Source organism: Tiliqua scincoides, chromosome 7 (genome assembly GCF_035046505.1).
Source record: "Tiliqua scincoides isolate rTilSci1 chromosome 7, rTilSci1.hap2, whole genome shotgun sequence".
NCBI classification, from domain to species: domain Eukaryota; kingdom Metazoa; phylum Chordata; class Lepidosauria; order Squamata; family Scincidae; genus Tiliqua; species Tiliqua scincoides.
This window is the reverse complement of record NC_089827.1, coordinates 68,005,820-68,077,908: the sequence shown is the minus strand read 5'-3', so window position 1 is coordinate 68,077,908 and position 72,089 is coordinate 68,005,820. Positions and strand designations below refer to the sequence as shown.

Below are 72,089 nucleotides of genomic sequence, written 5' to 3'. Positions count from 1 at the left end.
GGAACACCTGGAAGAGTGGGGAGACAGGAAGGGGGAAGGCAATCTGAAGGGGAAAATTGAAAAAGTGCCTTGGGGGAAGGAGCCAAGGGCGCCCTGCTTGCGAGGTGACTGCCCACAACCTCCCCTGGGTGGAAAGTGAGACTGGGTGCCTCAACCCCTTCCCACCACTGTTCAAAGGCCTATACCCTCCCCCAAAGGGGAAACACCAAAGGGAAGTGTTTGCAACCCTCCTGGGCCATCACAAGGGACTTGTGCCGGCCCAAGGGCGCCTCAAGATTGCGCCCTAGAAATCTAACCACAAAGAGAGCAAAGGAGCCACGACATGTGTGCTGCATAAGCATGAGTGGCGCATGGGGCCAAATCATGCTGTAAAGTATCATCTGAACCAGACCTCTGTTACATTTTATGCAATAGTTTAGCTATATCTTCTAACCTTCACAAGTCATGCCTTTTTTCTATACTGAAGTTCTGAATCAGTTCTTACAGAACAGAATGACTTAAGAGCGTCTATTATGCTAAAACCAAAATGAACATATTCATGATTCGTTTTTAAATGACGGCTACCTTCACTTGTTCCAGCTGAGGTATGCGCAGAAAGTGGGAATGCAATAGCCGTTGACGTCAACAGGTGAGTTGTGTCAAAACATTGGCAAGACTTAGCGCATACTGTAGGCCCAAAAATCACGTGTGGAAACATTTTTCTTTTCACGGAACATTTACAATGCACCCAGATGTTCTGCAAACCCCTGATTTACTGACTCTGCATTAGGATAGGTCACATGTCATAAGTCCCAGGTGCAGCTTTTTCCAGTGATCTGCTCCCACTGTGAAAGTCAAGAGTTTCCAAAATACATTTGCATATGGTAAAATAGATGCAAAGCCACATTCCTGTTCCTCATAAACAATAATAGATTGATATTTTACGTTTCTTCCCAGCTTCTGTAGGAACACAGCTCCAATTTACACATGTAGGTTGTTGGCAACCTTCAGTCTCGAAAGACTTGGGGTGGTGGTGGACAGGTCGATGAAAGTGTCAACCCAATGTGCGGCAGCAGTGAAGAAGGCCAATTCTATGCTTGGGATCATTAGAAAAGGTATTGAGAACAAAACGGCTAATATTATCATGCCGTTGTACAAATCGATGGTAAGGCCACACCTGGAGTATTGTGTCCAGTTCTGGTTGCCATATCTCAAAAAGGACATAGTGGAAATGGAAAAGGTTCAAAAGAGGACAACTAAGATGATTGCTGGGCTGGGGCACCTTCCTTATGAGGAAAGGCTATGGCATTTGGGCCTCTTCAGCATAGAAAAGAGGGGCCTGAGGGGGGACATGATTGAGACATACAAAATTATGCATGGGAAGGGTAAAGTGGATAGAGAGATGCTCTTTACACTCTCACATAACACCAGAACCAGGGGACATCCATTAAAATTGAATGTTGGGAGAGTTAGGACAGACAAAAGAAAATATTGTGTATGTGCAACCTCCTGATTTTAGAAATGGGCTATGTCAAATAGCCCATTTCTAAAATCAGGAGGTTGCACATACACATCATGGCTTGCACCCCTTAATGGATTTTTCCTCCAGAAACTTGTCCAATCCCCATTAAAAAGCAAGGGAGGGCACCAGATGCAGGTCTCTTGTTATCAGGTGTGCTCCCTGGGGCATTTGGTGGGCCGCTGTGAGATACAGGAAGCTGGACTAGATGGACCTATGGCCTGATCCAGTGGGGCTGTTCTTATGTTCTTAGTAGGATTTATACTTAGGAGACTCTGGCTACAATCTTATCCACACTTTCTTGGGAGTAAGCCCCATTGACTAGAATGGGATTTCTAAGTAAACATGCATAGGACTGGGCTCTCTGAAGGTAATTTGCTTTCCAGTTTTGAAATCAGTGGACACTGGCATAAACCTGATCTCATAAAGAGCATGTTTAGATAAATGCTTCTCTTGCTAAGGATAATGTACCATATCAAGTTTGGTTGTCTAAGAGGCTATATGTATGTGCTTTTTATTTATTTATTATTACTTTATTTTATTTATTTATTATTACTATTATTATAAGTCAGTAAAGACTTATTGATCTTTAATTTACCAATTAGGTCTGAAACATCTTCTCTTTTAACCTCTATCTGACTTAATTCCTTGGTCAGGAGGGCAGCGGTATCTGCCCGAGGTCTTCTGCCATGAAGACAGATGCAAAGAACTCATTCAATTTCTTTGCCATCTCTAAGTCTCCTTTTATTTCCCCTTTCCCTCCCTCACCATCCAGAGGGCCAACCGCTTCTCTGATGGGTTTCCTGCTTCTAACATAATTGAAGAAGATTTTATTATTCCCCTTAATGTTGCTGGTCATGCGTTCCTCATAGTCTCGCTTGGCCTCCCGTATCACCTTCTTACATTTCTTTTGCCACAGTTTATGTTCCTTTTTATTCTCCTCATTAGGGCAAGACTTCCATTTACGGAAGGAAGCTTCCTTGCCCTTTACGGCCTCTCTAACTTGGCTGGTTAGCCATGCAGGCACCCTCCTGGACTTAGTGGAGCCCTTCTTCCTTTGTGGTATACACTTCCGCCGGGCCTCTATTACTGTTGATTTGAGCAACCTCCAAGCTATCTGTAGAGACTGGACTCTTTTCATTTTCCCTTTCAACCTCCTTCTAACCAGCCTCCTCATTTGAGGGAAGTCCGCCTGTTGGAAGTCAAAGGTTTTTGTGAGAGATTTGCCCGATATTCTTCCCCCGACGTGCATGTCGAAACGGATGGCAGCATTATCACTGTTCCCCAATGGCTCAGTAACATTGATATCTCTAACCAGGTCCTGAGTACCACACAATATTAAATCCAGAGTCACCTGTCCTCTGGTGGGTCCATGACTAGCTGCTCTAAGGCACAGTCATTTAGCGTGTCAAGGAATCTGGTCTCCTTTTCGTGACCAGAACACAAATTGACCCAGTCTATATGAGGATAATTGAAGTCCTCCATGATTAAATAAATATTGGCAACCTTCAGTCTCGAAAGACTATGGTATCGCGCTCTGAAAGGTGGTTCTGGCACAGCGTCTAGTGTGGCTGAAAAGGCCAATCCGGGAGTGACAATCCCTTCCACACCGGGAGCAAGTGCAGTCTGTCCCTGGTCTGTCTCCCTGGCTATGGGCCTTCCTTCTTTGCCTCTTAGCCTCAGACTGTTGGCAAAGTGTCTCTTCAAACTGGGAAAGGCCATGCTGCACAGCCTGCCTCCAAGTGGGCCGCTCAGAGGCCAGGGTTTCCCACTTGTTGAGGTCCATCCCTAAGGCCTTCAGATCCCTCTTGCAGATGTCCTTGTATCGCAGCTGTGGTCTACCTGTAGGGCGCTTTCCTTGCACGAGTTCTCCATAGAGGAGATCCTTTGGGATCCGGCCATCATCCATTCTCACGACATGACCAAGCCAACGCAGGCGTCTCTGTTTCAGCAGTGAATACATGCTAGGGATTCCAGCACGTTCCAGGACTGTGTTGTTTGGAACTTTGTCCTGCCAGGTGATGCCGAGGATGCGTCGGAGGCAGCGCATGTGGAAAGCGCTCAGTTTCCTCTCCTGTTGTGAGCAAAGAGTCCATGACTCGCTGCAGTACAGAAGTGTACTCAGGACGCAAGCTCTGTAGACCTGGATCTTGGTTACAACCCTGTCTTTTCTTGTCATCTCCCTGATCTGTTTCCTCATTTCAAGGTCCCCTTCTGGTTTCTGGTCTGGAGGACGATAGTACACCCCCAGTATTACATCGCTCCACAGGCCTGGTAATTTAACCCACAGAGATTCTACAGTGGAGTTGGACCCACCTTCAATCTCTACTTTGCTGGATCCTATCCCTTCCTTAATGTAAATGGCCACCCCACGCCAACACACCCCTCCCTGACTACTACATGACTACTACATCCCTACTACATGACTGCAGAGTTGGCACTTGATTTATTTATTTACAGATTTTTCATATTTAAGTTCTACCAACGGAACAGCCCAATAGGATGAGGCTGTAAAAAGTGTATCTTTTATACCCTTAAGAGTTAACTCCGCTGCTTTTGGAGAGAGAAGAGCTTCAGAATGCTATACTTTCAAGGACCCCCGTATTTTCTCCACAATATATTCTAAATATACAACTGACGGAACCTCACTCATTCATTCTTTGGTGAGGTTTCATATTCTTTGTGGTCTCCTCGATTCAGATATAGCACCTCTTCTCATCCATGCTCAGTGGTTTTTCATCTGATTAACTGGATCAGCCTTGCCTTGCAAGCTCAACTTCTCACCTCTGAGACTGTTGTTGTTTCTAGGAAGGGAGAAAGGCATGTCCCCCCCCCCCCAATTTTAACAACAGAACCAACACTTGTGATCTGTGAACAAAAGTCACAATGTGGATTTCTCAATTAGAAATCCCTTGTGGAAACAAATGTTAAGAACTGTGATTATGTAAATCAGACAAGGAGAATCATTAGCCTAGAAAGGAAGCAGCAGACAGATTTCAGGCTGATGTAAACACTCCCACTTGTTATTGCAATGTATTCCATCTGGATAGCACCTCCTGTTCCTAATCTTGTGCCTAGATAGCAATACAAACCATAGTCTTGAGAATATCCAAAGACAGCATCATGCATCTTCCATAAAGCAAACCCTTGGACTACTGCTGAACTCTGGAACCTAATTAGCACATTTCCAAGCTCAATAACCATAGAGTTCACTCAACTGCTAACTTGAAACTGGTGTACTTAGAAATATGTTCAGATGAAATGAATGGGTCTTGCATCCAAGTAAATTGAATCTGGACTGGAACTGCCAGCAAATAGTGAGTGCTGGAGGCTTTCTGCCAGCTTTCTTCAGCAGCAAAGGTAACAGTAGCAAGGACAAGGTGTGGGCGGAACAGGGCAGGGAGGTGGGGAACGGGAATTTCTGGATGGGAAGGGGGCAGAATGGGAAGAGGAACAGGAGTTGATCCCAGCAGCACCAGTGTGCACCGGATCCTAGATGAACTTCTTGGACTAGATAAACTTCTAGGTCCTTTCCATATTCTGTGATTCTGAGAGCCCAAGTCTATGCATGTCTACACAGAAGTAAGTCCCATTATAGTCCATGAATCTTACTCCCATATAGGTGTGGGTAGAACTGCAGCCTGAGTTCCATTGAGTTCAATGGGCTCCACTGAGTTCAATGGGCTCCCCTCTAAGTAGACATGCACAGGCTTGTGTCAAAGGTGACTAAACAATTATACAGGTGGAGCCTATTTATCTGCGTTAGTTCCATTCCGTGACTCGGTGCAATTAACAAAAAATGCATTGTGCTAAATTCCATAGTGTTACACAAATACACTGCAGCCTGACACTTCTGGATGGAAGGAAACTAAGGCAGCTGTTATCAATCCCATCCCTTCCGTACTCAGCCTTCCCCGTTGCCAGCTGCCCAGCTTCTTTCACATGGGATGCTGATCTTTTAAGAGTCCTGCCCTATGCATTTCTACTTAGAAGTAAGCCCCATTGTAGTCAATGGGGCTTACTCCCAGGAAAGTGTGGAGAGGATTGTAGGCTAAATCTCACACTTTGCTTGGTGGGAAGGCTTGCTTGTGTCAGTGATTGCCTGCACCATGGGGGGGGGGGGGGTTTGCTTGTGTCGGTGAATGCCTGCACCATCTCAAGGGGGGGGAAATTTGGCAAACACTCCCTGGGTTTTTTAAAGCAATCCCCTCTGTTGCTACCACACCTGCCCCTGTGTGTGTGTGTGTGTGTGTGTGAGAGAGAGAGAGAGAGAGAGAGAGAGCAAGCAAGCAAGCAAACAAACAAACAAACTCCACCTTGCTGCACGTGTTCTGGCTACAGAGATTTTCAGCCCCCCCCCCCTTCAGCCTCTTTGCTGGCTCAGGGGCTCCAGGAGTGTTACTGTTCCTTTGCAAGGACAACCTCTTCCAGGGCTCCAGGGCTATTTCCCTGCCTGGGCGAGGCAGAGCCTTTTTGCAGTTTTTTGGGCTGCCTGGAAATGGATCGAGACACCAGACTGTGCAGGGTAAAGGTGTGTGTGACTTTCGGTTTCCCCACCCCATTTGAGACAAATCAGCAGATAAAAAAATCAGTGGATAAATAGGCTACACCTGTACTTTTATATCATTAAAGAAGAATGCTGGATAAATAGTGTTTCCTGTGTTGGAGAAAGTAGCTTCATGGATTGTTCTGTGTAGTTTAGGAGGTTAGTTAACAGCTTCAGGCCAAGAGGTTCCTGGTTCAAATCCGGATGGCTCAGATACTAGCTCTGCATTCACAGTTATGCAGTGGATTTTATTCTTTCTGAGCTGGTATAGTAGTAAGCTTTCCAAGCACATTTTTTTTTCCATTTCTGATGGAGAACTGCCTAAAGGCCCTTCTCTGTACCTTTCAGTTCAGCCTGCAGCAACTGTGTCTCTCCTGGCTTTTATTTATAACTTGTTTACATGTTCGAGAGGTTGGTTGGTTGGTTACTCTTGCGGGTGGAATTTCTAATGGGCGATGGTGAAGGACTGGCTGTATGAGACTGATAAGGTCAGCCATCAGAGGGAGGCCACAGGTCGGTGATAGCTGAACGTATGCTTTTCCTAGAGAAGAATGTTCCAGGCTCTTGGCTTTCAGGTGTCAAAATGGGAAAAGAATTTGGCCTCAGCTGTGTAGTGTTTCTCAAACTGTAGGTTCGGACCCACTAAGTGGGTCGCAAGCCAATTTCAGGTGGGTCCCATTCATTTTAATGTGTATCATTTAATATGTTAGACTTGATGCTGCCCTGGTATGTGACTGCATTTGGGGAACTGTTACAGATCTGTACTTTTAACAGGCTACTAGCTATGTGCTTATAACAATAATGGTCAATGGGGCTTACTCCTGTGTAAGTGTGAATAGGATTGCAGCTTTTGGGATGTTTGGGGAATATTTTTTTAAAACAGATCAGCAACTTCTTGGGAGGGTCAGAAGGGCTTTTCTTTATTTTAAATAATTTTTTAAACTTATTGTAAACTTTTAATTCACTAAGGATGCAATCTTAACCCCTTATGTCAGTGCTTTCCAGCGCTGACATAAGGGTGATGCAGCTCTGAAATAAGAGAACAAATGTCCCCTTACTTTGAGGAGGCCTTCATGAGTGACACCCAACTGCAGGATGTGGCACATGTCCCATTGGCACCCCTATGCCAGTGCTGGAAAGTACTGACATAAGAGGTTAGGATTGCACCCTTACTTACTTATTTGATCTGACTTTGTCCTATGGGAGTTGGTCGCTTCCAGGAATGGAACTGAGCCAGGTCTAGCACCTGCGCGCCAGATCGGGCTCAGTTGTCCCACCCCCTAAGGCCAGCCAGCCAATCAGGGGGTCAAGCCTGGCAATCATTGCTAGTGTGCCATACAGGCACACTAGCTGCCTTTCTGCTTAATGATGTCACTTCTGGTCATGACATCACTTCCGGTGGTCCTGACAGATTGTAATCCTAAAAAGTGGGTCCCTGTGCTAAAATGTTTAAGAACCACTTGTTGTATATCATTACAATCATCAATGATTCCCATTAGCATAAGGTGAGATTCTTCATACAGCAAGATCCAAAATAAGAACTCCTGAACTAAACTGATACCAAGGACATGAAATTCACAGTGGATGATGCTGTCAACGTCAAGTCTTTTAGTAAGTTCTTCTTAATATAAAGCCTTCATCTTAATTTAAAGCCTGTGTCTGCAAGTTTTAGGTGAATTTCTGGTAGAACCAGGGTGGTGTAGTGGTTTGGGAGGTGGACTTAGACCTGAAAGATCCAGGTTCAAAACCCGCCTCAGCCATGAAGCTTCTTGGATGACCTTGGGCCAGTCACTTTCTCTCAGCCTCGCCTACCTCACAGGGTTGTTGTGAGAACAAAAGGAGAGCAGCTGTGTATGCTGCCCTGAGCTCTTTGGAGGAAGGGCAGTATAAAAATGTGAAAAATAAATTTCTTTAAACAGTTTCACTTGCTTGAAAACAGATTATGCCACATAAGTAAAAGGGGCTCAATTTAAACTTGTTTTCTCACATTGTTTTAATGTACATACAGTTTGATTCACAAGTTCAATGGCTTATCACCATAGCAACCTGCTTGAAATGCGTTCCCCAAAGCCCCAAATGCGACAAAATCAGAATCATTCTGAAATTATACACCTTAGGTAACATGCCATTGCTTTGCATGCTTACATCGCAGGGAACATCTCCCAAGGTGGCGCTAATTCAGAGCATCAACAGGTTTTGCAATACTGGCTTGCAAAAGCAAAATGCTTTCACGCTGACATCAAGCGCATTTGTATAGATCAGTGGTTCTTACACATTTAGCATCGGGACCCACTTTTTAGAATAAGAATCTCTCAGGACCCACTGGAAGTGATGTCATGACTAGAAGTGACATCATCAAGCAGGAAAATTTTTAACAAACCTAGGCTGCAATCCTACCTATACTTACCTAGGAGTCAGTCCCATTGACTATCATTGTTAAAAGCATATACTTAGTAACCTGTTAACAGTACAGAGCTGTAACATTTCCCCAAATGCACTCGCATGCCATGGTAGCATTTCATACCATGGTACTGAAATGAATGGGGACCCACCTGAAATTGGCTTGCGACCCACCTAGTCGGTCCCGACACACTTTGAGAAACACTAGTATAAATGAATTGTTTTGCAGTTGCATAGCGGTAAAGGAAACAATGTATAGATACTTTAAGCCCACTCAGAATAGGGTCAGCAAAAGTTGCAAGGGACCCCCTCTTCTTGGCAGGGGTTTAAAGAAACCCTGTGAGGAGCACTCACACACCATGTGAAGGAGCGTGAACACCAGGGTAAAAGACAATGAGTGGCATTGTTTGTTGCTACAGGTTAACACATCAGTAGTGGCTGAACACATGGGAAAGACATGCACCAACATTTTCTACGACTACCCAATACCACACTTGAATTTACAAAGAAGCAACAGAGATGCAAAAACACAGCCACATTATGAACAGGAAGGAAGATACTCTGAGCATCAGCAATGCTTGGTGACCAAAAATGTTAGGATCAGTTGCATTATACGGCTATAGAACCATGGAAGGAGACCAGCTGGCATTCGAGTGCATTCCTTTCTTCGGTCAGTCATTTACTGAAATATTTATGCCTTGCTTTTCCCTATCAAATAATCTAAACATCCAAGGTAGCTTACGATAACGTCTCAAAGGGTGAAGTCAAAAAACCAACAAGCCATCACAAATACAAGCCCAGTAGATAAGAAGCAACCACTACAGCCATCTAAGTGTTCAGCTGGAACTTTCAGGAAACAAAAATGCTCTATGGATACGTTTATCACAATCACTTTGCACAGGGTTTTTCAGGCTATTTTCTTTTTTTTGGTGTCACTTTCTGTAAACACTGCTCATGCAAGGACCACTTCCCCCAGAGGCAGCTGCTATGCGCGGCTCACCACATCACCATTTCAGCTACCCTCCCCATGGCCACTGACCACACTGTCCAAGACAGCAGCAGGATGACTGCCCCTTGCTACAGAGTGTATGCCTGATCAAACATGCACACATTTTGAATGACGTTTTGAATCTTTTGCCTCTCGCACAACACCGGAATAAGGGGACAGCCACTAAAATTGAGTGTCGGGAGAGCTAACTTCAAAAGATTCAAAACGTCATTCAAAATAAAATACTTCTTTACCCAGCATGAGCTTAGTCTGTGGAACTCCTTGCCACAGGATGTGGTGATGGCACCTGACCTAGATGCCTTTAAAAGGGGGATTTGACAGATTTCTAAAAGAAAAGTCCATCACAGGTTAACTGTGATGGGTATTTGCAACATCCTGGTTTTAGAAATAGTCTACTTCAGATGCAAGGGAATGGCACCAGGATGCAGGTCTCCTGTTTTCTTGTGTGCTTCCTGAGGCATCTGGTGGGCCGCTGTGAGATACAGGAAACTGGACTAGATGGACCTTTGGCCTGATCCAGTGGGGCCGTTCTTATGTTCTTATGACACAGTGTATATGTATACACATATACATGTATACACATATACAGTGTATATATCCAAATGTGTGAAGTGCCACTCCTCATGCCAGCCCCCTCCAGCCTGATCCAAGCAAGAAAAAGATCTATTCTGGGCTAAAAAGAGAAGGTTACAGGTAGCAGGGAGGGCTGACTTCCTCACTGGAAAGGCTCTGCAGTGCCTAATACTACAAGCCCCATAATCCCCATCAGGAAAAAACAGATTAACAGTACAATCCTATGCACATCCTATGCACACCCGTCGGGAATGGCTCCAAAGGGAGGGGCCGCTTGCCCACCTCCCTGCCCGTCTGAGTGCTCCAGCCCCCTCCGGCTACGCCACCGCCGTTGTGTAAAATGGGGCTTACTCCCAGGAAAGGTTGTCTACGATTACAGCCTGTGCTCTCCCCATCTTGAAAATATGATCAAGATTTGCATGTTTTTTCTTCTATCATTTGTAGCGAATGGGTTCCTGCAGGAGAACAAAATGCTTGTTTTTGGCCATCGTCTCAATGATGTCACTTCCTGCTTCATGGTGTCACTACTGGCCCTCAGCAGGCACCATGAATCTATATGGCCCACTCTATGAAATGAGTTTGACACACCTGTTCTAACCCAGGCCCCCATGATGATGCAATTCTAAGCCTCCCACCTTCCCTTGTTGTTGTTGGCAACCTTCAGTCTCAAAAGACTATGGTATCGCGCTCTGAAAGGTGGTTCTGGAACAGCGTCTAGTGTGGCTGAAAAGGCCAATTCGGGAGTGACAATCCCTTCCACACTGGGAGCAAGTGCAGCCTGTCCCTGGTCTGTCTCCCTGGCTATGGGCCTTCCTTCTTTGCCTCTTAGCCTCAGACTGTTGGCCAAGTGTCTCTTCAAACTGGGAAAGGCCATGCTGCACAGCCTGCCTCCAAGCGGGCCGCTCAGAGGCCAGGGTTTCCCACTTGTTGAGGTCCACTCCTAAGGCCTTCAGATCCCTCTTGCAGATGTCCTTGTATCGCAGCTGTGGTCTACCTGTAGGGCGCTTTCCTTGCATGGATCTCCATAGAGGAGATCCATGCCTGCAACAAGGAAGTATTTGTTTGTGACAAGTGTTGGCCTGTGAGATCATTCACGGTTTCAGAGATGCTGGACACCCAGCATATGTTGCTGCAGACCAGCACTGCACTCATGAAGAGTGGGTATTGAGTGGCATGCTTTGGGGACATGCCATTGTGGATGCACTCGGGCTCAGTGTCCGTACATCGCCACAAGTCTGTACAGAGCTAAACTGAATGCAAACATCGGTGCAACCTGCATTCTTCCTGACAGGGAAAAAATTTCCAGCTGGCAGCAAAGAGCATGAGTTTGAAAGGTTGCCGTGAACTTTTTCGAGGTGTTTGAGTGAACTTCAGCAAACCGTGGCAATTGAGGCCATTTTTAGCAGTGGGAGGAGAGAAAAAAAAAAGCCACATATTCAAAGCAAACAACAGGTGAAAGCAAAAGCTCGGCTTCAAGAATAAATGCAGTGTTTGTGTGGTCTCCTGAGATCATCGATGCCCAATTGCTCTTTGTAATAAGACTTGAACATATAGCCTCAAGCTGTGAATAGACCACTGGGAACGTAATTGCTTTTTTTCTGCGTCGCTGCAGAAAATAGTCCGGTTAATTCTTTAAGAACACACATTTCAGTGAGTGAAGTTAAGTTCTACCATTTCGGTCAATCTCCATTAGCTTTCTTTCTTGTTCCTTTTTTGACTTCAATGCTACCCTCTACAAGAAAGAGTGACCCAGCTGCCCTTTTGAGAAAACCGTAGCGGGCCTAAGATCCATTATGCACTCACTGTTTCATGACACTCTAGACCAGTGATTTTCAATCCTTATCATCTCACAGCACACTGACAAGGTACTAAAATTGTCAAGGCACACCATCAATTTTTTGACAATTGACTAGGCACACCATACTGTTGGTGAGGGATCACATACCCCAATGGCCCTACTAATAAATGACCCTCCCCCAAACTCCCACGGCACACCATTCGTGGCACACCAGTGGGCATTTGGTGGGCCACTGTGAGATACAGGAAGCTGGACTAGATGGGCCTATGGCCTGATCCAGTGGGGCTGTTCTTATGTTCTTAGTGAGATGCAAGTGTATGTTGTGGTCTTGTGTGCTCCCTGAAGCATCTGGTGGGCTGCTGTGAGATACAGGAAGCTGGGCTAGATGGGCCTATGGCCTGATCCAGTGGGGCTGTTCTTATGTTCTTAGTGGTTGAAAATGGCTGCTCTAGACTGTGGGGCAGCTCAGGCCCACACAGAGTTCTTTGTGCGAACCCCAAGGGTGCCAAATTTACTCCGGTTAAGAAACAACCGATTAATGGAGGGCAAAGGGAGTATTTGGGTTTCATTTCCCCAGCCAGCTGAGCAGCGGTCGACATTTAATTTCAGTAGAATCCCGGGGCTGAGCCCCCAAAACTACTTCTAAAGCAAATGGTGGTTTTGGATTTAGAAGTGGACTCTCTGCTGTGTTTTAAGGTATTGCTGGAACAGTGGCGACACTGGCCCTGGTACCGCCTGGAGCCACAACCACAAATTGCTGCTCCCCACACTGGTCAGGCTGCCAGATGGCTCTCGGATGGGAGACAGCGAGCCCAAAGAGTGGGGGGTGGTGGCATGGCTGGGGTGTCACCCCAGATGTGCCGCCAGGGGTCATTTCACCCCCTGGACTCCCCATAGGTATGCCACTGTGCTGTACTCAAATCAGGACAGTTTGGCCCAAACCAAATGAGCAGCTCTTCTAGGGGAAAATACATCCTTGGGCTTTGACTCAGACCGCATGTGCAGCCACACATTCACCCTGGTCCAGGGCTTGGTTCATGGCACTATTTCCTCTTCAGTGTGAAAAAGGTACGTTTGAATGTCCTCTTCTTCATCTGCGTTAAATCACTGGAATGCCACTCCTCAATAGTGATTAGACGGGGGGTGTTCTTTGCACAAGGTACGTTTGTCTATTCAGGCACCTGACTGGTGCTCTCTAGTCAATGCTGGGTTGAATCATGGCCTTAATCCAACCACCTGATATGGCAGTCTGAGAGCAGATGGTCACCTTTGGGGCCTCATAGGATTTTTTTTCTTTTCTTTACCTGATTGGCTGTGAGTGGGGAATTCTTATTTTATTTTATTTTATTTTTCAGTTGCCCAAGACAGTCATGGATGGTGGAATTATCTAAGCAACCGTACTGGCAGGCAGTATGTTCAGATTTAAGATTAGGGCTCTGATGTGCACCGTATAAGCAAGAGTCACTGGAGGAACCAGACGGTATCTCAAGAGGCTGTCTGGCTCAGGGATGCAAGCTGGTGACCCCATTGGGCTTGAATCATGGAAGTCTATCTCAAAGGCTGTCAGGCTTGGGATAGGCAGAACAATTTGGTGGTCTCCACCCTTTTCCAGGAGATGTGGAGAAACTGGGGTTGTATGGTGGCAACCTCAGATTTGAGCCAGGGTGGTAATGCCCAAGGGGAGTTGGTTGGTGCTCCTGTCTCGTCCAGAGCAGACACCTGCACTAAAGGGAAGTCTCCTTAGACAGGTCCTGCTGCATACTGATTTTTGTTTTTAAAAAGCGGCCCATTTTACCCCAAATCTAACTGGTGTCATGTGGCTTATTCTTTCAGAGTCCTAAAAGGTCATGGCAGAGATTGAAACTCTTCATGCCGTAGCTTTCAAAATTGTGTTTTTCAAGCAGCTTTGAAAATGACTGCAGGGAATCTTCTGCTGAACAATCCCAGTTCTTGCCTATGTATGGAACTGAAATTGAGCAGAATAATCAGACCATGACTGGGCTCACCTGCAAATTTAAAACAGACAACATTTCTATTGAAGTCAAAGTGATTTCATTGGTAAAAAGACCCTTAAAATAGACCCTTAAAAAGTTCGTGATGAATGTCTAGAATCAGAACACAACCAGAAGCCCTTTTGAAAACGAACAGTAGCCCTCCCCAACTGTACATAATGACCCTTTGGAGTGACGATGGCTTTCTTTAAGACTTCCAACTGGGAGTTTCGTGGGTTCCTGAGCAACATACAGTGTCAAATCACCTGCCAATTTACGTTTGTATTGTGCTATCTCTAGCCTTGTCACTATGTACAAATGGATATTTCTGCTTCATTGACTCTATCTCAGCTTTCATTGGCACTATTTTTTTTATTTTGTTTGCCGATCGATTAATATTTCACTTCTAAGCAGGAATCAAGGGCAAACACGGGGCATTGAAAACCAAATGGCCATGAAACCATCACTCCTTTGGGATGGGTGCCAGAGGATTATATAAGCACAAAAAGAATGACTCGGTTTTCTGACATGCACTTTGGTATAACCTTTTTATGATGCAGTTTAGTTGCTGACAAAATGGAAACAAATGAACGGCATGATTTGGGCTCCTTTTCTGTTTGCTTTCTTTTTTTAAGAAAGCAGAGCTCTTTCTCCCCAACAGCAGTTCTACCAACTTTGGAGCTGAAGGCCACGTGGAATCCAGTTCGTCACTCAGTGGCATACCTAGTAAGCATTTGACACCTGGGGTGGATAATTTTAACACCCGTTCTCCCCTTTCTCACTCACTCACTCACTCACTCACTCACTCACTCACTCACTCACTCACTCACCTTTCTTCCACTGGAGCAAGCAACTCACTTGCTAAGATGTCTCTGCTTACTGAGCATGTGGTGGCTGGAAGAAGTTGGGGAAAGCAGGATCAGGCTACTAGGATCTATTGTGTCTTAATATTTTAAGGAGGGAAGGACCTCCAATGAAGGAAGGACCAACAGGCAAGTGATATGGGCAGCCCCTGTCCCTTCTTGCTGACACCTCAGAAAGCCCCAATCTGTTGCTTTGATTTTTGTGCCAGCCAGAGGGGCAGAAAGCAGGCACACAATGCTGGCAGCCCCTTAGCATCCCCTTACGACTGACACCCAGGGCAGACCCCCCTCTCCTTGGTACGCTTCTGTTGTCACTAATCTAAAGAAAATTGTTTCTTTAGATCTAGTTTCAAACTTCTCCTCAACTATGAATTCACTGAGCAGCTTTCATGGCCCAATCCTATCCCCTGGGCACACCAATACACTGGTCCAATGCGGGCCCTGCCATTGTGGCAAAAGGCCAGGGCAGATCACACATAACCAACACAGAAAAGAGGTTTGAAAGGCTAAACAGGCAAAAACAGAGTCAATCAAAGCACCACCAAATCGCTACCAAATGCCAAATCAAACATTTGTAAAAAAAATACATGTGAACATGTTTAGACAACTTAAGCTTCTGGCAAGAGTGAATTACATGGCTGACTGACAACCACAAAAAATTGCGTAGCTGTGACTTTTGAACGGGATTGACAGTTTGCATTGTCAGAAGAGCGCTGGCAGCTGAGCGCAATATCCATGATGGAACAAAGGGAACGGAGTCGTCTCTAAGATGTGGCAAACTCAATGAGTTTTGAACTTGATAGGTAGAAATTGTACCTTGGATTGTGTGAAAGAAAGTAGTTCAAACCTCGAAGCTTAGTTATAATGTGCTACTGGCTGAATAAAGCCATGCGCCACCAACAGCTTGGCACAGATGCTGTTGCCGGTGGAATTTTGCCAGGAAGTGGTGGGGAATGGGGCGGTATGGGGCAGACTGCAGTGGGACAGAGGGGGTCACAGTGGAGTCAGTAACCACCAGTTCCCAAACCTCCATTCTGAGTCAGACATGCTCCTCAGAGTTATGCCAGCAACAGAATTGGCATAGCTTTGAGGAGCCCCATTGAGGAAGATAGGTGTTTCCCTTCCCACCCCTGTCAACTGGCCTCTCCACCAGGGATGGCGCATATGATGCAGTGGATGCTACATGAGATCACCAGGTAGGATTGGAAACAATGAATTGCAGATTCAGACCTGTTGATATAAGATTGTTCTCTTGCTGTCAAAAACTGGTTCTGTTTGATGGTGGTCATAATATTTGCAAAGAGCTTCCCATGTGGATTAGCCTGATTGGGACAAGAGTCTCTTGGTCAACTAAGGGACCAATCCTAACCCCTTATGTCAGTGCTGGAAAGCACTGCCATAAGGACAATGAAGCTCCAAGGTAAGGGAACAAACATCCCCTTCCTTTGAGGAGGCCTCCATGAGTGACACCCAACTGCAGGATGCAGCACATGTCCCATTGGCACCGCTGTGCCAGTGCTGGAAAGCACTGACATAAGGGGTTAGGATTGCGCCCTAAGTTTCTTCCTTTGAGTCCCTATCTTAGTGTGTCATGAAATCAACTGTGGGATCATTTCACACAAAGGACCCTTTTGTTTATTTTGTTATGTGGGAATATTCCGTAAATGGAGATAAGGTGGTGAGTGCCCAACATTACAGTATCTGTTTCCCGGAATTCTTGGTGTTATCGATCATTAAAAAATCATTTTCATTCCTATCATTTCTTATTTCAAATATAAAAACCCATGGACAGCAACTATAGTATGCCTGAAACTGCAGCCATGTTCCTGGGATAAAATCACATCAAATACAGCGAGACAAACAGCACAATTCTATTGTCGGGGCCCCTTCCAGATGCCCTGACCCCCGACTTACCCTGGAGCAGGCACCCCATGCCCAGGGTGGGGAGGCTTCCCTGCCCTTGAAGGGGGCAAAGCAGGTTGGCTCACCCCAACCAGCCAGAGGGGGCTGGCAGGGCAAACACTGCAGGAAACAAGCCAGGAACAGGAAAGGCCTTTTCTGCCCCACCTGGAGGAAGGGGAGGGGCCAAAGGGGGCGGGCTTGCTCCATAAAGCAGGAAGGCCAGGGATGAGAGGCAGTCAGTGTGGAGCAGGGAGCTGTGAGGTCAACAGCTCCTGCTCCTAGGCCAGGTCTGGCAGCTCTGCTAGGGAGGAGGAGAAGGGTGCTGGAACCCCCTCCTCCTCCTCCAGCCAATCTGAGGCCTCCCTGGGGGTGGGACAAGCCTGCTCCAGGCCCCTCCAGGGGTGGGCCCCTACACCTATGCATTTTTACTCAGAAGTAAGTCCCATTGCATTCAATGAGTCATACTCCCATGACAATGTGTACAGGACTGCAGCCTTACTTCCTAGCTAAAATGCTTGGATTTGCAGCATAAGAATGACACTGGGTAATCTCTGATTGAAGCCCAGAAGGGAGAATGCGGAAAGAGTGAGAGATCATATCTTCTTCAGTTGAGTGGGTGAGACCACCCTGACTCCAAGCTTCAATAAGTCTAAGGGTGGTGAGAGCTTTTCATGGTCAACCCTACAGGGTCAAAGCAGTTGGACTCTGCAGACTTCCACAGGCCAGAACACACTTCAGGTTGACTTCATGAATTAAAGCAAGAGGAGTTAGGAGCAGTGGCGGCACAGAGGTCACACCGGGTGACGCACTTTGGGGAAGGTGACGCCACTACCGACCAAAATGGTAAAAACTTGGTTTTTTGGAATAATACCATCATGTTATATATCATTCAATGTGTAATTTAATGCAGAATGCAATAGAACAAATCAGGTTGAAAGACCTGTATTTTATCAAACATTACGGCCAAATAACTAGAAAAGGAAAACACAACTGCCTTAAACAACAAGAAGTGCATTTTCTTAACTCAAAACTGACCTATGAGCCTGATCCAAGGGCCAATAAGATGAAACTATAACACAGCAGGAAACCAATAAGGTGTTAGTAAGAATCAGCTCTCATTTCCATGTCTCAGAACTAATACTAGAACTCTTATTCAGTTGTGTGAATGCCATCAAGCTGGCCACTGATTTGTTGGGTGATCTGTACCGTTACGCATTAAAAATAAATAAAATTAATGGGAATAACACCAACCTTAGTGATGCCACTGCATCTAGGTTGCGCATATGATATTACAATTTATTCTGTATGGTCTGGTATGGGAGGAGGTCCATCACGGGGATGACTCAATGAGTTCTCGCACCTGATGTCACGAACCCTAGTGATTGCCTCTGCTAAGCGACCAGCTTTTGCCAAACTGGAAAACATCAAGCCCTACAGGTTTCCCACTGACCTTGCTTACCTCATTGTGCACATCCACACTTTAACTGCCATGCCTGCACAACACCTGCCCAAAGTGACCCAAGAGACATATACAAGGTGAAATACCTAACCAAAAGCTAACACATCAAAGGGCAGTCTGGGATAGGAATGAATGAATGAATGACAATCAGGCTCAGAGCAAAAAATTCCTACCTGGCTCCCTAAAGGACAATCAGCTAATCTCAGACTGCCCATAGGAGGGGTGGGCAGGGTTCAGAGCTCCTCTTACCTGTGATTCTTAGCATATATTCCAATTTTCAGAATCTCAGAACACAAACACAAGTTTATTTTGATTTCAGTAGGGTGTGGGTTCCACCCTTAGACTATAATCTCATACCATCAGGGATTTCCTCAAAGCTTCCTCCGCCTATAAATTTGGTCTACTCTGACTCTAATTTCAGGTAAATGACAGAGCAAGAGCCCGGAGAAGAAAAGGTATGAATTACACTTGTTTGACCTCCTTCCCAGAGGATGCAACACACAAAATAAACAACAAGATGGTGTAAGTGATTGTTTGAGGCGGGAGAGCATCCCTGCAGATGAAAGAAAACAGGTATATCCTCTTCCACAGTCATGCTAGAAATAATGCACTCTTCTCCTTGAGAAACAACTCAGTACTTTCAGGCTTCAGGCCTGAAAAATCTCCAGGCTCTTCTCATGTTCTTTGTCTTCAGTTCTGCTCTCTCCAGGTTTGCAATATCAATGATCCAAACTTTTTTTTTATCTTTGCCAACTACTGTTCTCTCTGGTGTATTGTGTTCTAGATGTTAAAAGAATGCATCCCTGGGAATTATTATTATTAGGATTATTAAGAATATTTACATTCCGCTTTTCAAACCCAAGTAGTTCACACAATGGCATCGCTAGAGGGGTGCAGGGGTGCGGACCACACCAGGTGATGCGCAAGGGGGGGTGACGCGCACTGGGAGGGTAACGTGCTAAAATCATGGTGGTTAGGAGTGATACCATCATGTTATATACCAACATGTTATACATGTTGGATGCAGAATTTCCAACTGAATGCAATGCAAAAAACGGGAGTGAAATATCTCCTTTCTATCAAAAGTTATTGGCAAAAAAACAGAAAACAAAAAATGCATTGAGCCCAATGGAAAGTGAAACTGAGCCGTATCGCACGTTTACTCGCAAGTAGGCGAACGTGCCATAGTCCATCTGAAAGGGCAGGCTGAGAGGAATCCAACAACACCAGAATGGTCCTGATCCAATGAATGTGGCCCCCCAAAAACACCTAAGAAGGAGGTCCCTCCCTCCAAGCTGGTGAATGTATTTAGCCCTATGGAAAGCAAAACTAAGCCACATGGTCACATTTACTCATGCGTAAGCAAACGTGCCTTGGCTCCTGGGCAGGTCAGGCAAAGGGAAATGTGAGGTCACCGGAAGGGTCCTGATTTGATGTAACTGGAGCTCAACAAATGCTCCAGAAGGCAGCCCCCCCCCAAAAAAAAAAGAATGAAACAGAGGCTTGACAGGGTAAGGTGAAATTTTTTTCTATTTTAGGCTGCAGTCCTATCCATACTTTCCTGAAAGTAAGCCCGACTGACTATAATGGGACTTACTTCTGAGTAGACAGGCATAGGATTGGACTTTCAGACTTGAAAAGCCAGGTGGGTCCTGGTAGTGATATGCTTGAAATATAAGAACTTAAATTGAACTGGGTACTGGGTAGGGGTGAAAATCTTACTGATTCTTTTTTTTTGAGGGGGTGGGTGTTATTGCAGGCAGGCTACAGAGAAAATTCACTTGGTGGAACAGGGCTGGTTTTCCCTTATTTATTTTATTTTAATTTAATTTATTTATAATTATTTATTTTAATTTGCTTTATGATGGGTCCTGGACAGATTGTCATTCTAAAAAGTGGGTCCCAGTGCTAAAAGTTTGAGAACTGCTCCAATAAGGTGTTAGTAAGTTGACACCCTTGGGGGGAGGTGACACCACTAGTGACCAAAAACACCAAATTCACAGTTTGCAAAAATAATACCATCATGTTATATATCAATCAATGTGTAATTTCATGCAGAATGCGATGAAACAAACTGCGTTGAAAGATCTTTATTCTATCAAAAGGTACAGCCAAAAAACCAGTGGGGGTGGGGTGATGGTAGATCAACACGCCCACCACCTGGAGTGTTGCCCTGCCCACTGTATGGGGGGGTGACACGCTGGCCTCCTGCACCAGGTGACGTGAACCCTAGTGACGCCACTGAGTTCACAAAGTGGTGTATATAGCTAAACAAATAACAGCCCAATCCTGAACTGCCCAGTGCCCAGAGGAGGAGGAGCGCCAAAATGGTGATCACTGTATGCTGAGTATGCCAAGCAGGCAGCAGTGGTTCTTTGGGAGAAGGAGACATTTGCCCCTTTCCCCTAGCTAAGGGAGCAGGCCCTGTAATGGGGCTACTCACATCTGCAGTGGCTATTTAGCTGGAGTACAGTTGAGAGGCCCCATGTCAGGCTGGGAGGCCTGATGTGGGGTTCTGGATCCAGTAGAGCAGAGCTCCACTGGTCCGGCAGCCCCTCTCCCTGCTCCAAACCCCACATTCCCCCAACCCCCCACCTTGGAACACTGTTCCCCCACCACCACTCTCTTCTTTGCCACCCAGAGCTCATCTTTTGCTCCCCGTGGCAGACCTCTGGCCACTGCTAACTCAGAGCAAATTGGCACTGAGTGTCATGGCTGTGCCGTATGGCAAGTTTGCAACATTCAGAACCAACAGAGGGCTGGCACTGGGCCTTCAGGATTGGGCCCTAAATGGTTCCCTGTCCCCACAGGGTTCACAATAAAAAAAAAAAAAGAATTTGCATCACTAGGGGGTGAGTGCGGTGTGGACTGCATCGGGTGACACCCTCGGGGTGGGAGGTGACACCCCACCAGCAAAAACTGTCAAAATTCTGGCAGTTGCAAATAATACCATCATGTTATATATCATTCAATGTGTTATTTAATGCGTAATGCAATGAAACAAGCTGCATTAAATTATCTGTATTCTAGCAAACATTATGCCCAAATAGCAAGAAAAGGGAAACACAACTGCCTTATGTAACAAAAATAGCAGTTCACCTCTGATGGCTTTATTCTCCCAAGAGCACTACACTTGTGTTTTGAGGTCTGCACTGCTCTTCTTCATACAATCCAAGGTACAGTTTCTACCCATCAACAACGAAATGTGTTGAGTTTGCCGAATCTTGGAGACTACTCCGTTCCCTATGCCTCGTCATAGATATTACTCTCAACTGACCATGCTCCTCTGACGATGCAATCTGTCAATCCTGTTCAAATGTCACAACCATGCTGTTTTCTGTGGCTGTCACTCAGCTGTGTAATTCACTTGTGCCATAGGCTTAAGTTGTCTAAACATGTTCACAAGCTTTTTTTTTTTTTTTGCGCAAATGTTTGTATGGCATTTGGTGGTGCTTTGATTTACTATGCTTTTACCTGCTGGACCTCTCAAAATTCTTTTCTATGTTGATGCGTGATGCACCCTGGGCCTTTTGAGTCATGCAGGATACAGGTGTAAACAAAAATAACTGCAGGCCAAGATTGAATGCTATATTGCATGCAGACAAAAAAGCAAGCCCAATTTGTGTGTTTCAAAATCTTGATATAGTGGAACTAAGATTGGAGGTGTTTGGGAAGAGCTGCAGAAAATGTACAAGAACATACTTGACAGTCATGCCTGAGATATTTTTAAGTTTTATCTTGATAAGGAAGTGTGAAAGTTGATTTGTAAATCTGGCAGACAGCCTGTCTCGAATTAGGTGTTTTTTGTTTTTTTTTTGTTTTGTTATTCATGTTTTGGGGGTATTATTCAACTCCTTAGGCTGTTTCTTAGGAAGTCAGTGCCCTGGGTGAGCTCAGAATAAATGAAGACTGATATTCCTATTGACTGAAGCATTGCACTTGTTAATGCTAATGATGGCCATCAGCAGAATGTAGCCTGGAGCAAACACACTTCTAGCTGAACCTCCAGAGAAAAAGGACTGAATAGGAAACTGCAGCAGGGTGGAGGAAGGTGAATTCCCTTTCATTTAGGTATGAAGAAAAAGTCTGGCAAGATTTGGTACCTAATCAATGGACAAGAGTTCTACAGAACACAGAGGATTTATACAAATAGAGTCAAGAATGCAACAATTTGGGAATTCCACTTTCTAGAAGTTTCCTTGGATACCACTGTAATTTGAAAGGGGAATCCAAGGACTGCTGAATTAAACCCAGGAGCATAGAAGCAAGTCATGTAGAATTCTGGTAGCTTGCCTTTGATTTATCTATTGCGGGGGGTGGGGGGGTGATTTGGCATTTATGACAGGATTGAAAAAATATAAGGAATTGTGGCTTCAGCTTAGATGACTCACAGCCCGATCCTAACCAACTTTCCAGTGCTGATGTAGCTACAATGCAGCCCCGAGGTAAGGGAACACATGTTCTCTTGCCTTGAGGAGGCCTCCATGACTGCACATCACCACAGGATGTAGTGTGTACCCTCTTGGCTGGACAGTTGTAGGATTGTCCGTGAAATGTATATATGAATAGTCCGCCTACTGGGGGAGGGGGTGTTACGCCAAATTCCTGTTCTAGCCTTGCCCTAGAGAACTTATGCCTAGAGAACTCAAGCACAGCTAACTCTAGCAGCATATACACCTAGTGCTGAACCCCAGCACCAGCAGAAAGGTGACTAGTAGGTGGCTTGCCTGTAAGGCCGCAGGGTCCCTCCTCCCATTTCTCCAAGCAACACTCCTTTCAGGTACATCAGCACCACCTCAGCTCTCCACCACCCAGCAGTCTCTGATTAGTCTGTTAGTTAGCTCATGAGTCAGGGTGCCAGTTTGTTTTTTTGTCCACCAGTCCATGAGTCAGTATGCCAGAAAGTCAGTCCAATGATCCAGCCAGTCTCCTCTCCCTCCTCCACTCTTACTCCAACTACAACCCACAAACTCTGCCTGCTTCAGGTGCTGCTTATATCCCCAAAGACCTTTGTCGCCTCTAGTGGCTGCAGTGGTGCAGCACACTCCCTGATGAAAGCCCAGTCTTTAACCCCTTGTCTCCCAGATTCACCAGAGCAAAGGGCTACTGTAGTCACCACATCCTATCCCCTCTCAACATCTTCTGCGATTCCAATACGAGGAGGGGGCATAAATGAGATAAGTGGTTTTCTGTACAAATATGTTTGGGGAGCAATGGTTTTGTGCTTGTGAGGATTTATGGGTGGAATGAGGACAGAACTGTAGCCAAAGGTTCAGAGCCGAACCAGATACGGTACTTGAGGTTGAAATCGCTCCAGCTGACCTGCGTCGCTGGGAACATCCTTTTATGAATCACTTCAGTGAAAGTTGCAGGGAAAAGAACGAGAGCTTGCAAAAGTTCTCCGAAATGTCAGTTCATGAAAGAGCCAGCAAGAACAGAGTCCTTGAAAAGAATTTTTTTTTTTAATGTTTTCTTTTACAAGTTGGGCCTTCTTTAAAATATCAAACTGTATTTGGAGAATAAAAGCAACAGATGGGTTTTTAGAAACTAGCAAAGAAGATGAACAATAGGACAATTTTGGCTAGTAGTGGTGTCACGCTCCCCCCATGCGCATCACCTTATGCGGCCCACACCTCCCACCCCTAGCGACGCCTCTGCTGGAGGTCTCCTTGAGGTAAGGAGACATATGTCCCCTTGCCTTGGGCTAAGCCCCAGTAGGCACAATGGGGCTCCAACTCCAACCTGCACCAGTTGATAGCTGGTGCAAGTTCTGCTTTAAACCAGGAAGGGGAATAGGACACGGCATGCACCAGCACCTCCAATCTCGCTCCCCTCTTGGGCTCAATCCACCCACCCCTGCCTGTGTTGATGCCCTCCTCCCACTCCATTCCACCTCCTACCCACCCTTCCTCTGTCCCTGCACTGCACAGCGCTGTCCCTGACTTTCCTACTCTAGTGGGTGCAGCCCTGTGCACAGACACCGGAGGGAAGGTTCAGGCCTTCCTGCCAGCTCTGCCAATAGGCATGCCATTGAAAGTGCTTTACTGTACCTTTTGGACAGCTTGCACCATCAGAACGTACTCTCTGCCAGTGCTATTAACAAATAGGATTGGGCCACCAGACTGTTTTAATTGCTCAGCAGTGCCGTCCTGTGTATTGATGAAAGCACAGTTTTGTTCAATAGAGCTTACTCTCAGGTAAGCATGCATCAGTGATTCTCAAACTTTCCAGGAGTTTGAGAACCACTGGTAAGTGTTGGCGAGGATGGGGGGTGTGAGGGGGCATGTGCCCTGGAGGCACCACAGTAATAAATAACTATAACTAAAACTAGGTATTTATATACCGCCTTTCTGGTCATCGGATTACTCCTCTGACTTTATTCAAGGCAGTTTACAGAGGCAGGCGTTTCTAAATCCCTCAAGGGGATTTTTACAATCATAGAGGTTCTTTCTTTCAAGAACCAACAGCATTTCAGAATGGATCTTCTCACTTCTGGCCTCCAGTTCTCCCATGCAGGCTGACAAGCAGCTCCATCTCTCACACGGAGGGCAGCCAAGACGCTTCTTGTTCACACCAAGAGCAGGTGGAATCACTCAGCTGGGCTTGTCAGCTGCTTCAAGGTCTCGCCATTCTCAGCCCTTCAGGGAGCTGCCGGTGTCCTCGAACTGGGGAGCTTCTGAGCTTCAGGCTAACAGAGGCTCTACCCTCTAGACCAGATCACCTGCCACAGCAATCACAGCACTGTGGGGACCCAGGGGCTTGTCTCTACTTGGGGGGTCTGTGGGCCTTGAAGAGGGTCTGGGATGGTGGCAGCCCCCTCTGCGGGTCTCCCCCAAGCTTCTTATCCTATTTGCAGGTTGAAGCGCACTTCCAGTTTTCACTCAAAGCCCACAGACCTCCCCAAGTAGGGAGACAAGCCCCTGCATCCCCAAGGTGCCACAACCATTTTTTTTAATTAATTTTTTTTAATTATTTTCCAAAATAAAAACAAACAACAAATATAAACAAACAAACACAAACTCAATACACAACACACACACAAAAAACACACAAAAGCATACCGTTGAAGGGTGCAGACAATCATATATCAATATATCTAATCAATCAATACAAATCTTCTAATCTTGTTCCTCTTCTAGTTTAAGCTCTTAATATCATTTATCTATCATATATCCTGTATAATATATCATGTATACAATATATTCATCTAAATGCCTTATCTTATACATCTACAACTTCATTTTCAACCAAGCATAAAATGGTCTCCATTGCTCTATCTGTGTTGGTTTACGCTGTTGATCCAAAATCTCTGTAAGCCTATCCATTTCTGCCACATTCATTATTTTCTCTATTAATTCATCTTTCGTTGGAATTTTAATATCTTTCCAGTATCTAGCATATAAAATCCTTGCAGCAGTTAATATCATAACAACTAAATACACATCATTTTCTTTATCTATAATATCTAAGGTGATATTAAGCAAGAATAACTCTGGTTCCAGTGGTATCGTAAATCCAACAATCTCTTGTATTAGATTCCTTACCATTTTCCAGTATGCTTGCATTTTTTTACACGTCCATCACATATGATTAAACATCCCTTCTTCACATTTACACTTCCAACAACTTTTTGATATGTTCTGATTCATTTTTACCAGTTTTACTGGTGTCATGTACCATCTATAAAACATTTTATATACATTTTCTTTAAAATTTGTTGCTCTAGTAAGTTTTATATTATATTTCCAAAATCTGTTCCCATTGTTCTAATGTAATATTATGGCCTATATTTTGCACTTGGGGAGAATCTCCCCAAGATTGGATGTCCACCCAGGCTCCTCAGCATCATCAGATCTTTCCACAAGGACATGAAGGGCACTGTTGTCTTCGATGGCTCCACATCAGACGCTTTTGACATCCGAAGCGGAGTGAAGCAGGGCTGTGTTCTTGCACCAACCTTGTTTGGGATTTTCTTCGCTGTCCTGCTGAAGCAGGCCTTTGGAACTGCAACAGAAGGCATCTATCTCTGGACCAGATCAGACGGAAAGCTCTTCAACCTCTCCAGACTGAGAGCAAAATCCAAAGTCCAGCTGAAATGTCTGCGTGACTTCCTCTTTGCCGACGATGCAGCTGTCACTACCCACTCTGCCAAAGATCTCCAGCAGCTCATGGATCGTTTTAGCAAGGCCTGCCAAGATTTTGGACTGACAATCAGCCTGAAGAAAACACAGGTCATGGTTCAGGATGTGGACTCACCTCCCTGCATTACAATCTCTGAGCATGAACTGGAGGTTGTCCATGACTTTGTGTACCTTGGCTCAACGATCTCCGACACTCATTCTCTCGATACTGAGCTAAACAAGCACATCGGTAAAGCAGCTACCACGTTTTCCAGACTCACAAAGAGAGTCTGGTCCAACAAGAAGCTGACGGAACATACCAAGATCCAGGTCTACAGAGCTTGCGTCCTGAGTACACTTCTGTACTGCAGCGAGTCATGGACTCTTCGCTCACAACAGGAGAGGAAACTGAGCGCTTTCCACATGCGCTGCCTCCGACGCATCCTCGGCATCACCTGGCAGGGCAAAGTTCCAAACAACACAGTCCTGGAACGTGCTGGAATCCCTAGCATGTATTCACTGCTGAAACAGAGACGCCTGCGTTGGCTTGGTCATGTCGTGAGAATGGATGATGGCCGGATCCCAAAGGATCTCCTCTATGGAGAACTCGTGCAAGGAAAGCGCCCTACAGGTAGACCACAGCTGCGATACAAGGACATCTGCAAGAGGGATCTGAAGGCCTTAGGGATGGACCTCAACAAGTGGGAAACCCTGGCCTCTGAGCGGCCCGCTTGGAGGCAGGCTGTGCAGCATGGCCTTTCCCAGTTTGAAGAGACACTTTGCCAACAGTCTGAGGCTAAGAGGCAAAGAAGGAAGGCCCATAGCCAGGGAGACAGACCAGGGACAGACTGCACTTGCTCCCGGTGTGGAAGGGATTGTCACTCCCGGATTGGCCTTTTCAGCCACACTAGACGCTGTGCCAGAACCACCTTTCAGAGCGCGATACCATAGTCTTTCGAGACTGAAGGTTGCCAATACAATATATTTTGCACCCATTTTATCATACATTCTTTTATTGTTTCTTCATGCATCTCAAAATCCAATAGGAACAAATACATTCTTTTGATATATTTTTCTTTTGTTTCTAAGAGTATTCTGTCAAATGGCGTCTGTTCTGAATAGAATCCTTCTTGTTTATTTTTCCCAAATTTTGAAGCAAGTTGCAAGCGAGTCCACCAGTCCAGCTCCACACCCTGTCTTAACAGTTCTTCTTTTGTCTTTAATTGCCCATCTTTCTTCAATAAACTTTCATATCTAAGCATTTTTATTGTCTCTAGCAAATTTGGCTGGGTACATGCTTACGGTGCTGCAATCATTGTGGCACTGCCAGGGCACCCATTCTTGAGCCATTCCCCCTTAAGGGGAGTAGCCCAAGAATAAGTCCCCTGCTAGCGCCTTAAGGGCATTCCCTTAAGGGGGAATGACCCTTTTTTACTTCCTATGGTGGGTCACGACCCACTACTTTGAGCACCAGTGGCATACATTAAATTGCACCGTAGGAGAAATTACCAAAGATGGAAACCTTAGCATAACTAATGCACCACTCTTTGATTCTATTCTGTGTGCATGCATAAATGAGACAAGAAAGGTCTCTCTGTGAAAAAGCCCCTATGTATAATTCAAATGAAGCAAGGAGACATCCTTGCACTGTTTTGTGTGTTAGGGACAATTCCCAAAGGATCATGATTCATTAAATGTAAATTAATATACATTGCCTAATGGTGACAGATGTCTGTCACATGACTTTGGAAGCATTTCTCAAACCGCAGAAAGAGAAAGTGGGCAATGTAGCAATTTTCTCCTACAAGACTGAAATTTCACAATCTCAGCACAAGAAGCTCCCAGCATGAAAGTAATAAAATGCATTCATGCTCCTTTCCTTCCTTTAAGCAACTGCTGAAAACATTTTTTTTAACCTCTTTAACAGCTACTTTGGTCTAGTTGTGGAAAAAGTGGCAAGAACTGGGAAGGAAGTTTGATCTAGTGTTAAATAAAGAGAGTCACTCTTCAATTAAGAGCAAGCTCTTCAGCAAAGTCCTGAGTGTAGTTTCCTATGAAGAAAAGAAAAACCAGACCTGGGCTTTCTCTTGCACATATACAAAGCACAAGATTTGATGGCTGATCTGGCAAAGACCACAAAAGAAGGTGAAGGGAAAATGACAAATGATAAAGAGTTTGATGCAACAAATCAAAAGGAGGACTGAGAATGGCCAACCACACTAATTCATCAGTGCAATTGATTAATGGAAATCAACGCATTGTACGCAACTTGTAGCCCTCTGTGCATGATGGTTTGCTTCCCAATTGTATTGGATCATAGTTTTTGCTTTCAGAGTTGCCCAGAATCAGAGTCAACAGATTGGAAATCTCTTGGGTCACTAAACCACCAGCGATGCATCTATGTATAATGCGTAATTAATTCTGGGGGTTCGTTGCTACAGGCTGTGAGGGTGAACACTCATTCTAGTGTCTTTAAAGAATGTTTAGATCAATTCTTGTAAGAGAGATCTAGCTGTTAGGCATGCTGGCTACATGGAACCTCCAAATTGAGCAACAGTGTATCTCTGAACTTGCTAATGGGAAGGAGGAATCACAGGAGGACTGTGGTTGCATTCATACCCTGTCTGTGGGCTACACAGAGGCACTTGGTTAGCCACTGTAGGAGACAGAATGACCGCTTTCCTATGGGAGACATGACTGACCTTTGGCTTGACTGTGATCCAGCAAGGCTCTTGTCGTCTTAGGAGGTTTGTTTCCAAACAACCAGCCATACATTTTTTGGTTTAATGATTTCTCTTGTGGCGCCTTTCACAAGGAAGGTACCAGATACCATTACAGGGCTCCATAGGTCACTGACACCTTTTACAGCAAGCTGCCTAGGAAATCATAATAGACTCCCCGGTGATGTGCTCAGAATGCATCGAGACCTACACAACTCTGTCTCCCGCATCTTTCCTTCTCCATGTTACACAAGGAACATGTAAACTATCCCTGGATCCCAGCAGATATGTAATGATAGAGATCTAGATCTTGAAACAGAACTCTCCAGGACAGAGATACAGGTGCCCCCCCCCCATATCCACGGATCCAGTAGCTGTGGTTTCAATAAACCGTGGTTCAAAAATCCCTCATCAAGCTCTCCTCCATCACACAAATCACTTACAAGCTTGTGGCTGCAGCCTTCCTGTGGCTGTTCCTGGGTCTCGCTGGCACTTTGCACTGTGAAATGGAAGCAGGAAGCAGGAAACACACACAGGGAATGAGACGGAGGGCTGGCAATAATGCAACGCGAAGCTCTTTGAACTCTGTGGTAAGCATCATTTTTTTTTCAGTCCTCTGCCTCGCTTTCCTGCTTCCATTTTGCAGTTAGCAAAGGGTCAGCGAGAGTCAGGAGCAGCCACAGTTAGGCTGCAACCCCAAGCAAATAAGGGCCAAATCCTATTCAATTTTCCAGTGCCGGTGTCGCTGTGCCAATGGGGTGCGCACTGCATCTTGTGGTGGGGCAGCAGTCACAGAGACCTCTTTAAGGTATGGAAACATTTGTTCCCTTACTTTGGGGCTGCATTGTGGCTGCGCCGGTGCTGGAAAGTTGGATAGGATTGGGCCCTAAGTGATTTGTGTGATGGAGGGGGGTGCGATGGAATTTTAAAACCACTTTGTATAATGTTTCCTTTTATCCGCAGTTTCCGTAGCCGCAGGGGGAGCACGTATCCCCCCGGGAATATGGAGGAATGCCTGTATAGATGCATAAATGGGTTCAACAAATGTGTTACAATGTGTGTTGTGTTTAAAGTCAGTCCCACAGCGTCTATGCTGGTCTTGGGTTTGCATGCTCTTCTTGTCTCCTCATTTCTCCAGAATGCCTACACACCCTTTTGTGTTAGGACTTGAGAGCAGTGCCCAAAATTGCTGAGAAAATACTTAGTGCAGAAATGGTGTCTTGCTCAGATTCATGTCTTTTATTACTAGATACCTGACTCATAGTTCTCAGGATATCTCCTACACCGGGAGGGGGGGAGCTAATTAATATTTGCGGTTCAATGACTGTTTTTCATCTCTTTTCCATCTCTTTCATATGTATACCAATTGAATTTCCCAGACATGATTCTCCAATTATCTCCGCATTACTCTCTAATCCTCTCATTATGGATATTGGCAAGACACAGACTGATAATTCCAGGGCAATGTTATGGTTGATTCTTTGTTTATTTTATTTTATTTGTTGCAGCTGATACGCTTCATGAAGGCTGTACGGGATGATAAAGGAAGAACTACGTTCACAGATTAAATTGCATTATATGCAGAAATAACTTGCTATTAAAACTGTATGGGGGAAAACATCAATCAGCGAAGCTCACTCACTGCAGCTCCATGCTGTGAAATCAACACCTGTTGAATGTCTGCTTGTTTTTACAGCTGTCCCGTGGAAACTTCTGGAACTTTAAAATGTTTAACTTTGACACAGCTGTTTTCTCAGGTTTGGGGGCAGGAGGTCTCTCTAGAGCAGTGATTTTCAACCTTTTTCATCTCATGGCACACTGACAAGGTACTAAAATCTTCAAGGCACACCATCAGTTTTTCGACAATTGACAAGGCACACCATGCTGTTGGTGGGGGGCTATATCCCCCTATGGACCTACTAATAAATGACCCTCCCCCCCAAACTCCTGTGGCACACCTGCAGACCATTCGCGGCATGCCAGTGTGCCACAGCACAGTGGTTGAAAATGGCTGCTCTAGAGGGTAGAGCCACCTTTAAGCCTGAAGATAATATCTGAGAGTTGCTAGTTTGGGATCACAGGAAGCTTCAGTGAGCAGCAAGATCTCCTCTCATGTGGTGGATGGGGCAATAGCCCGGGTGTTGGGCATGGTGATGTGCCATTGCCCCACACCTGATGGTTTTTTGGCTATAACTTTTGATAGAAGAGAGATATTTCAGTGCAGTTTATTTCATTGCATTCTGCACAAAAGTACATATCAAATGATATATAACATGATGGTATTATTTGAAAATACCAAGATTTAAAAATTTTGGTCAATAGTGGTCACCCCCCCCCATGCACGTCACCCGGTGTGGCCTGCACACCCCTAGTGGCACCACTGTGCAGAGACACTTATAAAATGAGCAAAGATGGCAGCCCACTGGGGACAGCAATTCCCTGGGAGAAAGACAAAGGGAAATAAGCCTCTGCAGCTTTCTCCACCAACATTCTCCTTGGCCCACCAATTCATACGGATTGGCCATGAACAGAAATTCAGTAGCAACTTTCCTCAAAACCATCATTTCACATAGTGTCGAGATTCCAACTTCATCAGCGCATGTGTATGTGCAGTTCCAGAAGCCCTCCGTGTGCTAGTTCTTCACTCAACAGTTGGGCCATACCACTAGCATTATTTCTGGATGGAGACCTAACACCCGCTTGTAACAGAAGTTGCCCCAAAATGTGCAAAATCAAATTATTCAACCCTTTGTCTCAGGGCCACTTGCAACACACTAAGCTTTAACTAACTACAGGATACTGTACATGACATTCTGACAGTATTTACCAGGCACTCCAATTGCTCAAAACAAAACAAAACAAAAAGATAAAAATGAAAAAAATAAAATAAATTAGGACCACCTCCTTAAATGTATTACTTAAATCACAAGATGTACATTTCCCAGACCATTTACCCTGGCACAGAAAATTTCAGCTTTGCCTAAAATAATGATACATTCATTGTTCTGATATGGAAATGTAAGATCTGTTTGAGTTCTGATCAAATATCTGATGTTTGAATCTTCAGTTAAGAGACGAACCGAGATGAGTTAGTTGAAGTCTTAATTATTGTTTATTTAAAAATGAAATGGAAATCTTCTATTACTCCAGCTTTTCAAGTGAGATGTCTCACATTTGGTCAGTTGTGAATACGTAAACAGAACTGGGAGCACCTCTAAGCAGAGGAAACACCTGCCTGCTTTGATAGATGCTTCCTACTCACATGTAACAGTAATTCATCATCTGATGTCATTTTTTCCAGCACTGACCTGACGTTTTATTGTGTCAGAGCATGCTTGATAGGAAACACAGATCGCAAAGATGGCAACGTGCCCAGAGAGAGAAAGATGGTTTCCATTTCCGCTATGCACTACATATATTTGAGGGAGTCCTGAAATCATTTATAATCAGCAATAGAGCATCTCTAGACAGTCATCCTTAGATACTTAGTAAAATAATGATGGTGAGTTATTCCCAGTGTCTCTCAGTCATTGGTTCATTGGTCCTTTCAAAACCAGAGCTCAGCTCCAGCTTTTAATACCTTTTATATATAATCTCTCCGGTGTCCAGTATACACTAAAACAGTGGTTCTCAACTTTTGAGCAATGGGACCCACTTTTTGAAATCAGGACCCACCTAACTTTATGAGACTTTTAAAAGGGCGATCCAGAAAGAAATAAGATTCATTAGGGCTGCCACATGATGAGAAATGAATTTAGATTTTTGCAAATAAATAAATACACAAAACATTACTTGCAAATAAATGCTTTACGTATTTATTTGCAAAAAAAAATTGCAATCCATTTCCCGTAATGAAGCAGCCCTTCAAGGCTTGAGGGTCTTAGTTATGTGAACCAACCTTCACCTGTCCCTACTACCTGTCATTGACAAACTTGGGGGGAAAAAACGCACACAGCAGAATAAAGACGCCCCAACATTTATCTCCTTATATTTACATCAGCTTGCAAACTGCAGGAGCTGAGCCCTTAGCAGGTTAATTAGCAGTTATCTGATTTTTGAATGGCCTCAGAGCTTGAAGCAATTAGTTACCTGATCTTTCCATCACCCTTGTTTTCATTGGAGGCTCTGTGGAAACAACCAGAAATTCGGTCACGACCCTACCAAGTGGAGCCTGACCCACAGGTTGAAAAACACTGCCCTAATTTTTTTTTTTTTTTTTTTGCTGTATTAGACATAATCTAAGATCCATGAATATTGCAAGTCTACTCTTGAGTGCCACAGCCCACAGGTTACTCAGGAAAGGGTCCAATTCAAAAATCCACTTATTTTGAAGCCTGATTGTATCATACTTGTTACCTAAATAAATATTTTCAAACAAAAATTGCTGACTTTGTTCTTTCAGTGAACTGGATTAGTATATCTAGAAGTGAGGGGTTCTGCAAGGCCAATAGCGCCGAACCTGGACACTGATAAGTGCCACAATTGTAAATACTGCCAGGATGTGGCATTTAAAAAAAAAAATTGGGTAGGCTTTCATGGCATTCATAGGTCAGGTCTACTAGAATTCCACTGAATTTTCCCAAGATGTTTTCATATGTAAGTTAATAGCAGTGCTATCATCTTCAAGTCATGATGGAGACAAGTGAAGTATACTAACAAATAATCTGATCTGCAGAATAATTTGACTGCTCAGTATTGGTAGATTATTCAAAGTGCCATCTCAATTCTATTTTGTATTTGTCATTTTCCTTGGTTCATACTGGTAAACATCGGCACCTTTTAAAAGCAGACAGACTAACATAGTCAAAATAGCTATGGCTTTGTCCCTTTTGTCTACAATCCTCTGGTCCTATTGCGTAAAATCTCCATCAAGGGATTTTAGAAAAGGCAAGTACCAATTAAAGACAATTAGAACCACAGCAACTGCCTTTTGTGTTAAAACTCTTATATCTATTGCATGTTTCACTCATTGGCCTTACCTGAACAGAGCAATCAAAATTGACATCAGGAGCATATTTGCTGCCAAAACGTAAACAGAATTCCGGCTGAATGTCATAAGTCCAATTGTTATGAATCCTGATCAAATGTGCCTATAGCTCGTTTGATATCTGCCACACGCTTGGATTAAGAACATAAGAACCTAAGAAAAGCACCACTGGATCAGGCCATAGGCCCATCTAGTCCAGCTTCCTGTATCTCACAGTGGCCCACCAAATGCCCCAGGGAGCACACCAGATAACAAGAGACCTGCATCCTGGTGCCTTCCCCTGCATTTGACACAGCCCATTTCTAAAATCAGGAGGTTGCAAATACACATCATGGCTTGTAACCCATAATAGATTTTTCCTCCAGAAACTTGTCCAATCCCCTTTTAAAGGCATCCAGCCAGATGACATCACCACATCCTGTGGCAAGGAGTTCCACAGACCAACCACATGCTGAGTAAAGAAATATTTTCTTTTGTCTGTCCTAACTCTCCCAACACTCAATTTTAGTAGATGTCCCCGGTTCTGGTGTTATGTGAGAGTGTAAAGAGCATCTCTCTATCCACCTTATCCTTCCCATGCATAATTTTGTATGTCTCAATCATGTCCCCCCTCAGGCACCTCTTTTCTAGGTTGAAGAGGCCCAAACGCCGTCACCTCTCCTCATAAGGAAGGTGCCCCAGCCCCGTAATCATCTTAGTCGCTCTCTTTTGCACCTTTTCCATTTCCACTATATCCTTTTTGAGATGTGGCAACTAGAACTGGACACAATACTCCAGGTGTGGCCTTACCATAGATTTGTACAATGGCATGATAAGATTAGCTGTTTTGTTCTCAATACCTTTTCTAATGATCCCAAGCATAGAATTGGCCTTCTTTACTGCCGCTGCACATTGGGTCGACACTTTCATTGACCTGTCCACCACCATCCCAAGATCTCTCTCCTGATCTGTCACAGACAGCTCAGAACCCATTAGCCTATATGTGAAGTTTTGATTTTTTTGCCCCAATGTGCATGACTTTACACTTACTGACATTGAAGTGCATCTGCCATTTTGCTGCCCATTCTGCCAGTTTGGAGAGATCCTTCTGGAGCTTCACCACTCAGAAAAGTTTGGTGTCATCTGCAAACGTAGCCACCTCACTGCTCAACCCTGTCTCCAGGTCATTTATGAAGAGGTTGAAGAGCACCGGTCCCAGGACCCTTGGGGCACACCGCTTTTCACCTTTCTCCATTATGAAATTGACATAATTTCATTACTCATTGACACCCACTCTCTGATTCCTGGTCTTCAACCAGGTCTCAATCCAGGAGAGGACCTGCCCTCTAATTCCCTGACTGTGGAGTTTTTTCAGTAGCCTTTGGTGAGGGACCGTGTCGAACGCCTTCTGAAAGTCCAGATATATAATGTCTACGGGTTCTCCCGCATCCACATGCCTGTTTTCAAAGAATTCCATAAGGTTTGTGAGGCAAGACTTACCCTTACAGAAGCCATGCTGATTCTCCCTCAGCAAGGCCTGTTCGTCTATGTGTTTTGAGATCCTATCTTTGATGAGGCATTCCACCATCTTACCCGGTATAGATGTTAGCCTGATCGGCCTACAGTTTCCCAGGTCCCCCCTCTTTCCCTTTTTAAAGATCGGTGTGCCATTTGCTATTCTTCAATCCTCTGGCACCGTGGCCATTTTGAGGGACAAGTTGCATATTTTAGTCAAGAGATCAGCAACTTCATTCTTCAATTCCTTAATAACTCTTGGGTGGATTCCATCAGGGCCCGGTGACTTATTGATCTTTAATTTATCAATGAGGTCTGAAACATCTTCTCTTTTAACCTCTATCTGACTTAACTCCTCGGTCAGTTTGGGCAGCGGTATCTGCCCGAGGTCTTCTGCCGTGAAGACAGATGCAAAGAACTCATTTAATTTCTCTGCCATCTCTAAGTCTCCTTTTATCTCCCCTTTCACTCCCTCACCATCCAGAGGGCCAACCGCTTCTCTGGCGGGTTTCCTGCTTCTAACATATTTGAAGAAGCTTTTATTATTCCCCTTAATGTTGCTGGCCATGTGTTCCTCATAGTCTTGCTTGGCCTCCCGTATCACCTTCTTACATTTCTTTTGCCACAGTTTATGTTCCTTGTTATTCTCCTCATTAGGGCAAGACTTCCATTTATGGAAGGAAGCTTCCTTGCCCTTTACGGCCTCTCTAACTTGGCTGGTTAGCCATGCAGGCACCCTCCTGGACTTAGTGGAGCCCTTCTTCCTTTGTGGTATACACTTCCGCCGGGCCTCTATTACTGTTGATTTGAGCAACCTCCAAGCTATCTGTAGAGACTGGACTCTTTTCACTTTCCCTTTCAACCTCCTTCTAACCAGCCTCCTCATTTGAGGGAAGTCCACTCGTTGGAAGTCAAGGGTTTTTGTGAGAGATTTGCCCGGTATTCTTCCCTCGACGTGCATGTCAAAACGGATTGCAGCATGATCACTGTTCCCCAATGGCTCAGTAACATTTACATCTCTAACCAGGTCCTGAGTACTGCACAACATTAAATCCAGAGTCACCTGTCCTCTGGTAGGCTCCATGACTAGCTGCTCTAAGGCACAGTCATTTAGCATGTCAAGGAATTTGGTCTCCTTTTCGTGACCAGAACACAAATTGACCCAGTCTATATGAGGATAATTGAAGTCCCCCATGATTACAACCCTGTCTTTTCTTGTCACCTCCCTGATCTCTTTTCAAGGTCACCTTTCGGTTTTGGCCACATGATGGAGTATGATGCATTTTCAGTGGCATCACTAGGGCTTGAATCACTAGGAGCAGAGGGCCAGCATGCCACTCCTATGATGGACCTCCTCCCATGCAGAGGGCAGGGCAACGCCCTGGGCAGTGGGCATGGTAAAACACTGTTTTTTTGGCTATAACTTTTGATAGAATAGAGATAGTTCAACAGGGTTTATTCTTTGCCTTTAGCATGAAATTATGCATCGACCCATATATAACATAATGGTATTATTCAAAAATACCAAGACGTTAAATATTTTGGCCAGTACTGGTGTCACTCCCCTGTGCGTGTCACCCGGTGTGGCCCCCACACACCCCCACATACCCTCGCAATGCCACTGTGTATTTTTATCATATATACAATTTTCACTCACAAGTTTGCATTTTCATGAGTCAAAACTGTCTTCGCTGTTGTAACTACACGTGTAAAGCAAGAACCATGTACTCTGTATTGTCGCTGAAATTGAGCCAAAGTATGTATACACGGAATGATCACCTACTACTCATAGTCACATACTACTCCCCTGCTTAGGCTGCCTTATTACTGTTGTCTCCCTTTTGTCTATTTTCTGACTATAGGGACAGGGACCAGACTTCTCCTCTCTTGTAAAGCATCACTTATGTGAATGGTACAAGAAATCGTTGTTGTGAGCAAAACATCCATACATAAGAACAGCAATTTGTCCTGCTTTAAGAATGCTAAATCCACGACACAGTACAATCAGGAGCAAAAGTTTCCCCTTGCCTCTTCCCTTCCCCTTGGCTTCCCTTGCCCTTGGCTGAGCTGCAACTGGCACCTATCCTGCGCTGGATACAGTGCAAGCCTTTTGGCTTGCCTGTTCCAGCACGGGATAGGATTGTGCCCCAGTCCTATCACACATTGCTGCAGCTTTCTGACCATCAGAAAAAGTGATCTGGAGGCACGTATAACTGTGCACTTCCGGACGTTTACCAGCGGATTTGAATTGGAACAGAGGGTTGGAAGGAGGCGGAGAGAGCATTGAATGGGGCAGATGGTGGGCAGAACGGGAGAGGGAGAGAGCAGAAAAGGGTGGTGACAGGAGGCGAGGAGGGCGAGATTGGCAGCTCATGCTGAATACTGAGCCCCTTCTGGATCTGATCTGCCTTCATGGAGCAATGTGAACTTGTGCCAGTGATTGATCTGACACGGGTCTGAAGTGGTCCCATAGCAGCTGTTGAGGCTTGCCCTAGGGCAAGATTACAAGATGTCCCCTTATCCCAAGGAGACTCTAGCAGCTGAAAATTCTTTGCAGGATGCAGAGGAAGCCAAGCCAGTACTGCTGTGTTGCCACGTGGGGATTTAATTAGGACTGGGCTGTTAAATAAGTAGGTGTCAAAAACATAAAAGTATAGTATTTTATTATGAGGCAGGCAGGCAGGCTGGTTGAGGACACAAAACATAATTAAGATTTCTGAAGCATCCAGACTTCTGCATAAACAGGGTTCTTTGGTAGCTTTTTACCTCCTATGCTTTGCAGAAACAAATGAATTATGGATTCTTCTTATTGTTGTTAATGAAAACACAATCTAGTCAAAATTTAAGCACTTCTAGTTGACAAACCATACATGACATTTAATGGTTCAGCATTAACTCTGTTTTGGGTTTTGTTTAGAAATGTGGAGTGGATTTAGATCAGGGCTTTTCTTATTTAAGTCTTTGCTGTTTCCATGGAATCAGTAGCAGGTCCTTTAGGAACTCCTGTTTGCACAACTGGAACCAATGTGACCTTGGCCTCCTGCACCAGGACAAAGAGTTAACCCAGAGGTTCCCAAACTGTGAGCCGTGGCTCCCCAGGGAGCTGCAGAAATCAGCCAGGGGAGTGACGTAATCCTCTCCCAAGCCTGCTGCCCTATACAATGTATAGGATTGTAACCTAATAGGGAGCCGTGGCCAATGGCTCAGTAGGCCAGTCGAAAAAGTGTGGGCTAGCCCCACTCCCCACATGCTATGGTCCCAATCACTCTGATGATTTAAAAAAAAAATAACCCTGAAAGCTGAATCCTATGCATGTCTACTCCACTGCATGGAGCTTACTTCCAAGTAAGTGTGGATAGGATTGTAGTCTGAAATACTGACTTGAACTGTGCTGTTTCATGTAATGTGACGTTTGGTCCTTCGTGATTCACTGAAGAACAGGTTAAACCAGTACATAAATGAAAGGGACTTCAAAGTATTCGACATTGGCTTGAATTGTCTACCATATATTAATGAGAGCTATGCCTTTTTTTAAAACAAGCACTGTCATCTATTGGTGTCAGTTCCTAAGTGTCTTCTAATTACTCATCTGTGAATGTTGAGAGTTAGGTTTTAAATTCCAGGATCTCATTTCTTCCAGATTTGACACTGCAGAACTGTCATGATGAATTTCAGTATAGGAAGCCTGGTCAGGGGACGCAGAACTGGTCTGACACATTTATGGTTGCTGACACTGCAGTAGTTATGAACTATCACAGCCTGGCTTAGCTAGAATTTCCTGAGCTCTAATGAGCTCTGATGCCCAGACTTAGTGCACTTCAGGAGGTAAAAGTGCAAATGATACAAACTAGGAAGCTGGCCATCATAATGAGACAGTTTCCTCTTACCAGGAGTTATTTTTCTGTCCTGATTCTACAGTAGATACTTGGAAATGAAGGCCACCAAAATGAAGATTTTGAGGGAACTTTCCCATCTATAACATGTTTGGGATCCGGTTGTTTCATATCAGTGAATAACCAAACTATGGGCTTCTGGTATTTGTTTCTTCCCCCTAGGCTAGACTGTATATCATATCTGAGACATCCATTATTATTAATTGGCTTGGATCCAGAGAACTGTGAGCAATACTTCGCTCACAGAATGGCGATGCCCCAACCTGTCTCTCATCTTCTATCAACTTCCAAAGACTTGGTCCAGAAGGGCAGGCGGCCCCTGAGGAATAGGTTGCATCACATGGCAAGGTGGACTGATGATGGAGGGTGGAGTCAATGGTCATTGTGCTCCTCCCTTTGCTGCACAAAAAGTGCTGTTCGGCTAACTCAAATTCTCCTTGGGATCTAATCCAATGTCTATCATTCTAGTATATAATTTTGAGTGTCAACCAAGAGGAATTGGGGCCATAAATCTGTATGAATATGAATGAAATGATGAAGTTATTCCTTGTAACAGAAACTGTGAGTCGATGTGCGGTTGGTTATGAACCCATGTGCCGGACCACAATGTGATGCTCTTTCTTGCACTGTAAAGCCTACTTGGGAGGTCCCAGAGGCCACTTCCAAGTTGTGCTGGGTCAGCAACCCACTCTATTGGCCTCCACGGGCCTCAGAATGGCCCGCAGAAGTGATCATAGGCGACTCGACCAGAAGTTGCTTCCGGTGGCTTCTGCAGGCCATTCTGAGGCCTGCGGAGGCCAAGAGAGTGGGTCACTGATCTGGAGTGACCTGAATGAGGCCTCTGGGGCTTCCCAAGAAGGCCTTGAGGCATAAGAAGGAGTATCGCATCATGACCCACTGTAGTGGACAAGGTGGGTCGCAGTGCTGAGAAGTTTGGGAACCACTGCACTCTAATATACCTAGTTACAAAGCTGATTGTTTCAGTCTACAGTAGCACTGAAAGTGTTTCATAACATTCAGTTTTCAGAAAGTTGAGAAAAGTTTCTAAAACATATTAAAAATGTCCTGCCAACCACTGCGGGAATAAGAGCTTCAATATTTCTTACACATGTGAGTTGATACATCTTTGTAGCCATGCCATGCCGTACTTCTGAACTGATGTCACTGTTTGATCTAAGGAACATCACATATTGTCCACTGTGCACATAAAGCAATCTTTGTCCTTACCTTCCTTTATTGTTGTCACAAGCCTTTGAGATGCATCCTCCTCCAAAGCAGTTCTCTCTATTGTATGAGTTCAAAGCAGGAATACACAGATGGAGATCAAGAATCTGAAAAGAGGACAGTGCGCAGCACTTTCAGAAAGTGCCACACGTCTTGGGTTGTGAGTTCCGTCTTAATATCTTGTAATGTGTTTGGTTTTACAGGTCACCTTCTTTATTTAATTAGTGGCTTGTCTGTTTTTTAATTGTGCCATATAATTTGGCACCTGTCTTTTGTAGAAAATATACAATTATATGCTGAGGAATGAAACAATACATTTGGGAATTCTTTTATGTGACTTATCAACCAGGTTGAGTGTTCTCAGTTGGCTCTTAATTCATGGATATAAACTTTTTCTTCCAAGTGCCCACAATAGTCTGCTTTAATCATCCCTTTTTCGTCTAGCACAGGAGTCTCTAAACGCCTGGCCAGGGGTCAAATCTGACCCTTCGGAGAATTTTATCTAGCCCAGTGTTTCTCAAACTGTGAGTCAGGACCCACTAGGTGGGTCACGAGCCAATTTAAGGTGGGTCCCCATTCATTTCAATATTTTATGTTTAATAGGTTAGACTTGATGCTACCATGGTATGAGACTACATTTGGGGAAATTTTATAGACCTGTACTTTTAACAAGCTACTATGTCTATTCTTTTAGCAATGATAGTCAATGGGACTTACTCCTGGGTAAGTGTGGGTAGGATTGCAGCCTAGGATTGTTAAAAAATTTTCCTGCTTGCTGATGTCACTTCCAGTGGGTCCTGACAGATTCTCCTTCTAAAAAGTGGGTCCTGGTACTAAATGTGTGAGAACCACTGATCTAGCCTCTGAGGTTCCCCATCCTCTTAGAGTAAAAGATAACTAAAAAGATGCACTTCTGGGTATCTACCACATTCAGCTTCTCTAGCGACTGTATGAAATACACAACAATGCTTAGAAATCTGGAATATAAATACAGTGTTTGTTAAACTTAAAACAGAGCAGAAACTGAGACAAAAAAGTTTGAGATTTGCATTGTAGGTTGCTTGATGCTTTTAAAAAATCCATTCCTCTCACTGTGCAAGTCAATTTTGTCCACTGTTCCCCCTCTTCCTTCTACTCCCGCCCACTTATTGTATTCAGTCATTGGTTCTCCGTGTATTTATTATTTATTTATTTTCCGGCCCTCAATACCATGTCAGATATATGATGCGGCTCTCATGTCAAAATGTTTGGGGTGCCCTGGTCTAGTACCTGCATAGACAAGATGCTATAGAACTGTGCTCAGATCTCGCCTCCCTTTATATATATATGTGAAAGCCAGCCAGGGAAAAGTAAATTGCATTGGCACCACGGCACTGGGGAAGGGAGGATAACCTTTTCTCCACGCAATTGTCCCAGTGTATCAGTGGGCCCTTGGTATCTGTGAAGGATCGAACCCACGGGCCCCGCAGATACTGAAAACCATGGAGAATGAAATCCGCAGGAGGACCAGGGTCATAGCACTGCAAGGACTCACTAGTGGGCCATGCCAGGCCTTCCAGAGGTTGCACCAGCCTCCCGGCCTCTTCAGAAGGCTTCCAAGACTCGACCGGAAGCCACTTCCGGTTTGTGGACACAACTTCCGGTCACATATGGGAGGTGTTCTCAGGCTGTGAAGTGGGCTGCAAGCGTTCCCTGGTCTCAGGACACCTCTCAGATGTGACTAGAAGGTGTCATGTCATGGTCATGTCCAGGAGGTCTTCTGAGCCATGTGCTTAGCATCTATGGATGCTGAGCAACGAATAAGGAAGGCCCACTCCACCACCACTTCTTGGTGAAGAAAAGAAAAGTGTTTAGCCATATTTTAAGTGGGCAACTATCAGTGGGGTGTGCATTGAGATGCAAAGCAGGTGCTCAATCACTGAGATAGAGCACATGGCTGAAAGAGTTAAATCCTTGCTTCTCTAGCGCTGCCAGCCCAAAGCAGTTAGCCCCTCTCCCATCTCCTGTGATTTTCTTTTAAATAAATGTAAAGAGGTGGAAGGTCTGATTATGGATTTCCAACATTTCCCCAGCATCTGGTCATGCTTAAGTGTTACCTTAGCGTTAGTGAACTGAAAATTACCAGTTGAGAGTTGCCACGAAACCATTCACCGACTTCTAGAGACACTTAAGAACAGCTTCAGATGTCACGGCAAGTGGCCACGTGGATGGATGAGTGAGAAAATGAACATGATCAAAATGAAGGTATAGCCCATGCATCTTCACTCCATCAGTTACATCTGCATTTGGGGCTTGCACATATCCCCTGTATGAATCACCTTTTGGATACTCCAGCAGGGCACACACGCATAAAGAAAAGAGTAAAAATGCAGATAGTTCACTTGTCCCTTGGCAGACACACTGGAATGCCCAATGCATCTGTGGCTGAAATTCTATACACACCTCCCAACATGTAAGCCCCACTGAACACAGTGGGACTTACTTCTGAGTAGGCATTCATAGGGTTGCACTGTGAGCCTGTTTATTCAGATGGTGATAGGACAAGAGCATCACATAGCAATGCCACATAGCATCACAGACATGCACCAACGAAGAGATGTGATAGTGTTGGAATTTGCCATGCCCTGTTTTGAGTCTTTTTTTAAAGTTCTCAATTACGTCACAGTTTTGTTTGTGATTGAGCTTTTCCTTGGTCCCGGCCATTATTTGGAGGACCCTAGTCACAGACCCACAGTCCATTCTAGGACTTAAAGTGGGTCAAAGGGACAGAGAGGATTCTAAAAAGAGAGGTGGACCGCAGTCTGTTTGTAGCCATCTACACAGATACAATCTCAGCAATGCACAATCTCAGCAACACACTTTGCATTTGGTTTTGACCATTCTTCTTACGTAGATTCATTCTCAAAATTTCCTGGCAGCAGCGTAACTGGGGGGGGGGGAGAGTGGTGTAGTAAGTATTATAAGCACCACAACATATGGTGTAAGTGTCCCCTCCCACCTACCGTCCGAGCCATTTGGGGCAGCAATAGCAATGCAAAGGTGCCCACCAAACCAATCGACAAGCGCTGTGCGTTTCTGACACTGCCCCAATGACTGACAGCAAGTGGGAAGGGTCACTTATATGCCACACTGTGACACCTGCAATATTTACCATGCCATCACCCTGGCTATGCTACTGGCATATACTGAATTCTTGATATGTCCAATTATAGCTATATCTATACAGGCTATATAGATATATATATAGAGAGAGAGATGTATATAGATATACAGATACAGATATAGTGACTTCATAACCTTTTAACCGGTCAGTGTGGTCAGCTGAATCTACCGTTCGTTAAAACTGGACCTGAAAGGGGTAAAAAAAAATGATTTTGTTTTATGGGCCAAAGCCTGGAAAAACACTTTCAAACTAACTGCGTTTTAGAGGCACAGTTTAAATTAATTGCATGATTGTACAACACCCCAGTGACATTGTACAACAGAAATTCAGCAGCATCACCTAAATTTTGGAAAAGGGCTAATGAGCTCAGATTACCATGCTTGGTGGAGTTCCCTGAAAATGCAAGGCTTCCGGAACACAGTCACGGAACAAGTGTGGCAAGCTAATGAGCTGCAGAAAAAAAGAAAGATCCAAAACTAGTATTGCTCCAAAATTAGTTGAAGATGAGCTTCTGATAAAGTTCCATAAAACATTCCCACCCAGCCTGCTAATTGTGCACAAAATAATACTGGCCACTTGTGAAGAGAAACACAGGTCTGACTTCTGGCTTAAACAAGATCTGGATGGATGTCATGTGGGAAGAGGTCATCAGGCCAGAGTCCCTTGTCAATTACATGACAGCATTGGGTCACAGTGAACCAGGTAGCTTTTGTGAGATATGGTTTCCATTGTTTAAGGGCTTAGAAGCTCCTGAAGAGCCAAACCAACGGTCAGTTCTCTTTATGCATGAATTCACTATCTGCAAATTTGTATATCCACAAGGGGCAGAATTGCTACCAACCTCTCGTTATCCACACCTCTTCTCATTTTCCACTATGAAGAGACCTTCCAGAGGCTGCAGGAACCTTCAGAATGGCAACTATGACCAGCACGAACCCCATTAAAATGGCTGGTGGAAGCTTCTGCTGCCCATTTTAAAGGGGTTCACAGTGGTTGGGGGTGCCATTCTGAAGGTCCCCACTATAAAGACCTCCAGAAAGTCTCTGCAGCATTTAGAGACCTTCTGGCACTTCCTGTTACACTCTGATGGCATTCTGAGGGTCTCTGCTACATTCTTCTGCTGGAAGGTAAGTTATAGCCCTGTGCTAGAGGATGATACAGGAGGAGATTGTGAGAACCCTAACAGGAACTGGACCACCGAATACTGTCAGAATTTGAGAACCACGAATGTGGGAACCACCGATATGGGGGCACCAGTATTTATGTTACAATCAATTGTATGAAGCATCAAATCTCAGGCTCTTCATTAATGATGGCAACCTGAGGACTAACTGGTTGCATCTGTTTCCCTTACAAAGCATGTGAAAGCAAAACAGATCTGTGATGCTTTCAACAAATCTCCTTCTAAATCAAGCTTACATGGCTACGATCTATGCTTGATGGCATTGTAACCATTTTTTAAACTGAACTTAAGTGGGCAGTTAGTTTTTCAACTTCAGGACCCTGTTTTCTGTTTTACTCTGTTGAGGCAATTTGACTCTTTCAATATCTTGGCCATAAACCTTTATGGAAGCTCAGCTACTTATTTCGTTTCCCAGTGAAATATAAAAAAGAGAAAATGAATGTATTAACACTATTTATAGGATGAATCAGACCAGATCTTGCGGAGGGTTTGGACTAATTTATTACAGTCACTCTTTTGACAACAATAACCTGCTCATAATTTTCCAGCAATAACTTTGTTTTACAGGCAAGAGGACAACTTTTTCTCTTCCTGCTTAAAATGTGGATCCAGCAACCCTATAATCATCCCCTACCACACTTATGTAATTCAGCTAGCTGGAGAAAAGTAGCTTCAGTATTTTGAAGATGGCTCCTCTGGTTCAGATATACTTCCAACAGTTAGATTGCCCCAATTATGGGGCACGCATAGTACACAGAAACCATAGTTAACACCGCCAATTACTCAGCATGTCTAATTCTCTCGAGCTGGAATTACGACAGCCACACCACAATATCGCCACTGGTTATTTTTCATCAGGCAACTATTCCTCTGAAAGCCGTCATCAAGATGTTTTGGTCACAGTGATAATTGTACTGAAGATGTACAGATAACCCCTGTTGTCGTAAGAAGCTCCATCTTCATTTACATTACTATTAAAATAGTTTTAAACCTTTTTTTTAAACCATAGTTTAAATAGTTTTAAACCTTTCTTTTGACTGAAACATGTAAGAATAGTGGTTTCCAAGCTTTTTAGCATCTGGACCCACTTTTTTTGAAAATGACACTCTATCAGGACCCACCAAGCTTTACAAGGCTAAAAAAGAAAAACACTTTACCAGCTGCTCAGGCCTTTGTTTTTATCCTTTTTACTATGGATCAAAAGGGGCCACCTTCTGGAGTGTTTGTTGAGCTCCACATTCATTGAATCATGACCATTCTGGAGGCCTTTCATTCTCCCTTACTTGGCCTACAATAGATGAGACATGTTGTTTGCCTATTCACAAGTAAACAGCGTGTGACTCAGTTTCGCTTTCCTTAGGGCTCAATGCATTTTTTTTTGTCAGCTTGGGGGTGGGGGAACTTCCTTCCCAAGTGTTTTTTGGGGCCTGCGTTCATCTGATCAGGACCATCCTGGTGGTGATCCATTCCCCTCAGCCTGTCCTTCGAATTGAACCAAGGCACGTTCACCTGTTCATGAGTAAATGCATACTTGAGGTTGTTTCACTTTCTATAGGGTTCAATGCATTTTCCTTGTCAGTTATCAGCTTTTCAGTTTCCCAACCCAACAGAAATCCGGTGAGACCCACTGGTAAGTAGCGACCAACAGTTGAGGAAACACTGCTTTGGAGGATAGGGTTTGGGATTTTGTCAGGCATCTAGGGGTTGGACTAGATGACCTTGTAGTCCCTTCCAACTCTATGATTTTCTCATGTGCAAACCTCACATTTTTCTCTACATTGTCAAGTATTGAGATAATGCTTCTACCTGAAGACTACCATTTGTGTAAGTCCAGCAGCATACAGAGCCAGGCACAGAGATGCTTGGGATCACAGCGGTTGGAAAAATGAGCAGCTGACTGCCAGGCAGAAGTGGTTGTCAAGTGTCTCATATCTTCCATTTCACCCAAACATTTCTCTGTGCAGTCACTTGCATGTGTGACCTGTAGGCACCACAAACGGTGGCAGTTTTGTTCCACACATCCCAAGTGTGTGCTCCCATCCACCTTCTACTAGCCTTGGCATGGTCATTTTTAGGAGAGCAATAGCAAATGGAGTACCCACATTGTACCCACATTGCTGTCACTAGGCAATGGCCATGCATAACTAATCTCCAATAGCCAAGAGGCTGCACAAACCCATCACGTCTTGTAACCTGTGATGGACTTAGAAATCTGTCCAATTCCATTTTAAAGGCATCTAGGCCAGATTCCATCATCAGATCAAGTGGCAAGAAGTTCCACAGACTAATTACATACTGGATAAATACATATTTTCTTTTGTCTGCTTGAACTCTCCTGACACACCATTTTAGTGGATGTCTCCTGGTTCTGGTGTTGTGTGAGAGGGAAAAGAACATCCCTATATCCACTCTATCTAGTTAGTTAGTTGGCAACCTTCAGTCTCGAAAGACTATGGTATCGCGCTCTGAAAGGTGGTTCTGGAACAGCGTCTAGTGTGGCTGAAAAGGCCGATTTGGGAGTGACAATCCCTTCCACACTGGGAGCAAGTGCAGTCTGTCCCTGGTCTGTCTCCCTGGCTATGGGCCTTCCTTCTTTGCCTCTTAGCCTCAGACTGTTGGCCAAGTGTCTCTTCAAACTGGGAAAGGCCATGTTGCACAGCCTGCCTCCAAGCGGGCCGCTCAGAGGCCAGGGTTTCCCACTTGTTGAGGTCCACTCCTAAGGCCTTCAGATCCCTCTTGCAGATGTCCTTGTATCGCAGCTGTGGTCTACCTGTAGGGCGCTTTCCTTGCACGAGTTCTCCATAGAGGAGATCCTTTGAGATCCGGCCATCATCCATTCTCACGACATGACCGAGCCAACGCAGGCGTCTCTGTTTCAGTAGTGCATACATGCTAGGGATTCCAGCACGTTCCAGGACTGTGTTGTTTGGAACTTTGTCCTGCCAGGTGATGCCGAGAATACGTCGGAGGCAGCGCATGTGGAAAGCATTCAGTTTCCTCTCCTGTTGTGAGTGAAGAGTCCATGACTCACTGCAGTACAGAAGTGTACTGAGGACGCAAGCTCTGTAGACCTGGATCTTGGTATGTTCCGTCAGCTTCTTGTTGGACCAGACTCTCTTTGTGAGTCTGGAAAATGTGGTAGCTGCTTTACCGATGCGTTTGTTTAGCTCGGTATCAAGAGAAAGAGTGTCGGAGATCGTTGAGCCAAGGTACACAAAGTCATGGACAACCTCCAGTTCATGTGCAGAGATTGTAATGCAGGGAGGTGAGTCCACATCCTGAACCATGACCTGTGTTTTCTTCAGGCTGATTGTCAGTCCAAAATCTTGGCAGGCCTTGCTAAAACGATCCATGAGCTGCTGGAGATCTTTGGCAAAGTGGGTAATGATAGCTGCATCATCGGCAAAGAGGAAGTCACGCAGACATTTCAGCTGGACTTTGGACTTTGCTCTCAGTCTGGAGAGGTTGAAGAGCTTTCCTTCTGATCTGGTCCGGAGATAGATGCCTTCTGTTGTAGTTCCAAAGGCCTGCTTCAGCAGGACAGCGAAGAAGATCCCAAACAAGGTTGGTGCAAGAACACAGCCCTGCTTCACGCCGCTTCGGATGTCAAAGGGGTCTGATGTGGAGCCATCAAAGACAACAGTGCCCTTCATGTCCTTGTGGAAGGATCTGATGATGCTGAAGAGCCTGGGTGGACATCCAATCTTGGGGAGAATCTTGAAGAGGCCATCCCTGCTGACCAGGTCGAAAGCCTTTGTGAGATCTATGAAGGCTATAAAGAGTGGCTGTCGTCGTTCCCTGCATTTCTCCTGCAGTTGTCTAAGGGAGAATACCATATCAGTAGTGGACCTTTTGGCTCGGAATCCACACTGTGATTCTGGATAAACGCTCTCTGCAAGTACCTGGAGCCTCTTTAGTGCAACTCGGGCAAACAACTTTCCTACAACGCTAAGGAGAGAGATGCCATGGTAGTTGTTGCAGTCACCCCTGTCGCCTTTGTTCTTGTACAGCGTGATGATGTTTGCATCCCTCATGTCTTGAAGTACTCCACCTTCTCTCCAGCAGAGACAAAGGATTTCATGTAGCTCAGTGATGATGATCTCTTTGCAGCACTTTAGGACTTCAGCAGGGATGCTGTCTTTTCCAGGTGCCTTGCCAAAGGCAAGGGAGTCCAGGGCCACGTGAAGTTCTTCTAGGGTTGGTTCACTGTCAAGCTCCTCCAGCACAGGCAGGCACTCAATGTTGTTCAGCGCTTCTTCGGTGACTACATTTTCTCTGGAATATAGCTCAGAGTAGTGCTGCACCCAGCGTTCCATCTGCTGCGCCCGATCCTGGATGACCTCGCCTGCGGCAGACTTCAGAGGGGCAATTTTCTTCTGTGTTGGACCTAGGGCCTGCTTGATACCATCATACATCCCCTTGATGTTGCCCATGTCAGCTGCTATCTGTATCTCGGAACAGAGCTGGAGCCAGTAGTCGTTAGCACATCTCCTGGCAGTCTGCTGGACTTTGCTGCGAGCACCTCGGAGGACCTGCAGGTTGCGCTCACTGGGACAGGCCTTGTATGCTGCTTGAGCTCTCCTCTTTTCCTCAATGACTGGTGTCAACTTCTCAGAGTGGGCTTCAAACCAGTCTGCCGTCTTGTTGGTCTTCTTGCCAAATATGGACAAGGCGTTGTTGTAAACGGCATTCTTGAAATGTTCCCATCTGTTGGATGCATTTGCATCGACCAGGCCTGGAAGAGATTCCTCAAGCGCTCGTGCAAATTCCTCCACTTTTCTCTGATCCCGGGTCTTGCTCGTATCAATGCAAGGTCTTCCTTCCTTTTTTGTGTGGTACAGTCGCTTTGTTTGCAGTTTCACTCTGCTGCACACCAGTGAGTGGTCGGTGTCACAGGCAGCACCCTGATAGCTGCGTGTGATCTTGATGCTGGGAAGGCTGGAGCGTCTGGTGAGAATCAGGTTGAGCTGGTGCCAGTGCTTTGATCTTGAGTGTCTCCAAGAGACTCTATGTTGGGGCTTCGTGTTGAAGAACATGTTGCTGACACAGAGACCGTGATGACAGCAAAACTCTAGCAGGCGTTGGCCATTTTCGTTCATCTTCCCAGTGCCGAACTGACCTAAGCAAGTGGGCCACAAACTGTTATCAGCACCAACTCTAGCATTGAAGTCGTCGAGGATGAACAATGGCTCTTTTACGGGGATCTTCTTGATAGTGGTGGCCAGGTCATCATAAAATTTGTCTTTGACTTCTGCTGGAGACGACAGAGTCAGTGCATATGCACGGATGAGAGTGACAGGTCCTGCTGATGACTGGAGCTGCAGGGACAAAATTCTTTCACTTCCCACAGTAGGTGGGATGATGGATTTCAGCAGGGTATTTCTGACCGCAAAGCCAACGCCATGTTCCCTGGTTTCGTTTGGTGGTTTTCCCTGCCAGAAAAATGAGAAATTTCGCTCCTTGACAGATCCGGAATCTGGCAGCCTAGTCTCTTGAAGGGCGACAATGTCCATCTGCAGTCTGCTCAGCTCCATGTCGATGACAGCTGTTTTGCGTGCATCGTCTATTGCTTGCAGGTCATCAGAGAAGCCAGGTGTCATTGTCCTTACGTTCCAGGTGCCCAGCTTTAGGGCAGGAGTTTTCTGTTTTCTATTGCATGGTGCAGAGTTGTCGATCCGCTTGTCGGTTTTCACCCTAAACCCCACGCACCCCGTGAGGTTAACGAACCGTGGCAAGGCAACACCTTACTGGCTGGGGACTGCCTAGCTTAAGGCGGGCGGTAGCTGCCCAATGAGATGCAATGATCTCTCCCACCGTCGGAAGCAGCCCCTGGCGTCATCCCCTGCATAATTTTGTGTAGTAGTAGGTTGAGGTTTGCCCCCTCTATTGCTCCCCTTTCTTTGGCGCTACCCCTACATTCCCTCCTGTTATGTTTTCTGGGAGCTTTCCCTGTGCCCTGATGGTGCTTTCATAGGAAGCCTGAGTGAGGATGGTTGGCAACCTTCAGTCTCGAAAGACTATGGTATAAGCCTACAGCACCTGGTATTCCTAGGCGGTCTCCCATCCAAGTACTAACCAGGCCTGACCCTGCTTAGCTTCCGAGATCAGACGAGATCGGGAGATAGTGTTCAGTATAGGGAGATGGTTGGCAACCTTCAGTCTTGAAAGACTATGGTATAAGCCTACAGCACCCGGTATTCCCAGGCGGTCTCCCATCCAAGTACTAACCAGGCCTGACCCTGCTTAGCTTCTGAGATCAGATGAGATCAGGCATGTGCAGGGTAATCAAAGTCTAAAAAGGGAATCAACAAGAAATAAATAGAAAGGGCGATGACGCTCTTTCCACTGGAGACATTATTCCATTCAGTGCTCCAAGCTTTGCTGTGTGATAACAAAAACTAGCCATTGGGCACAGATGGCCATGTAAGCATCTGCTGATCAGGCAAATGAGAGCCTGCTGCCCAGAAGAATCAAGACCTTGTTTACCTCTAAAGAATTCTTGCTCTTACTGTCAGATTTTAGAATGTCAAATACATACTGCCTCATAAGAGTCAACTACATTCTCCCTGGAAAGATTATGGCTGGGGTTGTTTGGACCACTTCTCTTTCCCCCAAATAATTCCAATGTGTTTTCAACCCCGTTCCACAACCCCCCACCAACTATGGTTAAAACATTCCATATTCCAATGTTAACACATTGTTGAAATGACCAAGTAGCTGAGGGGTCAGGTACCTGGGGACATGGTGACATGATTACACCCCACCCCACATACAACTGCACAGACACCCCCCCTACCCATGTGACCCATGTGACCCATACCCATGTGACCTATGTGACCCATTTGGAGCCATACAGAACCAGGGTGGGCGAGAGGACCCATTTCATGGTGTTCATCGCACACTTCTGGTGTGTGCTGTCACTACCCCAGTAGAGACGTAGAAAACCACCACTCAGCTGCAGGGATGGGGGGGCAACGCAAGGAACACCAGTGCCTGTGGAATAAAGCAGACTTTGCTTGCCGTCAAAGTTACCCTGCACATGTCCAATCTCGTCTGATCTCGGACGCTAAGCAGGGTCAGGCCTGGTTAGTATCTGGATGGGAGACGGCCTGGGAATACCGGGTGCTGTAGGCTTATACCATAGTCTTTTGAGACTAAAGGTTGCCAACCACCACAGCCAAGGGATACAATGGACTTCATCTGGGAGGGAATTCCAAAGCTTCAGTATCAACATGTAAATGGGAGTTTGTCCTTCTTGGATCTTGGATGTCCACCCTTCAGATACTCTGAACCCAGTCCATTTAGATCTTTAAGGGTCAAGACTGGCATCTTGAATTGGCCCCAGAGATTAATCAGAAGCCAATGCACAGGTTTCAAAAGGGGCATCACCTCTTCTCTGCAGGTCACTCCTGCCAAGAGCGTGGGAGTCACATTTTGTACCTTTGAGAACCTCTCAAAGGGAACTCCACGTTGCCATAGGACAGAGGGAAAATAGTACAAGACATCTCAAGGACAATTAGCAGCTCTTTCTTTGATATGTCACAGGAGACTTGTAAGATGTGTGCCATTTTCCTCACGTTACATAGCGGCATTGTGGAATTACAGACCCATTAGCCTGATTTCAGTCCCCAGGAAGATGCAGCAACCCTGAGAAAATAAGGCTATTACGAGTAAACGGCCTGGTTTTGTTAAGAATGTAAGGGGCCTTCTCTGGTTCTAATGTTACAGACTGCCTGGAAATGGTACCAGCTTGAAGCTTCCATCAGCAAATGTGAATGTGTCATCCTAAAGTGCAGTCAGTATGACTTATACCTGATGCATTCAAAATCCAAAGATCATTTCCACTCTCATTAACGTGAATTAAATGACTTTGGTTTAATGGGTTTCAAGGGGCAAAATTGATGAAGGAAGCAATTGTAAACAGCTGTACCTGCAAAATATTCCCTTGGAAAAAACATTTCCTGATCAATTGCAGTGAGAAGGATCTGTATTGCAGTGAGAAGGGGTCTGTATTGGGCTTGTGGCGTGGGGAAGGGGCCTCTTTTCCTACCGTGGTCTCAATCTGGATCAACGTTTCTCCCCTATGACTGCTCCAGGACTGCTCCAGGAGAAAAGTTCCCTTTGGTACTATGGAATTTCCCTCCAAGGGCAAATTGACACTGGGGGTCCTTGTAGAGATTGGGGCCATGGAGACATAAAGGGTTAAACACCCTGCTCCCCCATGCCATGGTCCTGAACTAGATTGGATCCTCCTGCAGTTGCTATTTATGGTGGAGAACAAGCATATAAGAACACTTGTCATAACATGCAGTTTGGTTCTTATGGAACCACTTATTGGATCATGGTAACATTCAAATATTCACTAGGCCAGGGATTTCTAAAGTGTTTGTCACAATGCCTTATGGCTGAGGTTCTCAAACTAGGGCATTGTAATGCCCCAGCCTGTCTCTGGCCCCTTAAGGAGTAGGGGTAGAGGGAAGACAGTGACGTGATCCCCAGAATCGTGCCGCTGCCAGGGATAAAGTGTTGTGTGTGTGTGTTTTGCTTTTTATTTACAGTGTGACGTTCCAGCCTCTGGGGGATGTGGGGAGCCTCATGGAGCCCTCCACAGGGCTCCACAAGCCTCAAAATGGTTTTAAAGAGTGATTGGAAACCACTTCTGGTTTTGCGATTGCAAACTGGAAATGGTTTCTGATGGCTTTTTTTTTTACCATTTTGAGGCTTGGGGAACCCTGCGGAGCACTCTGAGGGGCTCCCTGCACCACTCCAGAGGACAGCCCTTTCCACTGAAAATTAAAAAAAACAAACACAACTTTTTCCCCAGCAGCGGCACAATCCTGGGGATCGCTTCACTACCTTTGCAGTTCCCCTGCCACAACTTACCCTGGTTTCCAAACAGCCAATGTGACGCCATAGGGTGTCACAGTGCCCACACAGGGGAACCATGAGATGTCACCCCTCTGACATGTTATCCCAGTTGCCTCCATCTTGGATCTCTTGAAATCTCATAAGATTTGGGCTCTGCTATCTTGGATCTCACGAGATTTGGGTGCCATCATCTTGGATCATGCAAGATTTCATGAGATCCAAGATAGAGGCACCTGGATGAGCTGGGAAGAAGAGACTGCGGGGGTGCTGTGACTCTGGTAAGTTTGAGAACCCACTGCACTAGGTTGTGGACTGTACTGATACTCATTCTTCTACGCTGGTCCTTATCTAAGGAGATAACCATATTAAAGAAACTGCACATAAGCAATGGGGCTTTGGGTTTTTTTGCCCAGAAAGACAATGTCTATGAACTATGTCCCACTTTTAAATGCCTTCTTGTTTCCTAATTAGATTATCAAAAGTCAACAACAACAACTTTTCCACCTTGAGTTTTCTTTGTCTAGAGTAACCAAACTTTGCTTCACTTTTGACAGAACGGATTCATTAAGTTCTGACTCTTGCCCATTTGTCAGGAAGAACCAAATACCTTAGAAGTGCATATGTATTTAATGAGAAGATGACATGGTAACGACAAACAGCGACAAACGTTTTTAGTTTTTGATGTGCAAGTCCATCACAGTGAGGCTGTATTAATTAGCAGAAGCAACTTGGATTGGTTCTGTACCAAACTAATTAAGCTGTCTCAAATAGTACTACAATATAATTTAGGAGTTTCTTTTGTAAATATAAAGTTTCCATGTGCCAGCAGCATGCAATAAATAGAACTGATGGATCAAAAATAATAAACTTTGAAAGGAATTTTCCAAGGTGACTGATGATAACAGGGGAGATATGTTACTTATATTTCTCTCTCTCTCTCTCTCTCTCTCTCTCTCTCTCTCTCTCTCCACACACACACACACACACACACACACACTTATCTCTCTACATATATTTCTCTCTCTCTCTCTCTCTCTGTGTGTGTGTGTTTAGCAGATGTTTCATATTTTCAAAAATTATATATATAAACTGTGTACAGAACAGCAATTTACATATGAAAAAAAACAAAGGATCATATATGATTGTGTTTTCAGAGATACATTATATTATAAATAACAATTCACGTAAAACTATATGAACATATTACAGAGAATTGCCCTCCTAGGTGATCTGTCCAAAAGACCTCTACAGCTGTGTTTAGATTGTTCAGAATAATTACAGACACTATTTTGTTCAAGTCTCTAACTATATGCAAATGTTCCTGCAGGTCAGTTCAGAAGATGCTTGCCTAAAATGAGCTACTTTGGACCCAATTCAGATTGAGAAAAGTTTTGCTCATTTTAAGCTCTCCACGTGCACCCAATGGTGTGACTAGGAACATGAGCTCTGGGGGCTTCCTCACCCAGCCCAGCTGTGTAGGTACTGGTGAAGTGAATGGAAGCATCCAGTGACCTCTGCCATCAGCCAACAGACTAATAGCCCAATCCAAATGGACTGCTCCACTGATGAAACTAGTGTTCCACCAGCACCAGCAGTTGTAAAGCAGTGCCAGTGAGAAAGTCTGAGCCTTCCTGCATATCCCATCACTGTGCTGGCCACCTGAGCCTCAGTAAAGATAGCAAAGCCCTTGGCAACTACATTTCCCAGGGATCTTGGCACCCACTCGTTCCTTCAGATCGCATGAAAGCTGCAGCAGTCCTTTTAATTGACAGTAATGTTTCAGAGTCAAAAGAAAGGGGCAGCTGTGATGTCTTGAAAGGCTGATGCAGAGGCATAAAGAAGTGTAACTGCAAGCTGAGCTAAGCCCAAGCTTCAGAAAGGTTTGAGTTCAGCTCATAATTACAAGCTTCAAACTGGAGAATTCAACCACCAATGTACCAATTCCAAAAAATTAGCAGCATTCCTGTCTGTGATTCCTGTCTCATCAAAAAATATCAATACATCATTCCAGAGATTGAAAGGGAAAGGGATGTATAACTATCGTCCAACCCTATAGAGAGGTACGTACAATGGAAATCTCTTCATACTACAGAATCTTAGTCAAAACACAGCAGTCACATTGGGCATGTCCAAGCTGCAGCTAAGGTGTGTTCCTGCGCTTTCCATTATAAACATTCCCAATTTAAATGTAGAGCAGTTCAAGCTGAAACGTGCATATCTGGGACAAGTTTATTCACTGAACACTTGAGTGACATGAAGTTATAAGGCTAGAGATTCCGGCTCCGGTTGAAAGGAATTTACATCTAATGAAAGATTTTTTTTAATTATGCCAAGAAAGTATGCAAAGGAACTTAACAGAGTTCACATGGGATCTGTGATGAAACCTTGTCTATGTTTTTGAATCACAATAACACCATGTCTTTGAACTAATTTGTACCTCTGTCAATCTAAGCTCTTTGGAAATTCTGTATTGTTCAAAATGAAATTAGACAATAGTAACCACAGGGAATGTATAGCATTAAATTTGTAACCTACGGATCAGAAAATGAAGTCAATTCCTGACTAATCAAAGACTGGTTGACGTACCTGGGTTGAAATAGAAGGAGCTTCCTCTGTTTTGCTGAGTTTTTCCCAACTCTTTAAGGCCCAATTCTGTTCTTGAGATATGTCTGTATACCATCACAGATGCCAGCACAAAAACTCCATCTGTTTAGAAGTCTGTTTAGGGGGTACATGACTGAGACATACAAAATTATGCAGGGGATGGACAGAGTGGATAGAGAGATGCTCTTTACACTCTCACATAACACCAGAACCAGGGGACATCCACTAAAATTGAGTGTTGGGAGAGTTAGAACAGACAAAAAAAAATGTCTTTACTCAGCACGTGGTTGGTCTGTGGAACTCCTTGCCACAGGATGTGGTGATGGCATCTGGCCTGGATGCCTTTAAAAGGGGATTAGACAAGTTTCTGGAAGAAAAATCCATTATGGGTTACAAGCCATGATGTGTATGTGCAACCTCCTGATTTTAGAAATGGGCTATGTCAGATGTAAGGGAGGGCACCAGGATGAGGTCTCTTCTGGTGTGTTCCCTGGGGCATTTGGTGGGCCGCTGTGAGATACAGGAAGCTGGACTAGATGGGCCTATGGCCTGATCCAGTGGGGCTGTTCTTATGTTCTTATGTTCTTAACTACAATTCCCAGGAAGCCTTGCAGGTCTCTTGTTATCAGGTGTGCTCCCTGGGGCATTTGGTGGGCCGCTGTGAGATACAGGAAGCTGGACTAGATGGGCCTATGTTCTGATCCAGTGGGGCTGTTCTTATGTTCTTAAAACTACAATTCCCAGGAGGCCTTGCAGGTCTCTTGTTATCTGGTGTGCTCCCTGGGGCATTTGGTGGGCCGCTGTGAGATACAGGAAGCTGGACTAGATGGGCCTATGGCCTGATCCAGTGGGGCTGTTCTTATGTTCTTAAGTCCCAGTGATGTGCCAACATCACCCAGATGCCAGGCATCCAGTCAAAGTTTCCATTGAATGGCATCTGTGATAGAGCAGCATCTGAAAGAGAAGCACACCAGTGGTGTTGTCAACCATTTCTGCCCAGCAAAGCTGTTGTGCCATTGCAAATGATCCAACAGACAGCCAAGTAACAGGTACGAGTGAGTTCTGGAGCTGGTTGCAAAGTCACAGAGGCTTGACTGGAAAGAGTAAGGGCCCGATCCTCTCTAACTGTTGTGTCAGCATAGTATGTGCTCTGCTGGCATGCCAGACCTCTGTGGATTGCAAAAGTGCTGTAAAGCATTTTGTGATGACCTTGAGGCTGGACGCACTAGTGCAAAAACCGGGCTTTTGCATGCATGCTGGCACAGCAGAGGATGCCTGCTGGAGGTGAGGTTGCATAGCACCAGGCGCCAGGTTGTACAGCAGTAGGTGGAGGGTGGGGAAGGATGGAACAGGGCAGGAGGAGGGCAGTGATTGGGCAGGGTGGGTGGATCAGAGCCAGGAGGGGGCAGAATTGACAGCCTTTGTGCCTGCCACATCTTATCCATATGGCTCATGCAGGTCTGAGTAGACCTGTTGACCAAGCTGGGGCTTTCCCTGAGGCAAGGGAGCAAATGTCCCCTTACCCCTAAGATACCTCCTGCCTTTAGTGCAGCCTCCTGCATCCAGCACAGCTTGCACTGGCCCTGCTGTATCAGGAGGTCTGGCTCAGCTGGTAGAGCTGCCGCCTTGTATGCCTGAAGAGCTGAGGCTGCCAGTTCGAAACAACCGGAAGTACCCGAGAACTGACGACACGCTGATATACTGATGAGCTGACCCTCGGTGGCAGAGAGGAGTTGCCGTCAAGTGGAGCATGGGAGGCGAAGGGCCAGAAAGAGGCCAGACCGGGAAGGAATCCAGCTGGAAGGAGGAGTTCTATGAAAGACTAGAACTATTCCATTGTAAAAATCCCTACTGGGGTTTAGAACAGCCTGCCTTTGTAAACCGCCTTGGATTAAAGTCTGAGGAGAAATCTGACGGCCAAAGAAAGGCAGCATATAAATAAATACGTAAATATAAATCATGGGGGAATTTATACTGAATCGGGCTGTAGGTCAGCAACTTCACCAAGCAGCAGATGCGTCCCCACTGATCGCTAAGGGCAGGTGGTCTGTAGGCTCTGCTTGGGGTCTGCACAGCGCCTTCATTCTGCTGGCTGTATGAGCAAGGAGAAACACAGAGGGATCACATGGAATGGATAACAGCAGCTGTCACATCTGTTCTCTGGATTGAGATGCAAAGTCAGTATTTGTACACATTTAATGCATATTTTCTACTGGAATCAAGCTGCTTTTCCAAACCACCGAAATATAAATAGCAGGCACATTTCATTTCTTGTAAAATATTATAATTTGCTGCGTTTTTTTTCCAGTAAGGATGATGCTGTATAAACATTTACAGTGCATTCTTTATTCAATTGACCTGATTGCGCTCGTCGCCTTTGACCACATTCTTAACTCCACCCTTATTCAACATGACAGGGCACATATTTGATATTACTGGGACTCAAACGCATGATCCAATATAAATACTGAAGTGCTTGGCAAAGCCAAACTTCTCAATAATTACAGCTGCTAGAGAAGTTTCCTTACATGCACAATGGACTATAAATTCCTTGCTATAAATTTGTGCTGGGACCATATAATCATTGGGATGGCAAAATGCCAATATACATAACAAAAATCCAAAAAGATATATGTGAACTGGAAGTATAATCTTGGATGCAAGCAAAATAGAAAGTTGTTGCAGGTATATAAGTGTTAAAAAACCTTCAGAGTTAAGATCTTATTGTAACCAGCTTTTTCCATGAATGTACAAAAATAATCTCTGTCAATTCTAGCCAATTGTTATACATTTTATTCCCTAATAGTGATCAGGTAACTAGGGTTGCTTTGTTGGCTAGTGCTCTAGTCTGAGAAACATGATCTGCTGATGGCAAAGATGCACTATAAATTCAAAATCTCATAGTAAATGTGCTTATGATAAACCCCCACTGTTGTAATTCACTCTAATGCAGAGATGACATCCGATTACTTCAGTAAAGAAAAAGGGTCTTTTGTTCAGCTTACAATCTGGCTTTGAAAGCACTGGGAAGAAAAGGAAAAAAGGCTCCTTTAGAAGCAGACTAATGTCACACCGGAGGGCTCGTGAACGAAAGCTTGATTTTCAGTCATAAATGCAGGACCCTAGGCTACGTTCCATTGAACTCCTAACTTGAAATCAAAGTTCCATTTCTATGTAATTTAGCAGCTGAGTTACATTCTCAGATGTCCTATGCAGTTACCAAGTAACTGAAAGGATTTAGTTCTCTGAAGATTTTAGGGTTTGGTCCCAAAAGTGCACATCCATACGTGGAAATCTCAAAACAGGGCTATTATGTGCCTTATCCTAGAGCAGCGATTCCCAAACCCCTTACCTAAACAATCCACCTCATCAGAGATGGGTCACAGGCCCGCCACGGCCAGGAAGCTGCAGGACAAAATGGAGTGTGACCCAGAAGTCACTCCCAGGTTGAACCAGCATGTAACCCACATCATTGGCGACCCACATCATGTTGCATTTCCCAAATGGTGTGTCACGACCCCACAGATGGATCACAACCCAAATTTTGGACCAGAAAGCTGCAAGGCAGACTGGGTCACAACATCATGCGAGACTGCCAATGAAGTGGGTCTCACACCAACTTGAACTGGAAATCTTCCAGGTCACATGCCATATTGCCCTGCAGCTTCCTGATCATAATGGGCCCGTCACACACCAAAAACTAAGTCATGACCCACTGGTGGGTCGCAACCCAAACTTTGGGAAACACTGTCCAAGAGTAATGCAAATCTAAAGACATTCTTCCACTTCCACAAGACTTTGCGCAATTCCTTATACAATCAAAAGCTTGAGGCCTGCCACAGAACTGATTGCAGTGCCTGAACTCTGACACAAGCTCTTGTGCAAACTTGTATTTCAGCTCTTGGTTCTTTAGATCCAACCCACGCTGGTTCAAGAAAAGGACACCAATTTCTGTCCATCCCCGTATTTTTCTCTCATAGTGCACAATGGAGGCATGTCCTACAGCAGCTAGGCACCAATAGGAGTGCCTTAATGTGGGCCTAAACTGGCAACATAAGAACATAAGAACAGCCCCACTGGATCAGGCCATAGGCCCATCTAGTCCAGCTTCCTGTATCTCACAGCGGCCCACCAAATGCCCCAGGGAGCACACCAGGCAACAAGAGACCTGCAAGGCCTCCTGGGAATTGTAGTTAAGAGCATAAGAACAGCCCCACTGGATCAGGCCATAGGCCCATCTAGCCCAGCTTCCTGTATCTCACAGCGGCCCACCAAATGCCCCAGAGAAACCTAGAGAAAGCCTGGGAAGCTTCCTATCAAGTATCACTGCAATAAAAGGTCTTCAGAGCTTCTCAAACACGAGTTTCTGCCTGACACAACCCTCCGCTGTTCACCTAGGCTAAATTTAGTTTGGCAGTCTGAAACGATACACTGCAATAAACTGAATGTTTCCCACTAATTATAGGATGAATTGTTCTATCAATGTTATGATGTCGGTGCACATATATAGAGCACCAGCATAGGGGAAATCTCTTCATTCACTTTGGTTCTACCCCTAGCATGTTTTCCTGCTTTCTGTGTAAATAGACGAATCAATCTTAATTCTGCCTCTCAACAGTCATGGCTCCTTCGTAGGAATATCCGCGTTAAAACAGTCAGAATGTAATAATTAAGCTAACAGTTAAAAAATGTTTAGTACATACCACATTCATACCACAATATGAAAGATGTCAATTTTTGGTCTCCATTTTTAAACCCCAAAAGATACCAAAGATTTTTGCTTTATAGAACATTCCATAGTGTCAAAAGACAGAAACTATGGAAACAAGGATACTATAACAGCTACCCTTAGAAATAGATTTTAGATAGTTTCTTGGAATTAGGAAGTGTAAACTGAGTGCTCGGTGCCACCCAAAATATGAATTCCACTTACTGGGTGAACAATAGAATTACAGAATTGGGTGGTGTCATGTAGGCCTTCTAACCCATGGTCCAATCCTATCCAGCACTGGTGCAGCAGGGCCGCATGGCCCACAATGTATCCAGCACTGAAACTGGCCAGGCTGGAGTTCTCCTTGGGGTGTTACCCTGCACATGCCTGATCTCATCTGATCTCAGAAGCTAAGCAGGGTCAGGCCTGGTTAATACGTACTTGGATGGGAGACTGCCAGGGAATACCAGGTGCTGTAGGCTTATATACCATAGTCTTTCGAGACTGAAGGTTGCCAACCAAGGGGACATTTGAAGGGGAGCCCCAATGGGGTTACTATTCAGATCTGTGCCAGCAAAATCACTGGTGCTTGTCCAATAAGCCCTTTGTAGGGCTATCAGGCCTGGGATGGAGATTTAACATAGGCCTAAAGCTAAATACATCATTGAGGAGGATAAGCACTGACTCCACAGACTTACAAAGAAAGAAAGGGAAACCATCCATAATGTAACTACACAGGATTACATTAGGAATGCATATTTATTTAAAAGGTGCATGAAAAGAGAGGAACAGAACCTTTTACCTGCACATTACAAGAAGGTCACAATTCCAAATTATATTTCCCAATGAGAGTGGCAAAGGGGGTGGGCTCTTGCTTTTATAACTAGTCCGCAAGTGTCTTTTAAAAAATACTAGTCTCGGGCTTGAGGTTTCGGTTTATTATTTTCCAACAAACTTGAGCTAGGTTACCATTATCTGGCTTGCTGCAATGCCTTAGGCAGTCATGTAATCCAAAATAGCTCCTACGCTAAAACTTGATAACATCAGAATGAAAGAACTTTGGCAGTCAATATCACCGCACTCGACACGATAGTGGCAAACTTCACGGCAGGAGCTGCCACTATTGAGTCAGCAGCAAGTCACTGCGATCAAATAGGCAAGCCTGGTTCACACACACAAAGACACACACACAAGTGAAAGCAAAGTCTTCCCTCTGCTCTTGAGTTCAGTGCATCATATTCATTCGTGATTAGCATAGCACAACACATGCACTTTGACCCCCCCCCCCCCAAAAAAAACAAAAAAAAAAACAAGGGGGATTTCCTGGCTGAAAGATCTTGGCACTTCAAGAAATGTCAGTGTATTAGGCCAAACACAACTCAAAGACTGCATTAATAGCTCTCCTTGTACATGATGGAAAGATCAGAAGAAACCCCTGGGAGAATTCTCTGAAGAGCAGAGCAGGTGGTGGTGGGCCATGGGTGGTTTGGGGAGAACTGGATAGGCACTTGGGATACTTTGGGGGTGAGAGGGGGTGGATCTTGGAGACAGCAGTGCCAAATGCTACCCCTTTCCCAGACCATAAGAACATAAGAACAGCCCCACTGGATCAGGCCATAGGCCCATCTAGTTCAGCTTCCTGTATCTCACAGTGGCCCACCAAATGCCCCAGGGAGCACACCAGATAACAAGAAGACCTGCAAGGCCTCCTGGGAATTGTAGTTTAAGAGCAGCCCCACTGGATCAGGCCATAGGCCCATCTAGTCCAGCTTCCTGTATCTCACAGCGGCCCACCAAATGCCCCAGGGAGCACACCAGATAACAAGAGCCTCTCTTCAGATTTATGCCAGTAAAATAGCTGGTATAGGTCCACGAAAACCCAGGTGGCCTATCAGGTGGTAAGTAAAAATACTTACCTCTCCCATACTTATCTGTTGCTCCCCTCCCACCATGTCATGCAACGTGTGCTTCATCAACAGAGCTACGTGCTATAGACTGGCAGAGGATAGGATTCGGCTGCGGGTAGTGGAGGAAGGCCAAGGAACTAGAGGCAGACTTACTTGCCTTAGACAGGGTCAGATTTCCCTGAAGAATCGGACTTGCAGCTTGGAAGTACTCCTAGATCTGCCTGTATTCCAGACTTCTCAGGTGATGGCTGTGGCCAGCCTTGGGATGCTTTTCACTAGTTTTTGGCTGATCAGGCAGTCAGGCAGTCAGCTGTGCTTCTTTCTGGATGACAGAGACCTTCCCACTGTATGAATCTCCTGAGAATATCTCAGCTTGGTCAATGTTCTATGTGGAACTACTTTAGAAGAAAATTTGGAAACTTCCGTTAGCCCCAGATGGTGTGGCCAGGACCATGACGCATTGCCCATTGTCACTACCCAGGGCAATGACGTCATGTGACATCATGACCACTTACAGGTTCTCTCTGGAGGAGGAGGAGGTGTTGGCGCTGGTGAAGGACTGGGGTGCACAAAGCCACCAGCACCTCCTCCATAACTAGGGCAGACCCTGGGGGTAGTCAAGTGACTCCACTTGGCGTAGCACTGAGGGCAAGTGCCCCTCAGACTCTGCCCTAGTTACAACTCTGTGTGTGGCACAGTTTCTGGCCAGAGCCACTCCTGGGTAACATATTTAGTGTTAGTGTCAGATTGCTGAAAGTCCAGGGCGGAAAGCCTTCTATGGCATCCCCTGCCTTTCCTTTGATGATGTGGTATTGCTGTCTGCAAGGGTCCTGCAGGGGCAGCAGTCAGCCCAGCCAGGTCAGCCTGGGTCAGATGAGTGAGGGCCATCAGCAAGTACCCAACCCGGCTGATCTCTGACACCACCCCTGGGAAGAATTACCCATTCCAAGAGCACTGCACCAGCCTCCTTCAGCTTCCAAATTACACTCAACACTGTAGTTTTGACCCACAGGTTTTGTTTTTTAAATGTCACAAATTCAACTCATGAAAACACAATTGTTTATGGCTTCTGCAAATGTGTTTGATTCTTTTTTTCAAACATGCAAGTACAGGCATGCCCCAGTATCTGTGCCCCAGTATCTGTACCCCCCCCCCGGAGAAGAAAACAGTGGATATGGGGGCGCTATAAAAATAGAAGCCCCCACGCCACCCCCACACTACCACCCCTGCTGGCAGTCTGAATGCTTGATGAAACTAGCTCTAACACTAATCATGAAGTGGAGGTTAACTCAGTTTAGCACGAGAGTTAGTTTCATCAAACATTCAGGCTGCCATGTAGTGCAATATGCTTAAATGCTTATAGTGACCTGTTAAAACAAGAAAACTTTGCCCTGGTAAGCTTTTTAACAATGTTAATGGGCACATGGGGGCGCAAGCATCCCCCTGATCTGCAGATAAATGAATCCGCCAACACGGGGGTCCGCCTATATACCTCAAATGCTAGAAAGAACAGGTTCAATCTGTAGGAGAAAAGTGGACAGTTTTGATCTCCTACAAAGCAATCGTTTACTTGGATTTCTGGCCTGGCAGTTTTCCTTGTCATTGAGGGTGATGTGTTCCTCAACTTGCACTTGGGCTTTTGCATTATATTTCAGGTATATCTCTGCTTTTATCAACAGTAGCACATCATCATTAAAACTTACAAGATCCTGGGGCAAAACTGGAGATTAGAAAACAAAGCTTAGGAGAGGCTGAAAGCCACAAAGGCTTACAGCAAAGCATATTTGTTCTGCTTTAATAATCTTGTCTGAACCTTTCAATGTTAAATAACTCAACTGCTAATGCTGAGGCAGTCCTTTTAAAGAAGGAATCCCCTGATTCGCTTTATCAGTCAGTTATCATCATCGCTTCACCTTGGATGACATCTTATCCCATTAAACCCAAAGGCAACATTCCCACTTGTGCAGCAGGTCCCAATGGAATTTCAGCCCATGAGGTTTCAGCTGTTAGCATCTGTTCCATTCTCCCATTGACCATCAGATCATTGGGCTGGAAGGGACTTTAACAATAATCCAGTCTGGCATTGAAAGATTAGCCAACATGTACAATAAAATGTTGCCTCCTATTGTCTAGGTTAATATAGCAGGACACATGTAGACTAGAGAACAGGGTCAAAGCAAGTGAACCACTTAAGGGGTGCCTGCACTCAAGGAATGTTTTATAAGGAGATTCAGGGCCCTATCCTACCCAACTTTCCAGCTCCGATACAGCCGCTATGCAGTTCCAAGGTAAGGGAACAAACATCCCCTTATCCATTGGCATGGCTGTATCAGCAATGGAAAGTTGGATAAGACTGGGCTCTCAGGCTGAAATCCTACGCAAAATTTCCAGAGAGTAAGCCCCACTGAAGACAATGGGACTTATTTCTGAGTAGACAAGCAGAGACTTGTGCTCTCAAGCTACGTGTCTCCAAGACTGTGGTCCCTTAGTCAAGTTACTAATGGGAAAAACAGCTTCCTTGAGAATATATTGCACACACCAGCACCCTATCAGTTATTACATACACAATCCTTTGCTTGTTTTCTACTAAAAGTAAGCCCAATTGAGTTTATTGGGGCTTAATTCCAGGTCAGCATGTACGGGATATCAGCCTGATAAAGCACACTTTAACACATTGATTACTTTGAAATCGATGAGGATCTCATCTCAGAGGCAGTGGTTCTTAAATGTCATGCTTCTAGCAATTAAAACATGGCCATGATTACTTCACCAACTGACTTCGGGCAAAACAAGGTGAATTTGCTTATTAGCAAACACGTAGCACAGGCAGAGCTACACATTCCCTTTCAACCTAGAAGATTTCCCTTCTTCTTTAGAAGACACCCTATGCAAATCAGGGTGTACCAAACAGCAAAGAAGTTTTGGGTGGGAGAACACTTAACCCTTCCTTTGCCAGCTGGTTTCAATGCCCCACACCCATACCAGCTGATTTTCCTCCAGCTTTATGAAACATGCTGAGGTCTGGAAGATGGGCTGGAAGAAGAAGGAAAAAACAATAGTTGCAAGTTCTGTAGGAAAACCAGCAAGCAAGGAATGGAGTAAGCACATTTCAACTTCAAATAAGCCTGGCACAAGTCTCATATTGGAACACAGCTCCTTCGTCCAGATCTCACCCTTTCTCCACACACAGGCTCTATAAACAAAAGGAGGAAGTCTAGAGCATGCTGGGGTTTGCTCCCAGCATGATCCACAATCCTTCCTTCTTTTAAAGACATTCCTAACCTAGTTCCTCCCCTCCTTTCCTGCTTAATTTCTGTAATTGTCTATCTGGAAGTTCTGTAACTTAAAAGTAGTTGGATCAACTGCCCCTCTAATCAGAACAAAAATTAACAAGGAAGTGAGGGAAGAGGTCAGAATGTGTGCGCGTACAAGTGCCATGCACAGACCTGCAACTGCATGGTGCTAGTGGGGTGGTAAAAGTCTACTCTGAACCAGCCACAGGAGTTTTTTCAGATACAAAGATTGAGAACAGATCATATTCACATTTTTGACTCTGTGATCCTGCCCTGCAAAGCTTGTCTGCCTAGACCAGCCATTTTCAACCACTGTGCCGTGGCACATTGGTGTGCATAGGTGGTCCACAGGTGTGCCACAGGAATTTGGGGGAAGGGCCAATGGGGAATGTGAACCCCTCCACTGGCAACGTGGTGTGCCTTGTCAATTGTCAAAAACCTGATGGTGTGCTTTGACAATTTTAGTGCCTTTTCAGTGGGCCACGAGATTAAAAAGGTTGAAAATCACTGGCCTAGACCTTTATTTATTCATTCATTTTAAAAATATTTCTATCCTGGATCTCTCTGTGATTCAAGGTGGCTCACCACAAAATATTAAAATGCAGTTAAAATATAAGAAATGTCACAAGGATCACTGTATTCCAAGCACAGCTACAAACTAAAATAAAAACAAATGGCCCCATTGCTTTTGACTTTCCAAATGGAACCGTGCTGTGCTGTAACAGCTTCAACTGCATGGAGCGTCTCCAGACTCCTTTTCAAACCTGGATGACAAAAACATTTTAATAAAAACATAATTGTTAAACACAAGCAGCATGCAGTCCTTTCTGAAGGGCTTTCTTTGACATTCACAGTCGTGCATTTGTACATGCGTGTCTCTGTGTGTGCGCCAGAGATGAAGGGTACAGAACAACAGAGAACACTGTAGTTCAAGGCTGAGATGTTTTCAGCTTTCAAGTCATAATATACTTGCAGTCTAAGAAAGTCTTGAGTTCAACCCCAGGGAGTTCTGTGGCTAGCACCAGCCACTCATTCACTCAGCAATAAGCAAAGACTAATGCCACTGCCTCCAAGATGTCCCTTTCTCGTGGTGGCAGCAGTGGCAGGGTCAGATCTGCCACCCACTGCACCAGTTACCCCATACCTACCTGGCAGCAGCAGGCTGCTCTCCCAACACACCCTGCTCCCAGCCAGTGGTGTTTGCGGAAGGAAAGTTGCTCACTGTAGGTATAAATAATTACAGTGGATTCCTTAGGCTTGCAAAAATTGTATGTTCTTCAGTTCTGCTTCTCAGATTTGCCAAGATCCAGAGGTTTAGGTCGGTTGATTAAGGGTGATTAGGTGGAAGAGAACAGGCAGGACCTTCCCCTCTTAGTTTCTCTAGATATGTACAGAAGCTTTCACGTTGCTGCTCCAATCACTGTTGTGGCCCCTGAGCTTGCTATTTTTAATGGAATAACAGTATCCATTGGTTATCCAAAGGTATTTTTCTTTCCTTAAAAATAGCATACGTTAGGGGTACAATTGGGATTGGATTAACTACTGGGATTAGCAGTAGTAATAGTATTTACTATAGTATTTTATCATTTAAAACAGTGTTTCTCAAACTGTGGGTCAGGGCCCACTCGGTGGGTCATGAGACAATTTCAGATGAGTCGTCATTCATTTTGATATTCTATTTTTAATATGCTAGACTTGATGGTATGTGACTGCATTTGGGGAAATGTTACCGATCTGTACTTTTAACAGGTTACTATGTATATGCTTTTAACAATGATAGTAAATGGGACTTCATCCTGGGTAAGTGTGGGTAGGATTGCAGCCAAGGATTGTTAAAAATTTTCCTGCTTGATGAAGTCACTTCTGGTCATGACAACACTTCCAGTGGATCCTGACAGATTCTCATTCTAAAAAGGTGGGTCCCGCTGCAGAAAGTTTGAGCGTACTGTCCAATTGCTTACATAAGTGGAAAGATGCAAGGGAGGGCACCAGGATGCATGTCTCTTGTTATCAGGTGTGCTCCCTGGGGCATTTGGTGGGCCACTGTGAGATACAGAAAGCTGGACTAGATGGGCCTATGGCCTGATCCAGTGGGGCTCTTCCTATGTTCTTATGTTCTTATGACTTGTGTAAGTTCCCAAGTCAGCTAACATAAGGAGGTTTTAAGCAATCAAAAACAATGTCAAAACAATAAGAAAGAGAGCACAGGGAACACAGAGATGGCAGATAAAGAACCCACAGATAAAATCAGCCATCTTGCAACTCTGTTTTTGCAGAATGGGCCATCTCTTTTCACCTACATTCCAAAACTCCTCCTGAATCAGCAAAGCAAATGGATGGGTGTGCTTTCTGAGAAGTAGGTGGTAGCAAGTCTGGAAGCATATGCAAGGAAGGCGAGGATCTGAGAGATCCTTAAAGTGGTGGGGATGGGGTGGATTCCCTCTGTTGCACCCTGACCCTCTTTGTATTTGGGAAGAATTTGTCCCTCTCAGGCTGCAACCCTACACACACTTTTCTGGAATAAGCCCCAGTGAACACAGTGGGAATTATTTCTGAATACACATGCAAAGGATAGGGCTGTGTGACCCTGTCCGAAGCTCATTACAACTTTGGGAGTAAATTGGATTGGGTCTTGATATGGGAGGATAGTTAGATCTCCTCTCTCCCCTTGAAGTGAGTCAGACGCTCTCATCCCAACGGCTTCTGCGTGACTCTCTGTTAATGGCTGAGTGGGTAGAAGGAAATGCACTTTGCATTAACTCAGAAGCACTTTGATCTTTCTTCCTAAGTTCAGGGGTTGAAGCTTTGCTGCGGAAAAGAGCAGGTTCCAGTTCTGAAGCCCTGGAGTGATCTGGAACCAATTAAGCCTTGGCTGTTGCTTGCACAGGAAGCCCTTCAGGTATGTCTGATCTTGGAGGCATTGTAATGAGACAGGAGAGACCGGAACCAGAGGTTATCAGTCCCACTGGTTGACTGTCTGTGCTCCTTCTTCATAAATGCACTGCAAGCAGGAAATAAAACTGGTTTGACTTTTGCGTCTCTTTCATTTTCCAAAGCACTGGAGCACACCCTAGCTAAATTATCACCTGTTGGACAAATTTGAAGGGCTCTGGAGGAACAGTAAAAAAGAATAGTCCAACTCTTTAAGTGAGACATATTTACTAAGGCTTTCCCAGCCAAAGACCACAATTACATAAACAATTATCAGGTTAAAAATCAAGGTCAATTATTTAAGTGAGGCCATGGAATTTCAAAGTATGCTTGCTAAAGCGTAGGTTGGGTGGGTTGCAATAAGTGGGCACAATCCAGGGGAAGCTCTAGGAAGAGCTACACCAGTTAGATCTCTGCCTGCCATTGATCTTGGATTGGCTGCAGCTGCACAATGAGATGAGGATGGAAAGAGTGGGAAGGAAGGAAAGAAGCAAATGATGCTTTAGACCAATGACAATCACAGGGGATCATAGAAAGCTCCTGCAGCAACTGTCACCCTGTGCATGCCTGATCTTGGAAGCTAAGCAGGGTCAGGCCTGGTTAGTACTTGGATGGGAGACTGCCTGGGAATACCAGGTGCTGTAGGGTTATGCCATAGTCTTTCGAGACTGAAGGTTGCCAACCATAGAAAGCTCATATCACGCAAAGTTCGACACATGTAATTTATGGAACTGACATTCCATTTTTGCTTCTAATTAGCCAGGGCTGCTAGAATAATTTAATAATATGCTTGTAATCCAGGCTGAGATCTAGATTGTGTTTCAGGTGAGTTATTAAAATTGAAATTACTGCTCTAAATGACAGGCAGCCTGATCCTAAGTGATGTTCCATCAGCCCGCGAGACAAGGCCACCTGTGAAGGTGACTGGAAGCACCTGGAGCAATTGGCAGAGAGGTCTCTCGGGGGCAGCATACCTAAGCCTGTGGCAGAGGTGGGGGAGGGAAGGGGCAGTTATGGGTGCCGGTATCCTGAGCTCCCTCCTTCCCCTTCTGTTACTCTCCTTGGTTCTGTGCTAGCAAAATAGCTGGGGTAGGTCAGAAAAGATCCATTGGAATAATGAAATTTTGCTTACCTTGAGAAGATCTCCAAAGTGTTCTCTCCCCGCATTTCCAGGTCCACTCAGACTTGTGGCACAAATTCAAGTAGACCCATTCCACCCCAGAGGCTTACCCCCAGGTAAAAGAACAAATGTTCCCTTAGCCAGAGGAGACCTCCAGGATTGCCTCCTACCACAGGATGCTGCACGTGGATAGAATTGGGTGCTTATTTTCCTATCTGTCTTTCCATCCCTCTTTCCACCCTCTCTCTGGCTCTTGATGTCTCTGTTCATTTTCATATTCCCTTCCCTCTTTCGTATTTTTTTTTTCACTTATAAAAAGTTGGGGAGGGGCTCACTAGTAGGAGATGGGGGCTCTATATGTTTTTTGTGTCATGGGGTGGGGAGCTTAGAATAAACCTTGAATAAAATCTGTGATTGAAAATCTGTGATTTAATGTTTATGATTAAATGGTTACTACCACGTCAAGAATTTAAAGAGCACCTGAAACTCCCTTGCACACCATGAAGTGAATTGTTCCCAATTATATTGTCCTCCCCTTCCTTTGGTACCACTGAGTTTCTCTTTTGCCAAGTAAAATAATGACATTTATATAATATATCCTAATTTAAAAGAGATGCCGTCTTGGTGATTTTATTCACGAGTATCCGATTAAGATCTTGCCTCATTTGCTGCTGTTGTGTGTGCCTTTTGGTTGATGCTTTCAATGGGACAGCGACCTAACCTAAGTTCACTCTGATGCATGAATCACCATGAAAGTGAATTCATTGCACAATCTTTCTCCTTTATCTCATATAAAAGCCTTCCAGTATACAAGGTAAGTGGCTTCATTCGATATCACTTTATCTCCTATGATCAAAATGCTTTCTGGTAGGCTAGACTGATCTATGATAGTCTCTTATTCCATTCCAGAGAGAGAGAGAGAGAGAGAGAGATGCATACTTTTGTGCAGTAGGTTGGCAACCTTCAGTCTCGAAAGACTATGGTATAAGCCTACAGCAACGGTTATTCCCAGGCAGTCTCCCATCCAAGTACTAACCAGGCCTGACCCTGCTTAGCTTCTAAGATCAAACAAGATCAGGCATGTGCAGGGTAACAGTTAGAGATGGGACCAAAGCACTAAAACAGAAGTAGTACAGGCAGTTGTACAGAAGTCACATAGATGAAGATCAATTTTCTTAGATTCTACCACTATATCTCTGACCAAATAGATTTTGGAAGGATGAAGGACAAAATATATTATGGCCAGTGATTGATCTATCACACCACCTTACTTCCCAAGAAAAGTTATTGGTGTTGTATGCTAGTAGCTCTATACCTGGATGGGGGGGGGGGTTGTGTACCTAGCTGACCAGTTTGGACACTGATCAAGGGCCCATGTCTATCAAAGGCTCCGCCTGATGAGGTCAACCCTTGAAACCCTCAGTACTGCTGGCAGTGATAACTCCCAATCTGCCCATCCCTTCACTGCATGAGTGCCTGAGAACCCTGTGTGGGGTTCTCCCTGGGTCCTCCCCCAAGCAACTTGCTCTGGTATTGACCATGAGGCCCTTCTGACTAAAACGGGAACTCCCTTCTCCAGTTCCAGAGTGTTCCCTCTTCCAAGATGGTTCCTGAAGCTAGGGTCTTTTCTGTGATGACCCCATATCCTTGGAACACCTACCCCAAGTGGTCAGCTTGACGTCTTGGCTGCTTTCTTCAAGTCACCCACTAGAGACTGTTTTGTTCCCCAGGTTTCTCCTTGAGTAATATTAGATCAGAACTTTTATGAATAGAAATGACTGATGATGTTTTGCTTTCTTTTTAACTGAACTTTTCAGTTCCCTTGGACCTCT

General features: G+C 44.9%; 2 pseudogenes; both read right to left on the bottom strand.

The window, feature by feature from the left end:
• Positions 1-50,850: 50,850 nt before the first annotated feature.
• On the bottom strand, positions 50,851-50,973 carry LOC136657978 (5S ribosomal RNA; annotated as a pseudogene).
• A 29-nt stretch (positions 50,974-51,002) lies between these two features.
• On the bottom strand, positions 51,003-51,121 carry LOC136658221 (5S ribosomal RNA; annotated as a pseudogene).
• Between the last annotated feature and the right edge of the window lie 20,968 nt (positions 51,122-72,089).